Genomic DNA, 72,089 nt, shown 5'->3' with positions numbered 1-72,089 from the left:
GTGCCGCAACGACTGCCATGGTGACCATCAACAAGACAAGTCCTTAATTAATGAATCGATCAGAAGGACTTGGCTCAACGCACAGGGATTCAACAAATTTCAACCAATGCACCAGCAAACAGCGATGTGGGTATGCAGGCTAGAACGTTAATGTGTATAAGTGATGCACAGATGTTAAGACCTTCGAGTGGAAAGAGCATCAGAAAGCATATCATTAGAATAGACAGAGCATCAAAAATGAGTTACTAAGGAAGAGAATGCAGCTAAAATGTAGCTAATAGGATATTTATCAAATGCAGGACTCATAGCTGAACTTTCATGCACATAGAAATCACAAAATCAGTGGCTCAAAATGAAGTAGGGCAAGAGAACGCCAACTCTGATACCATGTTAAACACATACATGGCAGAGGAAGAATATGAATGATAAACATTGACTTGCATATATTATTGACATGATATACATTTATAGTACATTTGAGTGACCGTTGGATTCCATATTCCAAGGTCTCTTGGACTCCGATGGTTGTTCACATTCCACACCAACCCATAGAGGATTAGGTGTCCAACAGATTTCTTGGGGTGTGCTAAAGTAACATCATATATCATTGGAAGTAAATTACTAGACGCAGAAATTGTTGCTTGTCTAATTAGCACTACAAAATCAATAGTTCAAACAGTTATATTTATAGGATAATGTTATCACAAAATCAGGTACTAAGGGCTGCCAATTAGCAAGATTTTGTATAACTATTTCAAACCAGGCTTTAGACTAAGGTTTAGCCTCCTTAGTCAGAGAGGGCTCTCTCACAGATTATGAATATGGACTAATGACAAGGAAAGATGGCTAACTCTTTAAAAAACACATGAAAATAAGCTGGCTGGACAAATATCAAATTGTTTCCCATTGGGCTTATGGAGTCTCACACATCTCAGCAAACAAAAACACCATCTTTTCATAGAAATCAGGGCTCTTTACATCTAATGTTCAAACACAACTTACATAAAACACAGTTTGCCAAAGCATACAGGAAGTCAGAGCATGATACATGAGTTCTGAGTGATTATGCTATAACAAGACTGTAAAAGAACATTAAGAGAATAAACCACCATACATTTGAACAATAAGATCTATTGAGAATCCTGAGAAGAAACAACAGCTATTTGCATTACTGAAATCTGCTTTACATAAACCAAAATAGACTTGTTCTTTATCAAAACATCCAACCCCAATTACATCCAAGTCTGATCTATATATAGGAATACATTCTTAACCACCTTGAGCTTCCTCCTCCAGCATGAGGGGAGCTCGAAGGTTGCTATTAACTACTCCTATCTTCTGTTTAACTAACTCATTAAATACATAAGTACTGAACTGTAATTACAAAGAGTCCTAATTTAATCAAAACTCAAAATCTGTCCTCCTCGTGGCATGATGACTTTCTGATCCTTGACACCTGTATATTTTCTGTTTTGGTCGAGATATGTTGGAGGAGAATACACTGGACGCGCTGGCTTTGGATACTGGCTGCGTAGATGGCTCATTAATCAATTAAGATAAGTGCCCTGTTTCCACGGTCCTTGTCTCCCATCATTCTTCACTACTTAAAGAACATGTTCCCAGCTCTTTAATTCTTCAAAAACAACGCATATCACCATATTCCCCATGAGCTGGAAGCCTTGCGGTCTGAACAGGTGTACAAACCAAAAACTCTGGTAACCCTACCAGAACCCTAACAATTCGGTCATAAAGTACCTTTAACAAAGCTTTAGCTAAAAACAAAATATTTCACCTTTTCTCCAAAACACACACCTGTCATTCTCTGAATAGCCAGGATAGTCTTGTATGGTCTCCCTCATGTTCTTGAGGCATTTTCTTCAAAAATTTGCTGACCTCATCATTAAACTCTTTGTTTTTCTTATAAAACAGCACCTACAGCAGTTTCGTAGCGCGCTACGAAACTGCTGTTTTTGCTAAAACAGAGTATATTTGAACTAAAGCATCTTGTGCTTGAACTTGTGACTCTTCAAACTTCTTCTACAGGTGTCAAAGACTTAGGTGACTTTCAAAATAGGGGAGCTTAAACAAAATTGACCAAAACTAAGAATATCACCTTTTTCTTCAAATCAATGAGCTAGTTGACCTAGTTGTATCTTCAAATTTGCAACCTCCTTCTTTAAGGCTTTATTTTCAGCTCTCAGGATCATGTTCATCTTTCTGCTGAGTTTAGCTTGCTTGAGGGCTGGAACAGTCCATGTATACACATCAGCCATTGAATCTGCCTGACCCACTAGGTTTTTGCTACCTTTTAACACAGCTCTTCGGTAGTTGGCATATCTAACTGCAAGCTCCTTAATAACCTTCTTCACCTGGGCAACTTCATTAACATTCTTTACCTGGACAACTTCATCTTTTGCTGCTCCCGCTTGGTTCTTTATGGCTATAACATTCCCTCCTTGGGTAATAATAACCTTTCTGTTCTTGTCTTTATGCTTGACTGCCTCCACTGTTTTGGTCAATACTTCAATTACCTCCGTTCTGGGCATCTTTACAGCTTTCTCTTCTTTATGCACTTTCTCAGCTTCTCTAACTTGTTTCCTTGTAACTGGCCTTCGTGGTTTGAACATAAACTCCTCACTAGGCTCATCAAACCTTAATCTCTTCGAAGCTTTTGATTTCTTAGTGCTCTCAGGAGATGATTGAGTCAAGTCAATATGCATAGGTTCAAGATGCACTGGTTCTTCCTGCTCAAATTCAATTGCCTCAAGTAAATCACTTAAGCTGGCTTTTGAAATTGGACTTTCCTCAACAGCTACTAATTTACCTTTCTCCTTGCTTAATTGACCCCTTGTTTTAACTCTTGATGCTCTTTCGGACACAGCTGATCCATGTACATCTTTCTTGTGCTTGACCTTTTCCTTTGATGATGACTGAGGTGGCTGAGGTGGCTCTTTAATAACCAAGGGCTTGACTGGTTTGTCCAACTGAGATTTAACTTTCTTTTTCTCCCTAGCCTCCTTCCTAAGATCAGCTATTGTAGGTTCTTCCATTGATTCTTCTCTTTCCCTAACAGGCTGTGGGGTGAGGCCTGTTTTATTCTGGAAACCGGCCATATAGATGAAAGAATTCCAATCCCTACCAATTTTTTGCAGAGCATCCAGCACTAACAGTTTGACTAGACCATGATGAAATAGTGAGGTCTCACAATCATCCTTTCTCAATTGAACCTTGTCACACATCTTGCTGAGGCTTCGAAACAGGTAAAATGGGATGTCTATAGATGTTTTACCCGTAAAATGCAGCAACAACTTAAAATGATAGGAATAAACTTTGTTATATCTGCCCTCACAAGTTAAATACTTTTGAATACAGGTAAGAAGCATAGCATAGTGTTCTTTAACATAACTTCTAGGCACAGCCTTGGTTAAATCTTCATTCGCATAGGCTTCCTTCAAGAATTCTTTACAGGGGCTCATATCAAATTTGAAATTTTTAAACCACTCCTGCCCCCCTCTGGGAATCTCAGTCACACTAGCAATAGCCTCTGGAGATACTGGGAATTCTAACATAGATACCTTGGAATTTAAGCCTGTAAAATTCAAGGCAAACTCTTTTGTTACCTGAGTGTGTCCTCCCTTCAGCTTTTCACAGAAACTCCAGCAACCAGCGTCCTTGAAGGCCCTTTTAACACCTTCATCCCTCAATGCAAGGTCCAATCCTTCAGGTTCTGCCCTTTGACACCTTCCAGACCGATGCTCCTTCTTTTCCATTATGCTTTGAAATCTTTCGCACAGCAAAACACCACCAGCCTCAACTTGAAAAGCAAATTCAAATTTTAGAACGCAGGCTCGCTTGCAATCAGGCTCTCTTGAAGAAGAAACTCGGGTTCATTTTCAATTCAAATGTATTAACATATAAGCTGGCCACTCCATGCAATATTAACAAACATCATGACACAACCATATATGACAAAATTGTTTAAATGAACTTAATGTGCATGACTATGAACCTATTGGTGGAATGATGGCTCGTAAGTGCTTGGAAGGTACACCAACTGACAACAACCGAACGGACACAATGACTCATCCCTGGACATGACATTTTACGAATCTGCGCTGCGAAAATCCCTAAATCCGCGATTTCGTAGCGCAGACAGTTATAATTTAGCGACATGCGCTGCGAAATGGCTGACGCTACGAAAAGGCTAAAACATCATTGTGTTGCAAAATCAACCAATCAAACTGCGCTGCGAAAATGCGAAAAGGACACATGACATATACGAGATAAGAGATGTCTTATTCAATCACGATGAAGGATGACTAACGGTTTTGAAAATGATTCTCATTAATATCATTGAAAAACATGACCCCTAAGTGGTAAACATAGGATAACAACCATTTGACACCCATTTTTGACAATGAAACTTTGGACAAAACTTATATACATGTAACTGCAGTTCTAGGTGATAACAGGATACTCCAAAACTATTATAAATCGCATTATCTATAATTTAGAGTCAAGTAACAATCCCTTAGTTTCAATTATGCAACAAAGTAAATAGGAAGTGAGACACACATGACGCATCGTCAGGACAATTTTTTTTAAGGACAAAGTAAACTCCATGTTGTTCTTCTTCAAATTTAACATCGTATAAATCAAGAACCCCACCTCACTCCATAAACATGGCTTTTCATCTCATAACAATATGTTTGCAAAGTACTTGTCCCAAACCAAGTCACTCTTGGAAAAATGGAAATATGTTTCAAAATCTAACACGGGGTCTACTTCCAAAATAAATTATACCAAATATGTTTCATGCCAATCAAAATCACTTTGATTAATATATTTCTCCTCATCTCCAAATTTTCGATTAGTGCTAAAAAGAATTGTCAAAGCAAATTGAAAACTCAAGTCTTCTTTCTCTGAATCAATTTCATAAAAAGGATATCCAATACTCTATAAATTATCAATAACAAAAATTGTGTGAAGCTTCTCATAATCCTCTTCTTCTTCATCATGATCAATGCAATCAAAGGAAGACACCAGCTAGATTGATTCATGAATCTTCATAAAACGCTATGTATGGCTCTACATGAGTCCATAGCATCATATAAAAGAGTGATGACCCCTCTTGTAGATGCATGTCCTTACCATTAACAAATGCATCTCAATTTATTTCCCCTAATCTAATTTTTTAATGGAATCTAAAATATAAGGAATATCTTCACTATGTCCATGGATTCCATGCAAATCATGTTGTTCCAAATCAAACACACCACTAGAGGGAGGAACCATCCCCTCCTCAAGTTCCAGAGTCATGAAAACACTCTCAAATACATCTTTTGGTTTCTTCTTGAGCTCAACAAACAAATGAATATAAGAAAGCATACAAGAAACATCATTACAAGGCAAGGTCACTCCATCATCATGCTCTTTCTCAAAATGGTCCTCATCATCAAAAATCCATTCACATGTTTTATAGTGCAATGGGAACATTTGTATTTGTGTATCCATCTTCACATACATTATCAACGTGAAGGATTTATCATTAAAATGAATTTGTAAGTACTCAACAAGAATATAAGCATTTTATAAATTTTCCTAAAGCAATGTTTTGCACTTTTTCCTAAACAACAACCAAAATTAGAATCAAAAGAAAGAAAACATTGATTTATGGCATAAGCATGTTCCTCTTTGAATAATGAATCAATTTTTGCATATGCTTTAGAAGGGAAATGAAAACTATTTAATTCCTACTGAATTTATTATTAGGTACACAATAAGCCCCAAGTCTACAACTAATATAATTTCTAACAAGTAATGGTAATTTCTTACAAGTAATAATGGTCATCAAGGAAGTCATTGAGAAGTCTTTATTACCAAAGATTGTAGGAAGAACAAAGCTTCAATAGGTTGGAAGACACCAATCACTCTCAAAGATGTCAAAGAAGCCAAGCCCCTTTAATTTCCCCACATCATATAGGATCAAAAACAATCACAATGATCATAACCAAATCATTCTAGCAACATGTGCACTATATTACTAGCTCTCAATTCATTCTCTAGAAGAAACTATAAAGCAAGGAAAGGACGAAATCACTAATTACCTTTCTCTATTGCTTGTAGAATAAATTATGATAGTAGCAATGAACTAAAAATAGAATAAATTCAAATCTAATATATAATAAAAATAGAAAAAGTTTCCAAATCCATCAATAAAACTTTAAAAGTCATCCTCAAGCATAGTGTTCCATCTTTAAAAATAATTTGTGCCTCATCTCTAATAGAATGATGCATGATAAAGTTAGAAATAGAAGAGAATACCTTCCTTAGGTGAATTTTTCTAGGCAAATACTTTGCACCTCGTCTCTAATAGAATGATGCATGATAAAGTTATAAATAGAAGAGAATACCTTTCTTAGGTGCATTTTTCTAGGCAAATAAAAGGATTCACTTAAGGAAAAAGCAAGGCTTGAACTTAGTGCAAGGGAACTAAAAATAGCATGTGTTTGGAGTATAGGGTAAGATAAAAATGATAAAAATTAACAAGCTAATCTTTCCAACGGGGCACACCTCCCCATGCTATTCCTAACATTTAATGAAAACTATAAAAAATGTAGGGAATCTCTTCATGAAACCCATAAAAAACCTAGGGACTCTCTTCACAAAGTGCACTTTAGCTTCTAAGGATAGCAAACCCTCTAATATAGGGAACTCAACAATAATAGTAGACTTCAAATTAAAATCAAGCCATGACTAATACTCACATTAAAATGCAACAATAGCAAGGTAGATCACACTTTCTTATGGTAACAATAGTATAAATTGTAGTGAAATTTATATATGTGAACTTTGTTAAAATTTAAAAATGCACCCAACATTTCAAGTGGCCACTCTACCCATCAATAAGGGATCGGATCAATGTCGCTATAAGATAGAAAGGAGCAAGCCCTTAATTGAATAAGTAGCAAGATGGTCAAATTGAAGCAACTAACTAAATAAAGGGGAGTTAGGGTCAAAATTAAGAGGAACAATAGTATAAATTGTAGTGAAATTTTTAGATATAAACTTTGTTAAGATTTTAAAAACTCTCAACATTTTAAGTGGCCACTCTACCCATAATTAAAGGATCATGTCGATATTATTGTAAAATATAAAGGAATAAGCACTTAATTGAATAAGTAGGGACATGGTCAAATTGAAACAACTAACTCAATAAAGCGGGGTTATAGCCAAAATTATGAGGAATATATTTTTTAAAAATAAATAATTAATCCAAACATAATTAGGCATATAGAATTAATAAATTATAAGCATGGTTAATAATATCACTAATTAGGATAGTGTTTAAAATATGATAAAATTAATAAACAAACTAGAAATTAATAAAATAAATTCAGGAATTATAAAAAGAAAAGAGTTATGAGATAAGTCAAAGACCTAAGAATCCACTTGAAACAATCGCAACTTTTCTATGTATCTACATAATTCATATCCAAAAAATTCACTACAATTATGACTTAAATGTGGAAATGTACATACTAAAATAGTATAAATGACAATCACCAACAAGGTATAAGAAAAATTCATTAACAAATGCACCCTAGATCTAAGTCAACCTATTTTATGGAACCTTCTAGGCTTACTTGCCTAAGTTTGCAAATAAATATCATGCAAGCCATTAATCAAGAATCTTCTAGAACATGCAACAAACAACCATTGGTCTACTGGTACGTTGTTGCTCTAGTTTCTGTGAGGTCAGGAGTTCGAAACTGTAAGAATGGAGCAGCAACTGCAGCAACAGGCCCCTGCAGTAGCTAGCATTTTGGCTTAGCTGACCACCATTTGTGGCCCTCCCGGCCCTGCAAGGAGCTTTCACAGCTCATAATGGTGCATACCTGCGTATCAACGAGGAAATCAATGAATCTTGAAGAAATGGCAATTGGTTTTGCAAGTCTTTCTTCTTAGGCAGATCAAGCCAAGGTTTCTTATAGTTCTGTGTTGAAATCGAGAACTACTCTTCTGATTGTCCACGAAGCTCCTACTTTTAATGTCCGTCTAAGGGATGAAGTTGTCAGCATTGCGAAATATTTTTAAGAATTAGGTTTGATTTGTAGATTTAATGTATTTTTGCCATGATTTATTGATCTACATAAGCGGATTTTTGATACATGTAAACCCCTCTTGTCTTAAGATCTGAATATTTTCCCTATGGCTCAGGGTTTTTTTGTTCTCTTCGTTAACCATGAGGATTTGAAGATCATCAGGGATTTTGGACCCTAGTTATGGGGTAGTGTTGGTGTCTTCATGCAGCCCTGGTCCCCTTCTTTTGATCTGATTACAGTGACAATTTCCTTAGCTCGGCTTCCAAATCTTCCCTTAAATCTTTGGAATTTCTCTATGTTCACTACTATTGGAAATGCAATAAGAAAATATTACAATTTTGGCCCTAGATCTAAGCATTTCCCTAAAACAACTTATGCTCGAATATGTGTGGAGATGGATTTTAACAAAAGTTTTCTTACTGAGATCAACCTAACAACACCAAATTATGTATGGGTTCAGAAGCTTGATCATGAAAATGTTTCATTTGGATACCTACATGTTATGAAACAAGGCATGTAATCAAGGATTGTCCCAAGAGGCTGCAGAATAACAAAGGTCGGAACAACAGCGTGAGGCCCAAATGGTGGGAAGGTGCTCAGCCAAAACATTATATTGTATACAAGGAAGAAGAGATCTAGGATATGGAGGAAGAAAAATAAAATTTGAAAGAAGACAAAGAAGGTTTGTCGAAGGAAGAAAAAGACAACCAAGAATAAACACAAGTTAAAGAAGATCCACCAAATTCAAAAACAAAGGAGGACCAAGTCTATCAAACCCCCGTGAACTCTAGATCCCCCATTGGGTTTATAGAAAATAAGACAACAAACACAATTTCTTGGGTCGATCAGGTATATGGACAGAGTGATAAAGACAGTGAACACTCCCAAAAGAGCAACACCACGGATCCACCAAAAAACACATATTGGATCCAAGTTGGGAAAAAGGGAAAAATCATATCACCAAGGAAAACAAGAAGGCAAACAAAGTTTAAACGATAAGCAATCATGGAAAGCAAATACATTAGGCTCTTGGGAGTTTTTTGGAAAATCTTTAGTTGGAAAGGGAATAAAATTTGTGTACCATGGAGATCTGTTAAGTTATGGTATGTTCTATGCTTATAACAGTTTACTTCTTTTTCTTATTATATTCCACTGATTAGCAATCACATGTACATAAAGTAAAGTGCAGATAGAACATTAAACGATCGACAGAAAACAAGCCAAGATAAGAGACACAAGATGTGGCGGCTAGCCAGGGACAAACCCCACAATGTGTGGGGAAACCCTTTGATCAAATCTTCTTTTATCTTCAATAATTCAGCAGAGAGAAATAGTACAATAAATCTAATTCATATCAGCAGTAGCAAACCCTAGATCAGCAGCATCAGCATTAGCGGCTTCATTATCAAACTAGGGCAGACCATATCTCACAAACCGACCGTCGGATTGACTTCATTCCACCACCAAAAGTTTCGGCTTCCAGACGAGGTTCAGATGAACCTACAGTGCAGTTCAGATGAGGAGATCTTCTAGGCCATGCAAGTCAATCTTTACTTCTGCAGTTGCAGCTTCAGTTTCAACAGTTTCTGGCTTCAAACTAGGGCAGTCGATATCTTGCAAACTGTTCGTCGGATTGACTTCATTCCACCACCAAAAGTTTCGGCTTTTAGAGGAGGTTCAGATGAACCTACAGCGTAGTTCAGATGAGGAGATCTTCTAGGCCACGCAGGTCAATCTTTACTTCTGCAGTTGCAGCTTCAGTTTCAGCAGTTTCCGACTTCAAACTAGGGCAGTCGATATCTTGCAAACCGTTCGTCAGATTGACTTCATTCCACCACCAAAAGTTGCGGCTTTTAGAGGAGGTTCAGATGAACCTATAGCGCAGTTCAGATGAGGAGATCTTCTAGGCCATGCAAGTCAATATTTACTTCTGCAGCTTCAAATTCAACAGCTTACGGCTTCACATGTGTGAGAGAGAGACCCATTTCAGCGCAGTAGAGAAGAGACTCATTTCTGCACAGTAGAGAGAGAGAGAGATGTGATGAGATGAGTGAGTCCAAATGAGGAAAATTCCTCTTCTATTTATACACAACGTTGGTGGGTCAATAGATGCGACTGTTGGGCTTCTGAGCCTACATGAGTTGTAGGTCGGCTTGATAATAATTCCATAATCAAAATAAATTCATATCTCCACGAATACTTATCGGAATCGGATGATCTTTATATCAATCCTACACCTCTCGACAAGAGGAATCTAATAAAAATATTATCAGCCATGAATAAGATGACCCACATGAAGTTTTGCTCTGGTTTCCAATTTTAACACTCCCTCTCAACCATGGAGAACTTCATCTGCAATCTGTCTATCGGTCGTTACTATTCATCCATCAAATGCACTGCCCTGTACAGCCTGACCCTTGCCATGCTCTGCTCTATTCTACCTATTCTGCTTTGTTTTGTTCTGCCCTGCACTGATCTGTACTGTTTTGCTCTGTTCTGCTCTGTTCTGCTCTGCTCTTGCATTGATCTATTCTGCTCTTATTTTGTCCGAATTATGAAGAAGAAGAAATGATCGAGGATGTATCATACTGACTCAAAGTCAGTCTCAGAGTATGTACCACTGGTCCCAGACCAGTCTTAACCAACCCAAAGTCAGCGTCATAGTGAGTACAACTCCACTGGTCCTAGACTAGTATCATCCTCCACTGACTCAAAGTCAATCTCAGAGTGTGTACCACTGGTCCCAGACCAGTCTCAGCCAACCCGAAGTCAGCTTCATAGTAAGTACCACTCCTACCACTGGTCCCAGACCAGTATCGCAATCTCAAAGAGTGTACCACTGGTCCTAGACCAGTCTCAACCGACCCGAAGTCAGCGTCATAGTGTGTACCACTCTCACTGGTCCCAGACCAGTACTGCACTAACATGAAGTCAGTCTCGGAGTATGTACCACTGGTCCCAGACCAGTCTCAACCGACCCGAAGTCAACGTCATAGTATGGTACAACTCTTACCACTGGTCCCAGACCAGTATCGCAGTCTCAGAGAGTGTACCACTGGTCCCAGACCAGTCTCAACCGATCCGAAGTCAGCGTCATAGTATGTACCACTCTCACTGGTCCCAGACCAGTACTGCACTAACACGAAGTCAGTCTCGGAGTATGTAACACTGGTCCCAGACCAGTCTCGGAGTATGTACCACTGGTCCCAGACCAGTCTCAACCGACCCGAAGTCAGCGTCATAGTATGGTACAACTCCTACCACTAGTCCCAGACCAGTATCATTGATCCCAGATCAATGGAGGTCATCCTAGCGTAGGGAGTACTACTATGGTCCCTAACTTCATTTCCCTGCTCATTGATCAGATGAGAGGTACTTCCCATGAGTCCCAAACTGCATGGGTAGGATGCCTTGACAGGAGAACTAATCAATCCTGTCCTCACAGGAGAACACATCAATCCTGCTACAATCGTTGTGGAGAACACATCAATCCAGGCTGCCATGGAGAACACATCAATCCAGGCCTCACAGGAGAACTAATCATCCTGCTACACAGGAGAGCAAATCATCCTGTTCCACAAGAGAGCGAATCATCTTGTCCCACAAGAGAGCGAATCATCTTGTTCCAGTGTGCACCACCAGGGGAGGGTGAGTCACCCTGTGGTCATATGTTGCTCCAGTAGGAACCGCAAGCCCTCAGAGCTCCCAGAGCTCAATGTATGCAACATGCAGGACCCTTGTACAAAGGTTTCTTGCCGACTCCAAGTCATTTGGGAAAATCACAGATTAGATCTTTCCTCGGGGCTTTGACAAGGTGTATCAACCTGTACATCATCTTAATGTGATGGAGCTTCATTGCTCATCGACTTACCATATCCCAGATGATGTCTATCTGCTAGAGCAATTGACGAATACAGGATTCCTCAATAATCGAATCCCACCTCTAGTTGTTACAGAGAATCACAGTGGTATCCAATGTAAATCCAAACAGCTCACTGAAGAGCTTTCGCAACCAGACTGCCTCACACGAGGTTATGCTAGCAACAATATATCCTGCTTCGGCGGTGCTCAAAGCCACCGACTTCTGCTTCCTGCTCATCCAGGATATCGAAGCAGATCCCAAGGTGAAACAGTACCCGGAAGTGCTCTTACGGTCCACCACACTGCCTGCCCAATCAACATCAGTATATCCAAGTAGTCTCACATCTCTGGCAGTGTATCTTAATCCATGAGAGATTGTATCCTGAAGACATCTCAGAAGATTCCTGGCATCAATCCAGTGAGGCTCAACCAAATATGAGCTCACAATGCTAACTGCAAAACATATGTTCGGACGGAGGTTCACCAAGAACATCAATGCGAATGAGTTTTTGAAACTCAGAGGCATTTCCCAAGTCTTGGTTCGACATCACTACCATATAACTTCTAAAAGTTAAGATCCTCAAGGTAGTCACAGGCTTGCAGTTCATCATACCGAATCTTTCCAATATATTTACCACATATTTTCCTCGAGATAGGAAAATTTCCCTTGGCTTCTGCCACACTTCAAGTCCTTGGTCCTTCATTTCAAATTCAGAAGCCATCTCCCTCTTACATTTGTGAATGAGAGGGTTTGCACCTGTTAGAAAGAGGTCATCCACATACAACACCAGTATGAGAGGCTTGTCATCTTCAACCTTAAAGTAAAGGTTAGGATCAACTTCACTCTTAGTGAATCCCAGCTTCATCAAGTAGCTATCGATCCTCTCATACCATGCTCGGAGTGCTTGCTTCAGCCCATAGAGAGCCTTCTTCAACCTGCATACATGAGATTTTCAATCATAAATCTCAAATCCTTCAGGTTGCTCCACATAGACCTCTTCTTTGATAGAACCATGCAAGAACGCGGTCTTAACATCTATCTGATGTAGGTTCCATCCTTGTGAAGCCACAAGGTATATGATCAAGCAGATGGTCATATATCTGGCAACAGGTGCAAATATCATAGTCTATACCTCCCTTCTAGGATAAACCACGAGCAACAAAATGAACCTTATACTTTTCCATACTTCCATTTGTTGCATGCTTTATCTTGTAAAGCCATTTTGAAGTAACAATTGTCTTGTCCAGGGTCTAGGAACTACTTCCCAGACATCATTCTCCATAATAGACTCATATTCTATGGTCATAGCATCCTTCCATAGTTAATGCTTGATGACATCTGAGAATGATGAAGGTTCATTTTGTATGATCGTGCTCATGATGGTCAGGTATCCCTGATACCTGTTAAGTTTCTTACTTTGATGGAAGGTTCCTCAGGGTGCAGCATGTCCTTCAGCATCATCAAGTATCCCCCTAAGCCATGAAGGCCTCTTCCTAGAAGAGGAAGGCTCAGGTAGATAAATAGGATCCATGGGTTCCTCCAAATCCGGCATTGTTACATCATCTACCCATAGAGACAGCTTCCTCAATCATATGGTTCTTCCTTTCCGCCACATCATTCTGCTCAGGAGTATGTGGTGTAGTAGTCTCCCTCTTAATGCCAACCTCAGGTATGCCTGAGTAAACCAATTGTAATATATCGGAGGTCTTGCTTTGGCTTGAGGGGAATGGTCCCCTTTTGAGCTTTCCTTTGGCACATCTCGGACATACACCTTCTTTCTCTACTTGGAATTCGGGCATCCCTGTTACCATCTGTCTTACATCGGGTAGAGCTTTGTAATGAAGGTGGGCAAACCTCCGATGCCAAAGTTCAGACTAAAGAGATGTGTCATAAGACATGACACCTAGCGGACTTCCATCGACCTGATATAATGAATCAACATGAAACCCAAGAGTAAAGGCATCTTTAACATTATTTTTCCATATACGTACCTTGCCATCGCTGAAGGTTACCTTGTAGCCTTTGTCTTCCATTGCCGAGATGGACACCAGGTTCTTTCGGAGGTCAGGTTCATGTAATACATCCTGGACTTTCTAGCCTTCTTGAATGGTTGTCCTCTTCCTCGATCCCCAGCTCTCCTCTTACCTTTGCTGTTGAATTTGTCATTCCTTTGATTTGCCATCAAAGGGATTTTGATCATCGTCCCGGTGTGAGTCCTTTCTATCAAGGCACTCCCTTGCATAGTGACCTGCTTTATCACAGATGTAACATCGTCCTTTTCTTCCACCCTTAGGTCCAGCCTTTCCTTTTGATTTAGTCCCAGAATTATTTCTTTTCTTAGCATGAGAAGAAAAGGCAGCAGGAGGACCTTTAGGCATGGGCATTTCTTGCACTTATTCCCTTGTTTCTTCTTGAATGCATCTAGCCATTAATTCCTCGAAACCAGGAATTACATTATAGTTCAGAAGAGTGGTATTGAACACGTACCATTCGGATGGTAATCCTCCAAGAGTCGTGAGTGCCATTTCCCAGTCTATCGTAGATTTCCTTGGAGGTGTCCAGTTCAGAGATGTAGGCCACCAAGTGCTTGTCGATAGAGTCCCGGATGATCTTCTATTTTGACTTCTTCGGTTTTCCATTTGTTCCATGCAGCAGCGGATGCATTTGATGGAGGCTCAATAATATTGCCTCTTACATGGTCTAGCACTCCTAGATCTTCTAGGGTTAGATCGATAGACATCTTCCATGTGTGATAGTCATCTTTCTCACGGAGCTTGTCTTCAGCACGAAAGAGTGTTGAGGACCCCATAGGATAGCCTTGCCAATCTTCTCTTCGATGATTGTTCTTGCTCTTGCTCGGGCTTTGCCTTCATCTCAGCTCTGATACCATGTTAAGTTATGGTATGTTCTATGCTTATAACAGTTTACTTCTTTTTCTTATTATATTCCACCGATTAGCAATCACATGTACATAAAGTAAAGTGCAGATATAACATTAAACGATCGACAGAAAACAAGCCAAGACAAGAGACACAAGATGTGGCGGCTAGCCAGGGACAAACCCCACAATGTGTGGGGAAACCCTTTGATCAAATCTTCTTTTATCTTCAATAATTCAGTAGAGAGAAATAGTACAATAAATCTGATTCATATCAGCAGTAGCAAACCCTAGATCAGCAGCATCAGCGTTAGCGGCTTCATTATCAAACTAGGGCAGACCATATCTCACAAACCGACCGTCGGATTGACTTCATTCCACCACCAAAAGTTTTGACTTCCAGACGAGGTTCAGATGAACCTACAGCGTAGTTCAGATGAGGAGATCTTCTAGGCCACGCAAGTCAATCTTTACTTCTGCAGTTGCAGCTTCAGTTTCAGCAGTTTCCGGCTTCAAACTAGGGCAGTCGATATCTTGCAAACCGTTCGTCGGATTGACTTCATTCCACCACCAAAAGTTGCGGCTTTTAGAGGAGGTTCAAATGAACCTACAGCGCAGTTCAGATGAGGAGATCTTCTAGGCCACGCAAGTCAATCTTTACTTCTGCAGTTGCAGCTTCAGTTTCAGCAGTTTCCGGCTTCAAACTAGGGCAGTCGATATCTTGCAAACCGTTCGTCAGATTGAATTCATTCCACCACCAAAAGTTGCGGCTTTTAGAGGAGGTTCAGATGAACCTACAGCGCAGTTCAGATGAGGAGATCTTCTAGGCCATGCAAGTCAATATTTACTTCTGCAGTTACAGCTTCAAATTCAACAGCTTCCGGCTTCACATGTGTGAGAGAGAGACCCATTTCAGCGCAGTAGAGAAGAGACTCATTTCTGCGCAGTAAAGAGAGAGAGAGAGGTGATGAGATGAGTGAGTCCAAATGAGGAAAATTCCTCTTCTATTTATACACAACGTTGGTGGGTGAATAGATGCGACTGTTGGGCTTCTGAGCCTACATGAGTTGTAGGTCGGCTTGATAATAATTCCATAATCAAAATAAATTCATATCTCCATGAATACTTATCGGAATCGGATGATCTTTATATCAATCCTACACCTCTCAACGAGAGGAATCTAATAAAAATATTATCAGCCATGAATAAGATGACCCACATGAAGTTTTTCCCTGATTGCCAATTTTAACAAGATCTCGCTTGAGGGATTGGATTGAGTCACCATGCTCAATTTCAACCCACAAAGGATAATGATAATACTAACAATAATGAAGAAATGTAACAGTTTTGGGTTAGATCCCAACTCTCTTTTAATAAAATCTTCATATATGTTCCATTTAGAAAAGAAAAGAATCTTCTAGAACATGCCAATACATATCCAGTGCCTAAAAAATCAAACTCCTCAAAATGACAAGACAGTTGATATTGGTGATGTATGCCAAAATAGGTCCCAAAAACATAACCAACCCACAAAAAATATAATGCGCTATAGACCAAATTTTTCATGGTTTCAAAATTTGTTGAAATTTGAACAATGATCAAATCTCCAAACCCGGTCCCTAGAATGTGACCACCCTATGATTCAAGCCAAATTTATAAAAATAGAGGCATACTAAAAAATAGAATTTTTCTAAAACTTCAAACTTCTCTAATTTGCCTAAATTTTGAACCCTCTCCAAAAGTTGGATTTACAAGTATGAGGTTATGGCTACCAACAAAAACAAATGCAACTGATATGAGAGTATATTTATGATGTGTCCTGAAGATTCCTACCCAACCATCAACCCTAAAGAAATAAAAAGCTTCTAACCGTGTGCCAACTTTGTATCACAATAACACACCATTGATGTCAAATGATGGGCCAACCAACCAAGTTTGAACCTTCTCTAAAAGTTGCAACAAATCTACAAGTATGACGTACTAGCTACCAACAAATACTCATGCAACTAATATGAGAGTATAAATTATGTGATGTGTCTAATTCATGCAACTAATATGAGAGTATAATTTTTGTGATGTCTTTAAGACATGCTTGCATGTGAATTTCATACCCAACCATCAACACTCAAGAAATAAAAAAACATCCAACCATGTGCCACAATCACACACCCTTGATATCAAATGATGGTGATGCAGGAACACAGGCTCTTAAAATCAACTTTGTTGAAAAGGCCGAAGGGGTCTTTATTTTACTAAGGGAGTGGGTTTCCTAATTTTTAAATTATTGGAATTTTCCATTGTTTTCCTTGTTTCATTCCAGTGATAATTGTATAGGATTGAGTTGAAATTGATTTATATGTAATTAAATCTACTTTTGTTGAGTAGATCTTGAGAGTTTGTGAGATTAGAGAGATCTTAGGGGTGAATGAATGATCCTAGATATCTTTTGAAAATTTTGTGGATTTGAAGGATCCTAGAGATTGATGAGTGAGGATTTTGTGGAGTTGAACCAATTATGGTTTCAGAATCAATTGGTTCAAATATGTAAGCCTAAGGGCATAAAGCGTCTATCAGATAGGGAAAAAAGGCAAAGGCAGAGCACGCGCACTTTATATGATCAGGCCATGAATCTTATGTAACAATTAAGTTATTAATGAAGATATCGATTGTATTGAATCTAGAAATGATTATGTTTAATCAATTGGAAATTGCATGAATTATTGCTCAGAAGTCTATGGTTGAAAGGTGTGAAACATGAGAGAGACAATACCAAAAATGTGCACCCAACAATTGATCGTTAGAAATCGCTATTTATGTGCAACATGATCAAGAATCTCTGATTAAATATCTTCATGGAGATCAGAAGACTCTATATCAGAATTGCTGAATTAAGTCTCTACATGGAAGGCTTGGGAAGGTTGGCATTGAAGAAGGACGTTGGTGCCACATTGAATTTGCATTGGCTCGAAAGTTTCATGTCAAGAATCGAGCAAGAAAGGTTTTGGAATCTTTGTTACAAGGTTCAACTGAGCATTATGAGTATCTATCATGAAGATGGTGATTCCAAATTTGAAATCATTGTGCTGATTATGTGGGTGATGGCTTCTTGTACAATTTTCCAAGACTAACTCTTTATGTGTGTGCAATGGGGTTTTATTTGTGGGTGAATATTAATCTTGGTTAAGGTATTAATTGGAGTTTGACTACCTCCACAATAGGTTAGATTCTATGTGGAAGTATTGCATAATATAATTGTATTAGATGTCACTCACCCATTGGAAGTGCACTAAATGTGAGCGGTGGTTTATTTCATATGCTCATGCAAAATCAAGTTCCAAGTGTTGATTTGAACCTTAAAGTAAAGGCCATTGGCCTTGAAGAAATAGCAAGGTAAATCGTCATTGAATTCAAGTTGAAGAATCATGCATGCTCTGTGTTGAGGATCAAATTCCATTTTACACCCAATTGTCATGTGAATGGGAAATAGCTCTTTGGGACAGAGCATTCATTTCTGGGTAATTATTTTGTTTATATATGAAATTTGGAATTTGATTGCTTGTATTGAAAGCATAAATGACTTTGTGAATGTGCCTAGTTCCTAGTTGAACAGTGAATTTATACACTAGGGTGAAATTGCAGGCATAAATGAGATCACAGGAAATTTCGGTAATAGATCTTATGAATGAAGAAATTGTATGCAGAAATAGAGCATTAGAAAATGGCGATCAAGTCATGGTTTCGCTACTACAGAGAAGGGTAAGTGCAGATTGGGTTTACACCAAAGTTATTATTCCAACATGTGAATTGTAGAGTGAATGTTTTATTGAACAAGATAAATTCAAACCTGGGTGAGTTTCCCCGGAGTCAAAAGAGAGCATTTGAACTTTCTATCCATAGTTGCAAGAATTTTATTTTCCTGCCGCTCATACAGTTGCAGGAACTTTCTGTTCACAATTGTTGGAACAATTGAGAAGGAGGTTTTGAGTGAATGGATAATTGTTGGTAGTATTAAAAACCTACCAGCAATTTGTCTACATCAAAGTGGTATCATAGCACAAATATGCTCCTAGAAAAATAGAGATTAGTGTAAGGTCTTACAGTGAAAGCAGAGATTGGTTTTGCAGTAAATGTTTTGTAGACAGCAGGAGTTTAGAAGAAGATAATGGACAGAGTGGAAGAATTACAACAATGTCGGCTTAAGTGAATGGTGGTAAGTAAATTTGGTTTTTTGTCTTCATCTTTCCAGTGAATTATTGACTGGAACATCATTATTTGGAAACATTAGCACTGGAAGAAGTTACTGTGACAATGGCTTACAGCTAGGAGAGTTGGAACCAAGAACAAGTGATGTTCTTGATCGTGGTAAGAACCTTAACAAGTTCCAGTTGAGGTTGGAAGAAGGACAAGCGGAAGTTCTCAGTGGGTGAGCTAAGTACAGCAGCCAAAAGAGCAGTGAGTGCTCAAGAGATTCAAGTGGAGTTAACCATTGGAATACCAAATGGCCCAGTTCAAAGAAATCTTGGTGAGGTATTGACTTCGATGCAACTCACGGTGAATAAGGTAAAGTTCACAAAGGGGGGAGAAAAGATGACTACTAATGGTCATCGCAAAGGTTCATGTGAAAGCCACAGCGAAAGGGAAGAAGATGTCAAGGAAAATGACATAAAGGGGAAGATAAGTAATGAGGAATTTGAGAAAGATACAATTGAGATAAAGGCGCACCTTAGTGTGCTAACAGAGCTGCTATATAAAAATGAGGAAGATCATAAATGTGGAAGGGTAATGAAGAAGTTGGCTCGATGGCCTATTAAGTAGTTGACTGCAAGGAGACAGAAGCACGTAATGAAAGTTTGGTTAAAGAAAGCAAGAAAACATAAGGCAGTTGAGTATGAGCAGAAGTCTTTGGAAAACGAAGCAGTTTGCATTAGCTTGAACAAGGGTCGATCTTAGGTAAAGATGATAACCATCTTATGGAATAATCAGACAACATATGGAAGAGTTGTTTGAATTATCAAATGAGACAAAAAACTATCTAGTTTTGAAAACTAATTGTGTGTTTGAGAACGCGTTTACAGTTTTGAAAATCATGGAATTGGCAAAAACGTTGCCACAATAAAGGAAATAGATCAGCGTGACAAATCTTGGAATTTCTAAGTCTAATTGTTAGAAATCCTTCATGTAATTTCTGATTTATTTCTTCCTACTTGTTCTGTTAATTAACAAGCTATTTACCATGTAAATACTGAAAATAAGTACAAGTACATGCTTAACACATACATATCATCAACTGAAGGAAAAACAAGAACACAAGTGACACCGTTTTTTTTGGACTAATGCCCCAGAAAAACCCAATGTGGGAAAATCGGTGTAGCTGTCTGAGGCTTTTATTATTAAGCAGTTTCAGAATACAATCTGGGTGCCCTGAAATGGCTCACCCAACAGAGAATTCTATGGCAGTAGTACCTCTCATTCAGAGACAGATATTCCGACTAAAACCCCCGGATGAACAATCCCATAGCTCTCAACACCAAACTGCCCCACAAAATCTCCCAGTGTCTGCGTCTAGGGACTGCGTCAACCTCTATGGCCCAGTGTCAGCCTAGCATCAACCCAAATAGCCCTGTGTCAGCCACTGTAGCCTCTGTCACCCACGCTGGCTCTCCTTAGGCACTACGCAGATCCTCGTTGCCTCTGCGTGGCTTCTGGTTACCTCTGCGCGGCCTCTAGTTGGCTCTGCGTCCCTCTCTCATGCTTCTTCGTTGATGCTCCTGGTAACCTCTCTGCCTCTCTGTTTCTGTATTCACTGCCCCTCAACTGCAACTCTGATCACTCCTTTGATTTCCTCCGCAAGCCCTACCCTAAAAAATCGAATTCTTGATCAACTCGGTGTGTTCTCCAAGTGACCCTCAAGCCTCCTCTTATACTTTTCTCGTTGACAATTTAAGAGCCAAGATTAAGTCTCTAATCAACGGCTAAGATTAGATCTGGCTTGATCCATGACTTTTGGACCATTCTAACTAAGTTTTATATTAATTCACATTAATATTTTATTTTCCCAAAGTTTAGACTTAGGGACTCCATTAAAAATATTAACTATTTTAATATCTCCCGAACTGGTTAGATTCTGCCCAAATCATTTCTGGGTATTGGAGATCTCATGTGGTTTAGCCTCCACCAATTTTCATGGCTAGAGCACATTCGATGCTACCCCAAATCAACACTCTCTATTAGCGAGGATTGTGCTCTAGTAATACTCCTTACTGAGCATCACCTTGATCATCCGGCATCAGTCCTTGTGTTGATGCTAGGCCTGCTGCCCAACATCCTCTGCATTATTGTATCATGTACTGCTACCCATGGCCCTACCACTGCCACTGTTGCATTTGTACGGCAGCTCCCTTTGCATCTGTGTTGCTGCCCATGGCCCTGCCACTGCCACTGTTGCATATGTACAGCAGCTCCCTCTACATCTGTGTTGTTGCCCATTGCCCTGCCACTGCCACTGCTACATCTGCACTACAATCCCTCACATCATGTTGCATCGTGTTGCCCATAGCACTACCACTGCTAACTGTTGCACTACAACTCAGTTACTGAGAAGTAAGTAACTGATCTCCCAACTATGACATTCGTCAGTCCTTCTACTCCTCGTCGGGGCTCCCGTAGCAAAAGTATAATCCAAGAGATTGGGTACCTCGAGGATCTTACCCCTCATCGCCTGTAGTCTGTCTGACTACAGCTCGATGTCTCCCCACTTCCTCTCATGAGGTGCATGAGCACTCATGGCACAGTCATCATATGGCTCCACTTCTTTCTCCGCCCTTGCTGGCGCAACCTTGGTCTCAGAAGCCTCTCCCTTGCTCTTCTTCCTTGGACATTGGCTCGCATAATGACCCAATTCCCCACACTGGAAGCATTTGACCTTAGAGAGGTCCTTCTTCTTTCGTTTCTCTTGCTTTCGCTCAGATGTTAGGGCAGCATCCTCCTTCTTTAGTCGGACCCGCTTGTCGCTGCTTCCTGCATTGGTTAGCCTTCTGATTTCTTCTTGACGAAGAGTCGCCCACAATTCCTCCCAATCTGGAAGGGTTGATCTGCCCAGTATGCTCTGGACAAATACCTCCCAGTCCTCTGAGACTGCGTTCAATGCGGTCCTCACCATTAATTCTTGATCCGGTGTGGCCCCTATGGAAGTCAGCTGATCCCGAATCTCCTTCAATCGACCGAGGAAGATGTCGATCTATTCTCCTTTCTGCATCTGATATGACCGCAGCTGATTTTCTAGTAGCATCTTCCTCTACACAGAAGTATGTTGATACAATTTCGTCAGGGCCTCCCACATTGCATTTGTCGTGTCCTTTTCGGCAATATGTGGTACTACATGGTCCTTGACCTCGTCAAGGATGATGCTCTTGGCCCTTGCCATTGCCTCCTCGTACTTATCATTCTCAGTCGGGTCAACTGGGATCGCTATCGTTTTCAAGGCGAAGTCCTTGAGACGATTCCTATCTAGAACGGACAAGATCCTAGCCTTCCAAACTACGAAGTTTGAGGCTCTGTCTAGTCTGTCCTGATCTCTTACCCCGTTCACTACCATCTCGCTGCTCCTCTTTCGACTCTTTTGAGTCTCTCTACTTCCCTCTTGGAAGTTCTCAGTGTGACTCCCTCTAAGCCTCGATTTCCCTCCTGGAAACCTCTCTACCAATGTCAAGATGCCCCCAGTTCGATCGTTAGTGCAGCTGCACCACTGATCCGGATTTCTTGGCTAGAAATCCTCGGTAGCAACTCCCTCCTCCTTGGTCTTGCCCTGTTAGGTATTGTTCTGACCACAGTACCCCACCAGCTTCACTCCGCAACTTCTCCACAGCCTCCTATGCCCCAACAAACTGAAGGTTAGAGCCTCTAGACTCTGCACAATCCCAGCACCAGCAAAATCCGCACCTCCTAGCCACGGGCGTCAATCCTTCCTGACTAAGAAAGATGATCGGGCACTGCGTAGGTCAGGTCTGCTCCTTTCTGCCACTGCGTTGATCCTTCTCCCGGCTCAAACTTGATGACGCAGGCACTGCGTCACCCCTTCCTTGCTACTTTTCCGCTAGGAACAGCTTCTGTCACTTGGGACAGTTGTTTCTGTTGCTGCTACTCTGCTTGGCTAATGCCCTCAATTCTCCTGTGATCTGCAACCACGCTCTGATACCATGTTGGAATTTCTAAGTCTAACTGTTAGAAATCCTTCATGTACTTTCTGATTTATTTCTTCCTACTTGTTCTGTTAATTAACAAGTTATTTACCATGTAAATACTGAAAATAAATACAAGTACATGCTCAACACATACAGATCATCAACTGAAGGAAAAACAAGAACACAAGTGACACTGTTATTTTTGGACTAATGTCCCCAGAAAAACCCAATGTGGGAAAACCGGTGCAGCTATCTAAGGGTTTTATTATTAAGCAGTTTCAGAATACAATATGGGTGCCAGAAATGGCTCACCCAACAGAGAATGCTCTCGGCAGTAGTACCTCTCAGTCGAAGACAGATATTCCGGCTAAAAACCCCAGATGAACAATCCCACAGCTCTCAGCTCCAATCTGCCCCACGAAATCTCCCAGTGTCTACCTCTAGGGACTGCGTCAGCCTCTCTGGCCCAACATCAGCCCAACTAGCCCTGTGTCAACCTCTAGAGCCTCTGTGTCACCCACACTGGCTCTCCTCAAGCACTGCGCAACTCCTGGCTGCCTCTGCGTGGCCTATTGTTGGCTCTGCGTCCCTCTCTCCCGGTTTCTTCGCTGATGCTCCCAGTACCCTCTCTGCCTCTTTACTTCTGTATTCACTACCCCTCCGCTGCAACTCTGATCACTCCTTCGATTTCCTCAGCAAGCCCTGCCCCATAAAATCGAATTCTTAATCAACTCGATGTGTTCTCCAAGTGACCCCCAAGCCTCCTCTTATACTTTTCTTGTTGACAATTCAATGGCCGAGATTAAGCCCCTAATCAATGGTTAAGATTAAATCTGGCTTGATCCATGACTTTTGGACCATTCTAAATTAGTTTTATATTAATTCACATTAATATTTTATTTTCCCTAAATTTAGACTTAGGGACTCCATTAAAAATATTAATTATTTTAACATCTCCCAAACTGGTTAAATTCTGCCCAAATCATTTCTGGGTATTGGAGATCTCATGTGCTTTAGCCGCTCCACCAATTTTCGTGGCTAGAGCACATCTGATGCTACCCCAAATCAACAACAAACAATTAAGGGATGTAAACTTGTCTACAGCAGACAAAGACAAAGACAAGAACCAAACAATTCAAGTACCAGAATAACATAGAACCAAGGAAGAGTTTTAAATTCCAAGGAATGAGATGAAAGCTAAAAAGAAGAACTCGGCTCAAAAGATTGCAAAAGGACCAGAGGAAATTATGAAGGATGAAATAGCCAACAAGAAGAAAAAGCAATGCAGATGGAAAGTATTCCAAGAGTAAAAGTCAAAGAAGAAGACAAGACACAGAGAAATTTCAGACTTAGGACAGCAAAAAGGTGAAAAATAATTTGCAACTAAGGAACACGATGTAGATTTAAGCAAATTAAACAGCAGGTGGATTCTTGGGATGAGATGGTGAGACAGTGAAATACATTACTAAGGTATGAAGAGCGTTGTCATAAAATTTTGGAAAATGACTATAACAGTGAAGCCACGATAGCCAAAGAACAAGTTATTAATTTGTTAAAGCATATTCAAATTCATGGAATTGACCAAGTACAAGAAGAAACGTGTTGGCAAGTTAACTAATTGGAAAAGGCAATTATGTACTTTGTATATTTGTGATGGATGGTATGGAAAAGGAGTTCTTGTAATTTTCCCATGTCAAGACTAACTAATGTTAACTATGCAAAGACAAAGACATATGTTGATAGGTGAAGAGTATGAAGGCTTTGATGAAGCAAAAAATATGAACTATGAACATGATGAAATGGCAGAAACTATAAAAATTCCATATGCAGAAATAAAACAAGGTACGTATCAGGAAAGGACAGAGTAATATATGGAGGTTGACAGAGGGCTGAAGCAAAGACATAGCAGTAGACTGCAGTTAATTGGAAATAAGTTTGCAGAAAAGTGAATGAGGCAGTAAAGCAGAGTATGGGATCATGGAAGCCTACAAGCAATGATGAAACAACAAGACAACAAAACAAATGGACAACAATAGAATCAAGTATGGGATCCTGGAGGACTCACTTATTGAAAGCCCATGACAAGGAAGCCATGAAATTTTTTTGACCTAGCGAATATGATGCAGGAGCATAGGCTCTCAAAATCAACTTTGTTAATTAGGCCTAAGGAGCCTTTATTTTACTAAGGGAGTGAGTTCCCTAATTTTTAAATTATTGGAATTTTCCTATGTTTTCCTTGTTTAATTCTTTTAGGATTGATCCCATACTTACAGTCATCCTCATGATCGAATGGGTGACTAAAGGAGTCACGCTGACTTGAGGAATTTAGAGGGAAATTCTTAAATTCAAATTTGCTCAAAATTATATTTGAATATATTAACTTTAATGATTTCTTACCCAAATTGAATTTGTCACATCAAATATTAATGAGAGAAATGCCAATTCGATTTGCACACATTAATAATAATTATTATTATTATTTTCTCCCTTTTTTGAGTTCTCTTTGGGGCAAGATGATTTCTCTTGGGGAAATTCATCCCATAGTTGCCCCAATTTTCAACACTCCCTCTCAGCTAGGGAGGAATTTCTGGTTGTACCGTGTGTATCATCTCGGATATATATGTCTCAACATACGATAAGTTCATCCCATCTCATCTCATCTCATAGAAGAATAATAATCCACAACCGACGGTAGGGGAGATCGATTTACCACAAGGGTAAAGATCCTCCAAACCCTACTAGTCTCTAGGTCAAGCTCCATGACCTCATCTCAGTTGAACAATGATGTCCGGATATTAAGAAGAAGAAGAATCATAAGGGAGATCAATTTACCACTAGGTTAAAAATCTCCCAACGCTATATCAAAGACAATAGGGGAGATCGATTTGCCATAAGTGACAAAGATCTTCCAAACCCTATGTCCAACCAGCTAATCGAAAATCCATCCAGATAATAGGGGAGATCAATTTACCACTAGGGTAAATATCCTCCAAACCCTATATCTTTGACAATAGGGGAGATCGATTTGCCATAAGTGACAAAGATCTTCCAAACCCTATGTCACCCAACTTGATCCTTAATGATCAAGTGGTTGAACACCATGCATCCTGGACTTAGGGAGATCAATTTACCAGATGCATCCACCATAGGTAAAGATCTTCCAACCTAAGTCTCCTCACTCATTGGCCAGATGAGTGGAAATCCCAACAAGCCTAACTTATGGGTAGGATGCATGTTGGGGTATGTACTTCATCAAGTCCCAAACTTGACTAGGGGAGATCAACTTATCAAAATGATAAGGATCTTCCAACCCTATAGTTCCAAGGAGTACCCCACGCCCCCAAGAGCTCCCAGAGCTCAGTGTTCGTGATCAGCCAAGATCCCTTCTTAAAAGGGATACTTTCTCCACAACTCCAGGTTGCTCTCTGAAGACCAAGAACTTCCCTTTCGGCAAAGGCTTGGTGAGAATGTTAACAACCTGCTCATCAGTTGAAGCCTCACTGCTTCAATTCCACAACAAATCACTATCGAAGCCTCATTGCTCCCTTTGTGCTAGAGCCTCATCGCTCCCTTTGTGTTGGAGCCTCAATGCTCCATCAGAAGTCACATTGCTCGCAATATGATCAGCCACTGCTAGACAGAGTGCACTGGAAGTCTACTACCTGCTCATCCAAGAAATCATGGCAGACCCCAAGTTGAAGCAACACCTCAATGTGTTCTTCCTAATCACAACACTCTTGGTTCACTTGGCATAGGCATATCTCTTCATTGTCTCAATCCATGTAGGTATCTCAATATCAGCTTTGCAACATCTCAATATACATGTCCAAGCTCTATTTGGCTCAGGGTACGCGTTGCAAAGCAAGGATCCACCTAGTTTCTTGCTCATCGTGGGATCCACCAAATATGTATCTAAAGAGGAGTCTCTCTCAACTGCTTCAATGTAATCCATCATGCCAAGTCTATGACAACATACTTCCCTTAACAACGAAATCCTCATCATCTCTTTGTCACACTTCTAATCTCAACAAGTTGATCACCTGGGCTCAAAGGTCAACTCCCTCTGGTATCGAAAGCTGAGATAATTCGATCATGTCATAAATAAATTATTAGCATATATAAAACCAAATATCAAAGACATATCTTCAACCTTGAAGAGAGGTTGGTATCCACATCAGATGTCCATCAATCCAAGTATACCAAGCCCAAAGGACTTGTTTCAATCTGCAAACATGAGTCTCCTACTCATGCACCTCAAAGCCCTGAGATAGCTCTAAGTATGCTTCTTCCTTAAATACATCATAGAGGAAGCCAATTTCACGTACATCTGATAATAGTAGATTTGGCAACAAGTGTTAGGATCTTGTCACATTCTTCTCCCTTTGAAAGCATGTTCCTTATAACTGTGGAACTTAATATCATTGAAGCATCTGACACTACTGCATCTTGTCATCTAGAATGGTCCTTGCATGAAGGACACTTTGCTCTCATCATCTCATCAGATTGTTGCATTCAACCTGACAGTCTACTCCCTCTTACTAGGATGCCTCTCCATTCATAATCATTAGCCTAGAAGATGTTGGCATTATGACACAGGTTGGCGCTATGGCACTGGTGTGGCATAAGTGTTGTCCTTGATGGCAACTCACTCTGGTGACAGATCTCAGTTCAGGCTCTCAGAATGAAGGAAAAGATATATAAGTAGGTTCACCTAGACGAAGACGCGTATACATGCGGGTTAGACGTTCCAAAGGCGCATATGTGTATACACGCACTTTCACGCAAGGAAAAGCATGTACATGTTGGAGAACTTACTTTTGGTCTATGGTATTTAGTCCTTGGTAATTGAACCTATGGTTTTAGGCTATGGTATCTCGTCAGAAGTGTTGATCCCAAGTATTGGGTCCATGGTATTGTTTTGTTATGGTTTTGGACCGTGGTATTGTAAAAGGCCTAAGACTATAAAAAAGGAAGGAGATCATTTGGCAAAGGATCATCTGAATTATTGAATATCTGATAAAGTGCTAGATCTGGGATACTGGTGATTGGGTTATGGTGCAGATCTGGATCTGAATGAAGGAGAAACCTGAGCGCAAGGAGAAGGATAAGTTCTATTGATGGGTCATAATCTTAAGGCTTGAATAATAGTATCTTTGTATGATTTTGATCCATTATATATGGCGCATGCTTGATCTATAAATCTGGTAATCTGGGTTAACTAATGTCTGAATATTTGAAAGAGTGAATTATCCTTTATAGATCTGTACACAGGTTCAGTGAGTCGAAGGCGCGTATACACGTCGGTTTTGTGAGTAAAAACATTGTATACAAAGGTTGGTCCAAACACAGAAGCGTATGCACGCGGGTTTCTGGTTATTGAAGTAGCGTACGTCTTTTAAATTGTGTTCTAGCTGCTTCTGTTTATTGTTGTAGTGTTCTGGGTTCAGAATTTGGTGTGTGGTTACTGTTATTGTGTTCTGGGTACAGCTGTCAGAGAAGTGTCGATTTGATTCAGTTTTTAATTGGTGAAAAGGAGATTGTTTGACGCAGAAATTCTTGATGATTGATTGATGTTCATGGATCCAGTCTGAAAATTTATGAAACGTGGTCCCTGGAAGAAAGAGAAGGTTGTAGCCTTCTGTAGGCCAGCACCTACGTACTAGTATCTTGGCTAGTGCAAGAGCTAAGGGGGTTGTAGCTCCCTTCCAAGAGAAGCTGGAGAACGAGAGAGGGTTGTAGCTCTCTGCAAGTTGCAGCCTGCGTACTGGTAAAGGACTGCACCAGTACAGAATCATTGTAAAAAGAAGTTTCTAATTGAAAAAGATAGAGACATATTGCAGCAGGTGGTTTTCACCCACATTGGGTTTCCACCTTATATCTTGTGTTCTTGTGTGTGACTGTCTGCATTTTTCCTATTCCTGGTTATTGTTTCTATGGTTCTGACACACAGATTTAAAATCAACATCTGAAGATTAATTAATTTACAAGTCTGTAAGTTATACGCAGGTTTCCTTTACTGAAGTTGCGTATATACGCTGGTTTGTCTAACTAAAGTAGCGTATACAAATCTGTGAAAGAATTGAAAAGAATTGTCTTGATAATACTGATTCACCCCCCCTCTCAGTATTATTTCCAACAATTGGTATCAGAGCAGGTCCTTCAGAAGAAGCTTGATCGCTTGAAGGAAGATCTATCATCATGAGCAACTACGAGAGAGAAGCATCAATTAGGCCACCAATTTTTGATGGGACCAACTTCGTCTATTGGAAGGTAAGAATCACAGCCTATCTTCAATCTCTTGGTACAGAAGTCTGGGATATCATAGATACAGGGTACACATTTCCTTTCGCTACTCCTACAGATCCGGCTGAGAAGAAGCAGTATGAAACAAATGCCAAGGCTGTCAATACTCTATTAGGGAGTCTAAGAATTCGTCAAGGTTATGCAGTATAAAACCGCAAAAGAAATATGGGACAAGATCGTTCTAAGCTGTGAAGGAGATGAACAGGTAAAACGAGCAAAACTTCAAACCCCCAAAATTCAGTATGAAAATCTCAGAATGCACAATGATGAAAGTGTGGCTAACTATTTCCTACGTATAGATGAGATTTTTAATTGTATGAAAAATTTGGGTGAAGAAATAAAAGAGGTTGTTGTGGTAGAAAAGGTTCTAAGATCTTTGTCCTCTAAGTTTGAATCAAAAGTTTCTGCAATTGAAGAAAAACAGAATCTACAGAACCTTCCCATGTCACAGCTGCACGAAATTCTAACTGCTTACGAAATGAGGAAAGGAGGACCATCAAACAGGAGAGAAGCTGCATTCAAGGCTTCAGGCAAAGGAGACTACTATGAGTCATGACATATGTCAGAAGAAGAGGAAGAATCAAATTTTGTCAAGAACCTTCAACGAGGTGTTGGAAGATTCAGAGGTAAGTTACCTTTCAAATGCTTTGCTTGTGGAAGAGTCGATCAATACGCTGCCAAGTGTTCTCATAAAGATAAGCTTGACAAAGGTAAGGAACCTGTTAGATGGAACAAGAAACAGTATGTAAATAAGAAAAGCTATTACACTCATGAAGACAGTGATGGACTTTCAAATAGTGATGAAGATGAACAAGGTAACAAGTATAGACTTTTAATGGCTTTTGAAGATGATGATTTATTGGATGCTATAGATGAAAAAGGTCTTTATGAAGATATTTCTAAACTCAAAATTTGCTTAGAAGAAAAGAATATGATCATAGATACTCTGCAATTTCAACTTGCTGAAAAGGAAAAACATGATGAAAAGTTAGAATGTGAAATTGTGGGACTCAGAAAAGAGATTGAGAAAACAAAAGCCCTTAATCTTAGATTTACTAAAGGATCTGAAACTTTAGATGAGATTATCAAAGTGCAGCGTTCTCCACTAATCAAGACAAGTTTGGGATATAATGAAGAATCATCTCTAGCACAGAAGCCATCGACTTCCAAAAGTTATCTTGATGTAGCAAGGAGAAGTGAAAAGGTTGACAATCAACAGCAAAGGCACAATGCTACTCACCAGGTAAATCAGGGACAATTTACCTCAAGAATGAACAAAGACTACCAGGTAAATCGGGGGCAATCTACTTTAAGGATGAACAGAAGCTACAACCAGCCACAGGTAAAACCTTCTCAATTTGCCTCAAGAATGGATGTCAATAGAAACTACAATCATTTGGCTGGTAGATTTGATAATCACAGGAGTTTCTTCAATAGCCAATGTTTCTCTTGTCATAACTTTGGTCACAAAGCAGCTCAATGTGTTGCCTATAAGACAATCATGACTAGAGAAGCTCAAAAACAAAGAAGTATGACTTGGATCACGAAAAGGACCTACAATAACTTTTCTGCTCTTGAAAATGAAATAGAATGTTCTATTTGTAACAATTTTGGTCATGAAGATTCTGAATGCAGGAGCAGGTTTCGGCAGACAACTCAGAAGGAGCAAGCATCAAGTGTTAAAACATGGAGAATGAAAGAACCACAACCAGAAAGATGTGGTATAGCCTTATATGCAGAAGGGCAGGAAAATCAATGGTACATCGACAATGGATGTTCGAAACATATGACGGGTGATAAAGAAAAACTTCAGTCATATAGTGCCTTAGAGAAGGAGAAGAAAGTCTCATTTGGAAATGACACCCCTGCACTCATAAAAGGTAAAGGTTTGTTCTTTTAAAGGAAATGTCAAAGCAGGAAATGTTATGTATGTTGATGGCTTAAAACATAATCTATTGAGTGTCAGTCAAATGTGTGACCAAGGAAATAAGGTGATATTTCGATCAAATGGATGTATTGCTCATGAGCTTGATACAGGAGAAACAGTGATCAAAGGCATAAGGACTCCAAATAATCTATACATTCTCAAGGGAGGACAACAACAATGCTATCTGAGCAAGAATGATGAACACTGGCTATGGCACCGAAGATTGGGACATCTAAGCTTCTCACAGATAAGGAAAGCATGCAAATACCAGGCAGTTCGTGGTCTTCCAGACATCAGAATTCCAGACAATACAATATGCAAATCATGTCAGTTTGGTAAGCAAACCAGAACTAACTTTTCTGAGAAGGAAGGATCAGCGAACAGGTCACTTGAACTTGTCCATACTAATGTATGTGGTCCATCTAGGAAAAGGTCACCTCGAGGAGAAGAATACTTTATATTATTCATCGACGACTTCTCCAAGATGTGTTGGATAGGACTTATGAAGCACAAAGACAAAGCCTTCGAAAAATTCAAATCTTTCAAAGCCTTAGTTGAAAACGAATCAGATCACAAAATCAAATGCCTCAGGTCTGATAGAGGTGGGGAGTTTACCTCAAATGAATTTTTTGATTTTTGTGAAGAACATGGAATAAGAAGGGAATTCTCTACTGCAAGGACTCCTCAGCGAAATGGAGTAGTGGAAAGGATGAACAGAACGATTCAACAAATGGCTCGTGCTATGATGGATGAGTCTGGAACTCCCGCAACTTTCTGGGGTGAAGCTGCATTTGCTGCAGTTGTTATTCTCAACAAGACAAACGTCCGGGTGAACAGCACTCAAACTCCTCATGAGCTCTGGTATGGTAAGACTCCTTTGGTAAAATATTTCAAAATTTTTGGAAGCAAATGCTATATCAAAAATACTGATGAAAATCTTGGCAAGTTTGAACCTAAAGCAGACAAAGGCATTCTCCTTGGTTACTCTCCCCACAGCAAAGCTTACAAGTGTTACAATAAAAGGCTTGGAAAAATTGTTGAAAGTATTGATGTAGTGGTTGATGAAGAAGAAAACACTCTAGGCAGGTAAGATCTGAAGATTTCGAAGATGATGAGGACTATCCATCAACATCAAATCAAATTCATGATGAAGAAGAAACCCATGAGGCACCAGAAGAACAAATAAGGATAGAAGAAAAGACTCCATCCAGGTACGTTCAGAAGAATCATCCAGAATCACAAATTTTGGGGCAAAAAGAGGCAGGTATACAAACAAGAAGAACAATTGCAGAAGCTTCAAGCTATTTGGCATTACTCTCCTCCACTGAACCTCAAAATATAAGAGAAGCATGCAAAGATGAATGCTGGGTCAAGGCAATGGATGAAGAACTTGAGCAGATTGAAAAGAACAACACTTCGGAGTTGGTTCCTAGACCAAAAGATAAGAATGTCATAGGGACAAAATGGATATTCAAAAACAAGTTGAATGAAAATGGGGAAGTTATTAGAAACAAGGCCAGACTTGTTTGTAAAGGGTATGCTCAACAAGAAGAAATAGACTTTGAAGAAACTTTTGCTCCTGTTGCTAGACTTGAGGCCATCAGAATGTTCCTTACTCTCTCTAGTTTTCAAAAATGCAAAGTATTTCAAATGGACGTGAAATCTGCATTTCTGAATGGAGACTTAGAAGAAGAAGTGTACATTGAGCAACCAGATGGATTCATCCTTGGCAATGATCCAAAACTTGTATGCAGACTTAAGAAGGCTCTCTATGGTCTTAAACAAGCTCCAAGGGCTTGGTATTATCGTCTGGACAAATATCTGCATCAACAAGGCTTCTCAAAAGGATCCGCAGATAGCAATCTTTATATAAAAATTGAAAATGACAAATTGCTAATACTTGTTGTGTATGTTGATGATATCATCTTTGGCAGCAATGAAGAAGCTATGAGTCAAAACTTTGCCTTGGTGATGCAGAAAGAATTCGAAATGTCATTGCTTGGAGAACTGACATATTTTCTTGGTTTACAAATCCAACAAAAAGAAGGCGGTATGTTTGTATCTCAAACCAAGTACCTCAAGCAGATCTTGAAGAAGTATGGCATGGAAGATTCGAAACCAGTATGTACCCCTATGGTTACAGGATGCAGCGTCAGTGCAAATGATAAATCAGCAGCAGTGCATCAACCAACTTATAGATCCATGATTGGAAGTCTGCTCTATTTAACAGGTACCCGACCAGACATCATGCATGCAGTGGGAATGGTTGGAAGATTTCAGGCAAATCCAAAGGAAACTCATCTTCAGGCAGTAAAGAGAATTTTCAAGTATCTTCAAGGAACTCAAAACTATGGCTTATGGTACCCTAGAGATACAAATCTCACACTTCATGCTTATACAGATGCAGATTGGGCTGGAAGCATGGAAGACAGAAAAAGCACTAGTGGTGGTGCATTCTTTATGGGTTCCAGATTAGTATCTTGGTTTAGCAAGAAACAGAGTTCGATTGATTTATCTACAGCTGAAGCAGAATATGTCGTTGTTGCATCTTGTTGCACACTACTCCTTTGGATGATGCAAACCCTGCAGGATTTTCAAATCACTTGTACTCCGCCTATCTCCATCTTTTGTGATAATACAAGTGCTATCAGAGTCTCAAAGAATCTTGTCATGCATTCAAAGACTAAGCACATACCGATCAAGTATCATTTTCTCTGGGAACAAGTATTGGAACAAAAGGTCAAATTGGAGTATGTTCCCTCTAAGGAACAAGTTGCTGATATTCTCACAAAACCACTGCCCAGGGAAACTTTTGAATACCTCAGACAGAAGCTGGGGGTAGTTGATGCATCATCTTACTGTTGAAACCTGTCTGTTTCACAGAAATATGGGTGTACGCGAGTTGCATGAGGGGGATCCGCGTACATACGCTGATTTATGCAGATACAGTCGCGTATATGGTGGTTTGAAGGAAATCAGTAGGGACAGACTCTGGTTGAACAGAGTCTGATATGGGTCTGACAGAGACCATCTGGCACAGGTTCAGGGGGAGCAGATAAACTTCTAATAATGCATTGTTGGCATTTCATTAGAAGCTCTTGGTTCGAGTACACAAGTTGTTTGGGTTCAGATGGATCAGCTGCAGAAGGAGAACAGAAGGAGAGCATGGTTGCTGATCTGCATAGTGCTGTTGATATTAGTTATTGGTGACTTTCATAGTCTTGCTCTAGATATTTCGTCTCTATCTTTTAATATTATTATCAAGGTCATGTAACGGCCTATGTTGGTTTCCCCACTATGCCTGGGATGAATGTTGTAATGTTCTTGGTTGTCATATGTAAACTTCTGATGTATCCCCACTTGTTTGGGTGGATGATCCCCACTTGGTTGGGTGATGGATGTTGTATAGAGTCTTTTGGTGATAGGAAGGTCTTTTATGATGTATAAATCATTGTTCTTCGTGAAGAACATCTTTTTGCAGATCTTGCCTACAGTCAGGGGGAGCATGGCTAGCACAGCAAAGCAGAGATTTCAGCATGTACTCAGGGGGAGCATAACCCTTTGCCCTTGATGACAAAGGGGGAGAATGACTTTGAGGATCTTGGGGTTGCCATCAAGTCCAAAGGGGGAGATTGTTGGCATTATGACACAGGTTGGCGCTATGGCACTGGTGTGGCACAGGTGTTGTCCTTGATGGCAACTCACTCTGGTGACAGATCTCAGTTCAAGCTCTCAGAATGAAAAAAAAGATATATACGCAGGTTCACCTAGATGAAGACGCATATACACGCGAGTTAGACGTTCCAAAGGTGCGTATGCGTATACACGCACTTTCACGCAAGGAAAAGCGCGTACATGTTGGAGAACTTACTTTTGGTCCGTGGTATTTAGTCCTTGGTAATTGAACCTATGGTTTTGGGTCATGATATCTCGTTAGAAGTGTTGATCCCAAGTATTGGGTCCATGGTATTGTTTTGTTATGGTTTTGGACCGTGGTATTGTGAAAGGCCTAAGACTATAAAAGAGGAAGGAGATCATTTGGCAAAGGATCATCTGAATTATTGAATATTTGATAAAGTGCTAGATCTGGAACACTGGTGATTGGGTTATGGTGCAGATCTGGATCTGAATGAAGGAGGAACCTGAGCGCAAGGAGAAGGATAAGTTCTATTGATGGGTCATAATCTTAAGGCTTGAATAATAGTATCTTTGAATGATTTTGATCCGTTATATATGGCGCATGCTTGATCTATAAATCTGGTAATCTGGGTTAACTAATGTCTGAATATTTGAAAGAGTGATTTATCCTTTATAGATCTGTACGCAGGTTCAATGAATCGAAGGCGCGTATACACCCCAGTTTTGTGAGTAAAACAGCGTATACACAGGTTGGTCCAAACACAGAAGCGTATGCACGCGATTCCCTGGTTATTGAAGTAGCGTACGTCTCTTGAATTGTGTTCTAGCTGCTTCTATTTATTGCTATAGTGTTCTGGGTTCAGAATTTGGTGTGTGGTTACTGTTATTGTGTTCTGGGTACAGCTGTTAGAGAAGTGTCGATTTGATTCAGTTTTTAATTGGTGAAAAGGAGATTGTTTGATGCAGAAATTCTTGATGATTGATTGATGTTCATGGATCTAGTCTAAAAATTTATGAAACGTGGTCCCTGGAAGAAAGAGAAGGTTGTAGCCTTCTGTAGGCCAGAACCTACGTACTAGTATCTTGGCTAGTGCAAGAGCTAAGGGGGTTGTAGCTCCCTTCCAGGAGAAGCTGGAGAACGAGAGAGGGTTGTAGCTCTCTGCAGGTTGCAGCCTGCGTACTGGTAAAGGACTGCACCAGTACAGAATCATTGTAAAAGGAAGTTTCTAATTGAAAAAGATAGAGACATATTGCAGCAGGTGGTTTTCACCCACATTGGGTTTCCACCTTACATCTTCTGTTCTTGTGTGTGACTGTCTGCATTTTTCATGTTCCTAGTTATTGTTTCTATGGTTCTGACACAGATTTAAAATCAACATCTGAAGATTAATTAATTTACAAGTCTGTAAGTTATACGCAGGTTTCATTTACTGAAGTTGTGTATATATGTTGGTTTGTCTAACTAAAGTAGCGTATACAAATCTGTGAAAGAATTGAAAAGAATTGTCTTAATTACACTGATTCACCCCCCCTCTCAGTATTATTTCCAACAGAAGACTACAATCCTTCCTTCAAGATATAAGCTCTTGTCCATTTCAAGTGCCATTATAACCATGGGATGTTTTTGTATCCTCCTCAATCTCGGTATTGAGAACTAGGTCCTTACATCCATCTGATGTACCTGGTGACCCCAGAACAAGATAAAGAGTAATAATAGCGAAGTAAATAAACATAATGAAAGTGTACCTAATGATGAGGCAGGATTGTCTTTCTTCTCTAGATATGAGAGTGGATGCTTCATTTTCCAACCCCTGCTCCCTCTTGGAGCTAACTCTTACTGCATTACTCTGCATCATGATGATCCTCAAGATGGATCACATCCTCATCAAGAAGTTAGTGGAAGAAGCATTTAAATATTCATGTAGAAAGAATAAACATAAATAAAATTAAACAAGGACAATGTCATAAAGAAATAACATAAGCCTTGAAAGTACTTATCTTTAATGAGGATTCTAGGAAGCTATCAGCTCCCTCTTGATCCTACCTCCATGATTCACTACTATCAACCATATGTCAATGATGTCTTCAGAAGAAATGCATCCTCTTGAGCATTACATGTATCCTCATTCCAGAGCCTTAATCTCCCTCATCAGTAGCCAAGCCCAACTATTAACATACAAGATGACCATTGGGACTACATTATACCATCAACTATTGATAGACAGACCCATCTAGGGTTATTCTGAATCTATCACGGGTACTTAAGTAACTTAATGGTTTCTTACCGATCATAATCACACTAGGGTCCAACATTGTAGAACCCAAGCCTTTATCATATCGAAGGCCACTCCTAGGGTTTCTCCTAAACCCTAACCGTTATTATAAGAACAAGGACTTCCCAAGGCTTCCTTCAAACCCTAACATTATTTTCAGTTTCCAACATCCTCATCTCTTTCACTCTGCTTGATCAAGAAATCCATCATAGGTGTCTACACAAGGGTGATCTCAATGACTTTTCTTCAACTCAGCTCTAATACCATGTTAATTTTTAGGGCTAAATTGTTCTCTGCTATAGGTGCATTTTTAAACTTTTTCAATATTTCCATATTACATTCACCCCATAACATCATATCATCGTTAGCAATTATGTAGAGAGAAATATAATCATCAACAATGCAGCGGAACAATAAGGAACAACAAAAGAAAAGTATACACAATAGAGACCAGGATTTAGGTCAGAGACTAGGGCAAAACCCAACAAGGGGAAAAGCCCAACCAAATTCTTCTTCTTAAATATTCATCAAATGTTCAGCTAAAATACAATGTACAAATATCATGAGACATAAGTCTTTCATCATCAATCACATAAGGCCACCTATGGCCAATCCTAGATCATACTAGATCCTCATGAGATAGCAACAAACATACCTCTCAAGGAGGTATTCACCCTTTCCTTGTCACGGGGATGATTGTCAACATTGTCATAAGCATCATTGTCATATACATCATGGTCATAGTCATCACTGCCATACATATCATTGTCACATCTATCATAGAGGCACTGCCACACATCACTGTCATAGATTACAGTCATGAAATCACACATACATCATTGCCATTCATCATAGGCATGAGAATATTCTACCATACAACATTGAAGATATCATCATAAATATTTTTCCATATATTATTGACATAAAGACACTGTATACATTATTGTTATGACTGACATCAAGAGCACTGTCATCTAGATTATTGTAGTTACTCTCATCAAGGGTATTGTCGACATTATTGTTAAAACTGACATCAAGAGCATTGTTATACAAGAACACTTCCATACATTTCAACCATAGGGACATTGATATATATCTATACCATAAAGCATATTGTCATAAAATATGTGTTATATATCGCAATCATGAGAACATTGTTATAAGGTCATTGACATACATTATTGTCTTTCACATAAAACATTGTCATACAAGAACAAGAATCTTTGTCAAACACAAAGGATTATGGCACACAAAACAATGTCATATGACTGCTCAGGAAGGATGCTCTAAACTCTTAACAGGTCGCATAAGAACGGACTTTGAAGGACATGAGAGCAATGCCCTTGTTAGAAAATCAAAAAGGAGAAAGATTTTCTTATATAGACAATGGCTTGTGATTCTTTTATCTTTATGTTCTTCTTTTATCTTTTAGTTCATCAAGCAATTCCCAAAACAATAACACAAGGACAACAAATTTAGGCAGACAGCCAGGACAAAACCCCTATCTAGGGGAAAACCCAATCAACAATTCTTCCTTCAATAGTTTCTCGAGAAAATCCAAGACTCTAGACCCAGACAGAGACTTCCTCCACACCAAGTCAACACTCAATCCTTCTTGCAAATGATAGTCCTTCCAAAGCAACTTCGACCTAGCAGCTTCAATCTAGCAGCAGCTTCGACCCAGCAGCAATAGTAGCAGCAGCTTTGACCAAACTAGAAAAACTTTGATCTCCCTTGATAACCAGAGAACTGAGTGAGAGTTGTCCCAAAATTTCAATCTTGAGGTCTTCTATCTCCTTCCAAAAACTCGCACTTATTTCCAGCCTTTTCTAGCCCTTTGCCAACTTCGCACTTTTCTAGCTTCCAACTTCAGAAATCGAACTATGTGAGAGAGAGTGAGATGCTCCAAATGAATTCGAACTGCCTTGTATATATAGCCTTCTAGGGAGGTCGAATTACTTGTCTTGAGGCCGACTTGATCTTAATGAGGTTGACTTGGTGTGGAGGAAACTAAATTTATTTTTTACACAAAAAATTCTTTTTACATGATCTGAAAGCCCAAGAAGGGTCTCTTTAAATGTACAATTACTCTAATGACTCGGAATAAATCCTAGAAGTCCTCAATGAGGACTTTGACCTATAACATGATGACCCAAGCATGAAACCCATGCTTTAATAAGTCGTAGTAATAATAATAATAATTTCTTCATTCTTTTGATAAGTACATCTCAAATATATTTATGAAGACCGAACCTAGTTACATATTTCAACAGCCCTAACCATAGAGAGATAGGGTTGTTAGAGCCTCAACAAGAGGCTACTTCACTTCACTAGAACAAACCCATCTTCTCTGAGAGAGGCCGCACATAAATCACAAAATTAGGCCGCAGAAATTACTGAAGTTAGGCCGCATAAGCCACATAAGATAGGCCACAAATGTTATAACGAGTGGGCTGCATACATTACTAGGAATAGGCCGCAGATAGGTTACAATGAAGGAGCCACAAAGATCATAAAGAATAGACCTATGGTTAAACGAACTTACCGCAAGGATGCCAATCAAATAAACTGCACAGCAACCTTAGTAAGCTGCCACAGAAGTATACATCATCTCCAAGAGGATACTCGCACTCACAGATATTTCAACTTCATATTTTTGCACTTCCTCAAGGAATGTAGCCTCGTATCTTCACACCAAGATTTGGAGTGTATGAGTGACTCGAACTGCTCATGGAGAAGGATTGATCTCATACTTATAGTAATCGTCATGATCGATTGGGTGACTGAAGGAGTCAAGCTGACTTTACGAATTTGGAGGGAAATTCTTAAATTCAAATTTGCTCAAAATTATATTAAATGGAGTTGTCTATAATGCGACTTTTTGAGATTCCGTGACGGAATCCGGCGGAAGAAATTGGGATGAAATCATGATTTGTTGCAGTTAAAATGGATTTTTAACTGCATATTCGGATTCAGCACCCTGAAAAATGGGACGCTTTCATTGTGCAGAAACTAGTTATCAAACTTGGATTTCAATAAATTACTGCCGGATTTTCACCGGAAAAAATCGCCGGAAAGGCTTTCAAAAAGTCGCGTTAAAGACTACGGCTTTAAATATATTTTCTTTAATGATTGTTTTCCCAAATTGAATTTGTCACATCAAATATCAATGAGAGGAATGCCAAGCCGATTTGCACTCAATAATAATTATGATATTTCTTTTTTCTCTTTCTTGAATTCTCTTTAGGGCAATATGGTTTCTCTTGCGGAAATTCATCCCATAGCTGCCCCAATTTTCAACACATTGAATCTGCATTGGATTGAAAGTTGTAGGTCAAGAATCGGGCAAGAAGGGTTATGGAATCTTTGTTAAAAGGTTCAACTGAGCATGATGAGTGTCTATCGTGAAGATGGCAATTCCAGATTTGAAATCGTTGTGTTGATTATGTGGGTGATGGCTTCCTGTACAATTTTCCGAGACAATAATTCTTTATGCATGTCCAATGGGGTTTTATTTGTGGCTGAATATTAATCTTGGTAGAAGTATTGATTGGAGTTTGACTGCATCCACCATAGGTAAGATTCTATGTGGAAGTATTGCAGAATATAATTGTATGAGATGTCATTCGCCCATTGGAAGTGCACTGAAGGTAAGCGGTGGTTTCTTACATATGCTCATGCAAAATCAAGTTCCCAAGTGTTGAATCGAACCCTGAAGTAAAGAGTGTTGATCTTGAAGAAATAGCACAGTAAATCGTCATTGAATGCAAGTTTGAAGAATCAGGAATGCTCTGTTTTGAGGATCAAATTCCATTTTACACCCAATTGTCATGTGAATGGGAAATAGCTCTCTGAGGCAGAGCATTCATTTCTGAGTAATTATTTTGTTTATATATGAAATCTGCAATTTGATTGCTTGTATTGAAAGCATAGATGATTTTTTGAATGCGCCCAGTTCCTGGTTGAACAGCTAATTTATACACTCAGGTGATATCGTGGGCACAAAAGATATCACAGGTAATTCCTGTAATAGATTTTATGAATGAATAAAATTGTATGCTGAAATAGAGCATTATAAAATGGTGATCAAGTCATCGTTTCACTGCTACAGAGAAGGGTGAAGTGCAGATTGGGTTTACACCAAATTTATTGTGCCGGCATATGAATTGTCAAGTGAATGTTTCATTGAACGAGAGAAACTCAAACCTGGGTGAGTTTCCCCAGAGTCAAAAGAGAGCATTTGAGCTTTCTATCCATAGTTGTATGAATTTTAATTTCCTGTAGCTCACACAGTTGCAGGGACAGTTGAGAAGAAGGAGGTTTTGAGTGAATGGATAACTGCTGGTAGTATTAACAGCCTACCAGCAATTTGTCTACATCAGATGGACCAACCAACCAATCCATCTGGTAATGTCCCCATGAACCATCTCCAATGAAAGTGCCCCAAATGGATTTTGGGAAAATCCATTTTGGTCACTAACAAAACGTTTTTTTCTATTATGATATTAGTCACACAACAATGAGTATTACACTAGAAATCAAGAGAAATATAAATAATCTGATTTATCTATCCGGCCATACAGCTAGCTATGAATTGTGTATAACGTCAAATGGCAAGGAAATGCCACATACTTTATCACAAAATCTGAGATAGAGGATAGTATCATACTACTAGGGATCATTACATGATCAAACTATATTAGTGTGTACAGAAGTATTAAATGCATCTTGTAACTAAGCCTTTGGGAGATAAAAGTCTGACTAGAAAGAGACAATTAAAAGATTTGTCAAGCAAATAAATTTTGCATTTCAATGAACAAGAAAAATTCAAACCTGGGTGAGTTTCCCCAGAGTCAAAAGAGAGCATTTGAGCTTTCTATCCATAGTTGCATGAATTTTAATTTACTGTAGCTCAAACAGTTGCAGGAACAGTTGAGAAAAGGAGGTTTTGAGTGAATGGATAACTGCTGGTAGTATTAACAGGCTACCAACAGTTTGTCTACATTATATGGACCAACCAACCAATTCATCTCGTAATGTCCCCATGAACCATCTCCAATGAAAATGCAACGTTTTTTTCTATTATGATGTTAGCCACACAACAATGAGTATTACACTAGAAATCAAGAGAAATATAAATAATCTGATTCATCTATCTGGCCATACAGGCTAGCTACGAATTGTTTATAACGTCAAATGGCAAGGAAATGCCACATACTTTATCACAAAAGCTGAGATAGTAGATAGTATCATACTACTAGGGATCATTACATGATCAAACTATATTAGTGTGTACAGAAGTATTAAATGCATCTTGTAAGTAAGCTTTTGGGAGATAAAAGTCTGACTAGAAAGAGACAATTAAAAGATTCGTCAAGCAAATAAATTTTGCATTTCATTGAACAGTTGTGAGCAAGGTATTCAAGAAATAGGCGTGAATTTAATAAAATGGCCAAATATCGGATGATATTCCCACTGTATTCTATAAAACAAGGATGAATGGTGAATGCCAAGAAAAAATGCTACTCTGATTCTTACATGGTAATATCTAAGCTGCCTAATATACTCAAAAGTTTCAATATACTGCTACTGATTTGACCACTGCACCTTGTAAAGATAATATGCCTTACGCTTCCAAGCATGGTAGTCAAGAATAGGCATGAATAGCCTTATTACTTATCAACATGATCATCTCTTACTTGGAATGAAAAACAAAAACTACTTTTGCACATGCAAAATGCAAGTGATAGTAACAATCAAAATACAGCGCTCCATATTTTCTGTTCAAATGAATTAGTGACAACTCAAATACCTTCCAAATTTTTCAATAAACTACCGGAAAGACTGCCATTGTAATATACTCCAAGATGAGATGTGAAAAAACTATTTATTGGAGTTTTGCAGTCTCTGAAGTCTCAGATTTAGAATTGTCATTGGCTGTAGCTTTACTTGAAACAGTATGTGCCACATAAGGTTTTAACTGCACAAAAACATTCAAATAAACAGTTAATTTCCAATGAGAAGGAAACAAATTATATATAACATATTAACGAATACCAAAATGGATCCTAGAACTTTTTCAATGATCAGTTAAATTAGTTCCACGAGATTCAGTAAATTCATGCGATTGGTTAAGCAATGTAGCATGTTTGTTGCTGGCATTCCCCCAAACTGCTTGTAATACAATACTATTTTGAGTATTAATACATATATTTAGCTTCTCGGTATTTCAGGCTATTGACACAGTGGTTGAAACTTGAGACTGGGAATTGCCACAATATTGTCCCAGGTTCAAATTCCCATGGGCATAAAACCCTCAACATGTGTATAAGTGGGCAAGATTGACGTCCTCCTCATTAAATTGCGCTTTAAAGTAATCATTACTGAGTTGGGCTTCATTGTTCCCGGCAGACCACAAATATATTTTTCTTATCAAAAAGACATTCTCAGTTGATCACCTCTTAATTCAAACGATGTTCCACTCTGTTAAATTCTGAAATAAAACAAACAAAAAAAATAGTTCAGCTAGAAGATGATTTTCTCTCTATCATTACTCTATCCTGAATAATATACTTTCAGCCTTCAAGTATAGAATTGGTTGGTCGTTTACAATGTGAAGTTCAATCTGAAAACTATTTTCAGTGAAAATGACCAAACATTAAACAACTAAGTTTTTTCCAATTTGCACTGCTCCAGACATCACAAGCAAATTGGCTTATTTTCTAACAATTAGGTAATATTTCTCCAAAAATTCTAAATATGTTCTAGAAGCTATACTTATATAAAAATTCAATGATCCATAAATGTAAATAAGAACTTGTAATATTCCATAAATCCACGGAAAACGAACAGAAATATCTAGCTGTATGGTTGAATTCTATCCATCTCTTGGGAAAAGTGATGCAACTGTTATTCAATTTTAAGGTATTATTCAAATGGTCATTGAGATAGGGCATCATCATGTTAATGACCCAGGTTGAAACCCGAGTGGGCATAGAGCCCCGGATTTATAAGCTGTATGAGTTGGATGTTAATTTCCTAACAGTAGAAATGTGGCAGTTTATTAGCTATTAGATTCCTTGCTATAAAAACAATTATTACGTAAATGTACCGAATAAAAGCACAGCTAGGATTTTAAGTTTTTAACAATTATAACGGCAGAAGCAATAATTCAGTACACCAATCTCACAAACACATGCGCACAAAGATTTTGGTCATTTAATTCATAGCTTACAAGGACTTACAAGGGCTCCCCCTTCATAGCATAATGGCCTAGCGAACAAAATACAAGTACAAAAATAAACCTAGAACTCATCCAACTGATCAAACCATAGATCTATCCAATCTTGATTGGTTGACTTGAATCTACTTTGTTGCCCCTTGCACTTTCGTCGAACCCTACACACCTGAATGTAAGTCCTTCTCCACCCAATCACTGAGATGTGTCAGATTTCCTGTGTTATGTAAAAAATTAGTTAATTTTAGGTTTATTATTTAATTTTAGGCTTAGTTAGACGAAAGGGCACGATCATAAGATCATGCCCTTTCCCCAAAGGGTGTCCATGGCAGTATATAAGCCAGGAACCCCATTTGTAATCATCATCATCTATCAATTCATCATTTTAATAAAATATTTATACATATATTTCTCGTATCAGAAGTTTTTTACTTCATCTGGTATCAAAGCGCGTTCGCTCCTCAGGCTATATTTATCCGTTGCCAACCGCAATTCCCATACGCACACGCCTTTCCATCCACTGACTCCACCTCCCTATCTACAACCACCCACTCAACAGCGCAGCACTTTATCGTTAGCTCACGGCCTGTCCACGCACCTTCCGCCATACAATACTCTTTGCGCAAACAATAAACCTTCCGCATCAGCGCAGTCCGCTGTCTGTCCGCCCTTCCGCCGGTAGCTCGACCTATCTGCGCGTGTCACTGCCCGAATCCCTCCGCACACACGCGCCCATACAATTGTCTGCGCATACAACCCCGTTCAAACCCAGCGCTTCGGTGATTTCCGCTTAAAGGTTTTTGGAACGATCAGCAGGAGGTGACCCCCACCAATGGACGTGACGGTCAGCATAGACTTGAAATAGATATAACGTGACATATAATATATATAACATATATATATAAAAGTTAATTTAATTAATTAAATTTATTTAAAAAAAAAAAACTTATGTCATATAATTAAATTAATTAATTTAATTTAATTATTTCAAAAAAAAATTAAGCTGGCAGATAAATACACGCCCCCGCAAACCCGCTCGATGTCGACAATGACAATGGCGGATTTCCAAAAAAAATTGTTGGACTCGGAGCATAAGATAAATAGCAACCACGATGAGGTCAGTAAAAGATTAGATGAATTCAAGATCAAGCTTGAGGGACAGGCTGACCAAATAAAAAATCTTCAGGATACGACAAATCGAATAGAAATAAAGATGGAAAATCAACATGTCCAAACAGAAGCAGACATCAGAGAGGTCTTAACAATGCTGAAAATTCTGTGTAAAAAGACGAATTGTACACCCGAACAACTACTAAAAGAAAATGAAGAGAATCAAGAACACGTCTCATCAGATTCAACAAAGTCAACAGACTCTCATGAAAAGGTTGAATCGCCAAAAAATTAGCGACACCCCACCAAGAAGCGAGTAACACAGCCTTTACAAACAAGCAACTTTGGGATACCTTTACCAATCAACACCCTTTTTTCGCTCAACCATTAGCAACATACCAGCGAAGGGCAAAAGTCGAGATGCCTAAATTCGATGGAAACGAAAAAAACAATGTTGCATGGATAAACAAAGCAGAAGAATACTTTGAGATATATGACATCAATGACGATGACGAAAAGCTCAGGAACGCATCCATGAAAATGGAAGGAGAAACATATAACTGGTATATGTGGTGGAAAAAAACAAGACACGTCATTAGCTAGAGAAAATTTAAAGATGCCTTCTTTAAAAGATTCCAAGGTGTAAAAGAAGAAGAGTTCTTTTCAAAACTCATCAAGTTACGACAAAAGGGAAGTGTGGACGAATACACTCAAGAATGGGAGACTTTAGTAACACGAGTACCTGGGTTATCAGAATCTCGTTTGATTCAATCATACGTCTCAGGACTCAAAACCCATTTATAAGCAAAACTTGAGATGCATGACATTACATCAATAGAAGTAGCAAGACAAAAAGCAAAAACAACCGAAAAGAAATTTGAACCAATATTTTGGTCAAAGGCAGAAAAAACATATGCAAGACAAAGGATACCCAAGTATGTGGACTCAAATAATACAAGATACGTTCCACCACATCGACGTGAAGATGAAAAATCCAATGTGGAAACGCAATGGATAAAAGAGGGTAAATGCAAGCACTGTGGTGAGAAGTGGGACCCCAAACATAGATGTGCTAAAGGAAAAGAACCAAAGAACCTATATAATTGTGAAGCAACCAATGATTCAAATAGTGAAGATTCTGACATAGAAGAAATAGAAGATGCCCCAGAATTCTTACCAGAATTAGATGACGGGAGTATTCCGCAAGTGTCATTATCAGCCATGACAGGTATATCACAACCTCAGACCTTAAAGTTAAAAGGACACATAAAGAAGAACAACGTAGTGGTTCTCATAGACTCTGGAAGCACACACAATTTTCTAGATGCAACCGTGGCAAAGAGACTCATATCTTTTCATTTCCCTTACCAAACATGAAAGTGATGGTAGCTAACGGTAAGAAGATTGAAAAGGTGGGGAAATGCCATAAGGTCAATTTGCAGATTCAAGACTTTAATCTAGAGTCTCCGTTCTTCACGGTACCGTTAGGAGGAGTAGATGTAGTCTTAGGTATCCAATGGCTACGAACTTTAGGTACTTATGCTACCAACCATCAAGTACAATTTATAAAATTCAAATGGGGAGGTCAGAAGTACAAACTACACGGATTCCAAGCACCAGAAAATCAAGTTGTATCATCATCTCAGATGATGAAGCTGAGTCGAAAAGGAGCACCTGCTTATGTAGTACAATGTCACCAGTTAGAAATGTTATCTGCAAATATGACCAGTGAAGAGTCACCAGAGATACAAGATCTAATTCGGAATCATGAAAAAGTAATTCAAGACCTACCTATGAAGATGCCGCCTAATAGGGAAATTGAGCATACAATAGAAGTCAAGGCAAGATCAGACCCTGTCAACATCAAGCCATACCGATATCCACATCACCAAAAAACGGAAATTGCAAGATTAATCCAAGACCTTTTAAAATGTGGGACCTTGATCATCTTGGAATATCTGATCAAGTGGAAGGACTTACCAAAGAAGACGCTTCTTGGGAGAATGAAGCATTTTGTCAACAACATCCGTCGTTGCGTATGCTTTGAGGACAAAGCATTCTTTCGAGAGGAAGGCAATGTTATGTAAAAAATTAGTTAATTTTAGGTTTATTATTTAATTTTAGGCTTAGTTAGAAAAGGACACGATCATAAGATCATGCCCTTTCCCCAAAGGGTGCCCATGGCGGTATATAAGCCAGGAACCCCATTGTAATCATTCATCATCTGTCAATTCATCATTTTAATAAAATATTTGTACATATATTTCTGCGTATTAGAAGTTTTTTACTTCATCCTGCACCTAGCACATGCTACTTTATTCCTAGCAGAAAACAGATCTACTGAATAAATACACAGCTAGGTTCCTAACACAAGTTCAGTAGAAGGTAATTTAAATAATCAATTCCATTGTTGGAAGAAATTGCCATTGATGTCAAAGGATGAAAGGGACTTTGATATGATGCAATTGTTTCATGATATGCATGCAAAAGTCAGTAAAATTTGGTACAAGCCCTCCCTAGATCAATAGCCTTCATCAAGCCATTTCATGTGATAGGTTGCACGCTTTGTGGGTCCTCTTTTTTGGAGAGATATTAAAGGTTGAAGTTTAATGCCCCAAATGGATGGGTGTGTCTCCAGTTCATGCCACAAGAATCCATGATCTTTAAGCTTCAATGTTTCCCCTAGAAGGAGGTCTAGATTGTAATCAAATTTACCTCAAGTGCATTTGTCCAAATCAGCCTTGAAAGATGCTGTCATGAAAGACAAAAATTATTTTTATAAGGCGGCTAAGCCTCCTTTTACAGGTCGGCTCCAGCAAACAAACATGCCTTTTCTGGGGCAAAATTTTAGTTCTAAGTTCAGGTCGGCCCTAAAAATGGCCTCCCTCCAAATGTGTATATATATGGATAGTCATGTGCATTCCAATGGAGTAAATTTGGAGCATCTGAGCATACATATCTCTGAAATAGTCCGAAGCCAAAAGAAAGAGGAATCTGGTGATATGAAGAGCAGTGATCAATGCTAACAGAACGAATTTCTCAAGTATTTTCTGAGGACTAGTTTTAGATGGAAATATTCGTTGATCTGGACTGGTTAAGCGCCAAAATTAACCACAGAATAGGGCCAAATTTAGCCCTGAAGCAAACCGTAGAGAGGCCGAAATTCAGGCTTGTTTCAAGCCACAGGAGGGCCAAATTTCAGACCTGTGTAGGCAACAGGATAAGGGTCTAAAGTTGCAGGGAGGAAGGCCACAGAACCTCAGGAGGGAGGCTGCAGGCATAAGGCTGAAGTTGGAGCTGTGATACCGCAGAGAAAGGGCCTATTTAGGCCGTGGGCAGAGGGGCTGAGATCTAGCCTGTGCTGGGCACAGGAGAATGGGAAGTTAGGCAGCAGAGTCAGGACGAATTGTCTCGTTCTGGCAGCAAAAGAAAGGCTTATCTAGGCCAAGTTTCAGGGCACCCAAGAAGCCTGTTTAGGCCAAGTTTCCAAATCTAGTTTAGGTACATATCAGGCCTTTTTTGAGGTCCTCTTGGAGGCCTAATTAAAGTTTTGGTTGCGGCATGGAGAAACCCATATATTAAACCAGTGTTGATAATATCGGTATCAGCAAAATATCAGCAAGGGTCCAGAAAACATCTTATCGGCAATATCAGCAAAATATCGGCAAGCATAAAAAATCATTTTTTTCAGATTTTTAAACATAGCCGATATTTTCAAAATATGGCGATATTTTGCCAATATTTTCAAAATATTGCGATATTTTGCCGATATTTTGAAAATATCGTGATATTTACTCGGCGATATATTGTTTTGCCGAAAATATAGCGACATTTTCAAATATCACCGATATTATCAACATTGCATTAAAATGTCCAAAGACTATTCTAAGGCCTAATTTGAGAGCACATCTAAGGATAATTTGAGATTATGATCATGTGTTGTCTTAGGCAGAGGTTGAGGCAGTTAGAAGTTGGGTAGACCAAAGGCACATTGAGTTATATTTGATGAAGCAGCTTGGGGACGTGAATTTGCATGAGTACAAGTTCATTGATGATGATACAGTGAGACAGTGGTTGATGAGCAACAGTAGTTGAGAAAGAGGACAGTGACAAGATTGTATAATTGTTGAGTTTGTCCAGAGTTGTAATTGGGTCACTATCCCTAGTACAGGAGCCTAAAATTCTTGCTCTATCTTTTATTATTAAGGGTGGCAGGGTGGTGCTAGGGAAGGAAGTTGTTGCTTCCTTTAGGAGGTTGTCACCTCCTTCTAGTAGTGGCTAGTAAATTATTAGAGGTTGTAGCTCCTTACAATAGTGGCTGGTAAAACTGGAAGTTGTAGCTTCCTTAAAGATATAAAAAAAATGTTAATATAAATCTTGTGTACTTTTGATGTGATGTTATTGGTTTATTCTCTATGATACTAAATTGTAAGAAAAAGTGAAATATTGATTCACACCCCCCAGTATTTCCAACAATTGGTGTGAGAGTAGGTTCCTTCATCACAATCTAACAGCTGGAAAGCAAATTTCGGGAACAAATATGGGAAAGGAAAAAAGGCTAGCCTCCAAATGCTCCAAGAAAAAGGAAAAGGAAGTATCCTCCATTGCAATGATGCCAAAACATACTAAAGTCATTAATGAAGATCAAGTTGACCCAAATGTCATGTTTCCACCTCCCATGTTTGATGGAACAAACTATGAGTTATTGAAGTGCATCTATGGAGATCTATTTGAAAACCCTAGATTATATATGGTTTGCAATTATCACTGGAGATACAACCACAAAGGAGTCAGAAGAAGATGATGCAAGAGCAATGGATACCATTCTAAGAAGCTTATCAGAGCCTGTAAAAGACAAGGTGGGACAATGCCCCTCAACTAAATATCTTTGGTAAAGGCCAGAAGAGCTTTATGCAAAACAAGCCAAAAAGAAAGTTGCTCGCTTAAAGATGGAGGCACATGAGGCAAAAAGGAGAGAAGAAATTTTGACAAGTCATCTTAGAGAAAAATTTGAAGATTTGATCAAGCTACAAACTGAATTTGATCAATAAGAGAGAAGGATTAAAGAAGAAATTATCTCCTTAAATGTGAAATTTCCTTAATTGCAGTTACTGCAAATTATTCTTCTATCTTATGCAGATTATTTGTATTAAGAAATTAATTAAGGCAAATAACGAATAAAATCACCACTGCAATTTTCACCAATAATAACAAGAATTGAGAAAAGTAATGTGCACACAATATTTAGACACCGATATTTTTGGACAATAGCCCCTGGAAAAACCCCAATGTGAGGAAAACCAATGCAGTAGATGAGGGTTTTATTATTAATAATAATCTTCAGCAATTGAGAATTACATAGACTACTTGCCTCTCACTGGCAAAGCTTTGGCAATAATTTTCCTTCACCTCTAGTAGCCAAATCGAACTAGAAAATCCTTTTCAAACAAACTCAGCCCTTCTCTATGCAACTCGCACCTCCTCCACCAACACACACTAGCAAAAACTGGAAATGCATTTGGGCCTCTTCTGGAAATCGCATTGCCTCCGGAAATTCATTTCAGCAATAATCTTTGCCTCCCTCACACCTCCTCTGGCAACTGGAAATGGAATTGCCACCCAACAGCTCGCACTAGCTACAGCCTCTCTACAAAATTAATTTGGCCTACTTCCTTCTCTCGAAATAACTGCAATCTTTGTGAAGAATTTCTCTGGAAATTCTCTCGTCAATTTTCCTATTGAAACCCCACTGCTAGTGTCCTCCATGCTATCACTACACCCTTGCTCTCATTGCAATTCTTGTATCTCTAAATGGCCCATCGACTTGCTCTTATAATCTCCCGTTGACGAATCAACAACCACGTCTAACTCCAATCGATGGTTAAGATCATCTTGAGTCCATTTCATGTCCTTTCTAGAGATCACTAGAGCAAAATCGATTTTCTCTCAATTAATCTAATTTAATTAACCATTTTTCCTAAGTTAGACTTAGGAAAATAATTAAAAACTAGCTAATTAATCTAATTAAGACATTTCCCTTAGAAACATTTTTTGGGTCTTGGAGATAATTATCCTCCTATGTTCCTTAGCCTCGTAGACACCAAAAGAGACTAGAACACCTATCTGAGCTACAAAAACTAACACTCCCTCTTAGCGAGGAAGGTGTTCTCCACTACTCCCAACTTATCCCTGAAGAAGACAAACTTTGCCTTACCCAAGGCCTTTGTCAGAATATCTGCAACCTGCTAATCTGTGGAAACATACTGTAGCCGAACTGATCCATGTTGTACACAATCTCTGATGAAGTGGTATCTGATGTCGATGTGTTTCGACCTATCATGGAACACTGGATTCTCAAAGAGCTTGATGCAACTCTGATTGTCACAGTAGATACTGGTTGAATCCATCCTCTAACCAAATAGTGCCACTAGCAGCTTCCAAAGCCAAATAGCTTCACATGTAGCCATGCTTGTTGCCATGTATTCTTCCTTTGCATAACTCAGTGCCACAGACTTATGCTTCCTGTTGCACCAAGAGACAACCCCTGATCCAATATTGAAGCAACACCCTGAGGTGATTTTCCGATCCACTACACTACCTACCCAATCTGCATTTGTATATCCCATCAATTTGACACCATCACCTCGAGTAAATCTCAAACCATACTCGATTGTACCTCGTAGATATCACAATACATGTCTCGTTGTTGTCCAATGTCCTCTCTTTGATCCCACCATGAACTGACTGAGTGTTGACTGTGAAACAAATGCCTGGCCTTGTCTTGACCATATACATAAGAGAGCCAATAAGTTGCCTATACAAGGTTGGGTCCATTGTTGTGTCCTCTGATGCATCTATCTTCCTCCAATTGGTAATCATAGGCGTAGACATGGGTCTATAGTCCTGCATCCTAAATTTCTTCAGAATCTCCATAGTATATCTCCCTTTCCCAAGGAAGATCTCCCCATCTATCTGCCACACCGCTAGTCCTAGGAAGTAATGCATCAATCCCAAATCCTTCATCTCGAACTCTGTTGCTAAGTCCCTCTTGCAGTCTTCTATGAGCCCTGATGACCCTGTCAAAAATAGATCATCCACATATAATACAAGAATGAGAAGCTCACCTCCTACCATCAAATAGTAGAGGTTTGAGTCTTCCTCACTCTTCATGAAGCCCATCTACTACAAGTGACAACAGATCCGAACATACCATGCTCTGGGAGCTTGCTTGAGTCCGTATAGCACCCTCTTCAACCTGCAAACATGGGTATCCCTCCCATGTGTCTCAAATCCTTCTGGTTGTTCAATATACACCTCCTCTTCTATTACTCCATTCAAGAAAGTCATCTTGACATCCATCTAGTGAATTTGCAATCCCATCTGCACTACTAGCGAGATCACGACCCTAATAGAAGTGTCTTTGGCCACTAGAGCGAATGTCTCCTCATAGTCTATGCCCTCTTTCTGAGCAAAACCCTTGGCCACAAACCTAACCTTATACTTGGCCACACTGCCATCTACAGCGTATTTGATCTTAAAGATCCAATGAGAGCCAACTACTCCCCTGTCCAACGGCCTAGGCACAATCTCCCATAAATCATCCAGCATGATGGAGTTGTATTCCTCCACCATTGCATCTTGCCACACCTGATGTTGCGCAACCTCATGATAGTTGGAAGGCTCTCTGTTAATGACCTCTATCACCAATGCCTTATACCTATCTGGTTGTCTTTGCTCTCTGGTGCTCACTCTAGGAGCTCCCATGAACTCCTGCACACCTCTCAATGTTTGAAGCACCTCCCTGTTTCTTCTTCCACTGGTAGTGGGTGGAGCTTCACGCTCCTCATCCTGCCCCTGCTGCTCCATCTGCTATGAACTCTCCTCTACACCTGTACTAGTCACTATACTCGTACTAGTGCCCTAAGACTAAGATCCTTGTTCAACTCTTGGAGCTTTTGTTGGCCCACTCTGATCATCTGTTGGCAACTCGCGAGATCTTCTGAAGGCTTTCTCCTCACATCTCGTCTCATGATAATCTTCCTGCTACTAGGAATGTAAATCTTGTATGCCTTGGACGTTTTGCTGTACCCAACGAAATATCCCTTCTCCGCAGTCTAATCCAACTTGGTGTGTTTGTCATCTGGCACATGACAATAAGCTATGTTGCCAAAGATTTTGAAGTGTCCAACCTCTGGCTTCTTTCTTGTAAAAGCCTCCTCGGGTGTCATCTTCCCTAGCACCTTGTGAGGAACTCTGTTTTGAATATACATTGTTGTACTACATGCCTCTACCCAGAGAAATCTAGGCATGTCCTAGTCATATAGCATCACCCTTGCTACTCCAACTATCGACCTGTTCTTCTGCTCTGCGACCCCATTTTGTTGTGGATTATATGGAGTTGTCCATTCTCTCTTGATGCCCTCCTTCGCACAAAACCCCGTGAAGACCTTATCTGTGTACTCACCTCCATTATTTGTACAAAGAACCCTTATTTTTCTCCCTCTCATGTTCTTCAGCAAGGTTTACAAAATCAGCAGTTTTGTCTAGAAATCTGTGCCCATAATCCAAGTCAAATACCGGTCAAACCTTTTCGAAGTCAACACTGTTCAAACTAGCCAAAACAGTTAAGAGAACGCTAGTCAAACAGTCAGCCTGTGGGTCAAATTCAGCCCTACAGTAAAAAGTTAGGCCCTTCAATCAACCCTGCAGTCAATGTTGTACGGTTCAGCAGTCAAACCTGAGGTAAAAGTTAAAACAGCTCAGTGAATGCCCATTCAGCTTGGTCAAACAGAGATATAACTTGGTCAACTGCTCCACACATGCAGCCAAGAGAGAGAGAAAAGGATGATTTCCAAAACCATTTTTTCTTGCTCATACTTGCTTTCTTCGATGGTGTAGAAATGAGGCATCACAATGCCTATTTATGCAAGTCGAATGGGGTGAAATACCCCAAGGAACACGTTCGTTCATGAGCTGGTCTGACTAGTCCTCCCAGGCCGACTTGACGCTCCAAAAATCAAATTTTTAATTTAATCTTTCATAAGTTTTCTAGAATGCGGGAATACCTCTCGATGCTACACAAAAAAATCAACACGACACCCTACCTGTGTAATCAATCAAATATAGGATCAAAAGATCTAGGTTTAAGTTTCAAATTTGAAAGGTAGATTTATGCTGAGAAAGCAGAGGACAAACAGCAAGAAAATGGAATCTCTATGTACCTTGCAGACAAACAATTATCTTGAAATTCACTTGGATAAAAGTGATTTACTGCCCAAAGTTCCTTTTAAATCAGGAATGCTCAAGGAGAGATTATTTAATCCTCTGGTTGTATCACAGGCGAAAACTTGTCCACAATCAGGAGACATTCCGGACATGGCAACATAACTATTGCAGAGCACATACAACATACATAGAATCTTACCTGTAGATGAGAAAGGAACTGAAGAATGCATTCTTGAACCATCAATTTTGGTCCCTGCAACAGTAGAGAATGAAACATTGTCTGGTATCAGTGCTGACTGCATGACAGATGAAATGTTACCTGGAGAGTTGCTGGATGTTCCATCTTGTTCTGCAACAGATGAAGTGCCTGTAAATGAGTTAAATGAATCCTGCGACTCGGAAAAAACCAAAGAAAAAGGTGGGCGTCCAAGTCCAGTATCAGATCTGGACTTGCCTGTCAAAGAAGAAACTCTTAGCCACAAGGGTTTCAAAGAAATAAGTTCAAATCTGCAATAATTGCATTTAGGCATTGACCCTCTCAAGTTTCATGGCTCTAGAAATCCAAGTCATGCATCTAAAGATGTTTTATTGTGGGAGAGATTAGAGTTGGCGAACCTCGATACCGAAAAAAGTAACATTGATGATGAAAAGCAATGCAACTTACAATCTGAGACGAAAGGTTCACCTTTGTTAATATTTCCAGTTTTTGTAAATAAGAATGTAGATATAGGATCTATGCTATTAAATGATATATCATGTCCAAAAGAGAGATGTGCTGATCTACTGTACCTCACGAAGGTACTCGTGGCAAGGGGTTTCATTGGGAATGTGGACATGATTTTTGCACAATGGTACTCGTCAAGTCATCCATTGGACCCCTCTCTATATGAGAAAATAGAAGAGTGTTACAGGGATGACATGCAATTTCAAATAAAAGGAACTTGATAATAAACTACGCCACTTAGGTTCCGTCTATAAAAGTGAAGTTCATGGGAGAAGATCAGAAAAATGTCTCCTTTTCTACTACATAAATGAAGTGTTGATGGAAATACTAGGTCCATTGATTAATGCCCATCCGAGACAATCAAAAAGAGCTTTTGCCACATGCCTGTTGGTAAGCAGCTGCCGGAAGGGACTAATGGTTTGAAAATTTCTGAGATAGCAAAGCATGTTCAGAATTGTGATTTGAATGATCTCCCATCAAGCAATGCACTAGAAGCATTAATATACTTCAGTCTTTCATACGACCTCACTCTATTTGACGGGATTCCATCTTCAGCATTTTGTTCGAAAGCAAATTTCGTTCATTCAAGAGATCCCCACCAGTCAAAAACTTCAAGAGAGATGGAAAGTGACACTGAGGAGAATGATTTCGAAGAATTGGATAATAATGGAAGTACACAATCAGCTTATGAAAGACAAGTTCTAGCACATGCACTGGAAACTGGGAGAGAAGGCATCCACATAGGTACACCTCAAGTATTGTTGTCAGCAAGGGAGCACAGAAGTCAACATGAAGCAAATGAAGTAGGTCTGGGAAATGAGGGCAATGAAGCAGAACGACATTGCACTAGTGGAACTGAAATTGATGAAAGCCATGTAGGATATGCATGGGTGTTGAGTTTAATGGAAGGAAAAATTATGCAGCACTGGAACATGAAATTGCTTGAAGAAAAACAAAGTTGCGAAGAGGGGACTGTAATGTTTCCTATGGATTAATAGCCCAAGGGAGGACGGAATAGCATATCCAACCCCGTAGTCTATAGTCATTGATAAAGGGGTAAACCCATTATCCAATGTTTTAGAGCAACGTTGGGTAAATTTGGGGTGGCTGGGGCAAAAAGCCAGATTTGGGGGCTAAACTTACAACCCCTCTCATTAAATGAAGGAAAGGAGACCCCCATAAGGAATCTAAATAAGAGAGAGATAGAATCATTTATCATCATGGAATTGGATTGAATTATCTCTGTTTTTTTACCTGAGGCTCTGAAGGTTTTAAGACCCCTTTTTCTCTTGACTAGTTTCGGTGGAAGTGATCCCACCCTAGCTAGTCCACTCTTTTCTCTGTTCTGTTACAGCATAATCTATGGAGTAACTCGGGTCTGTACTGGCTAGCAAGAAAGCAAATTTCTTGTGGTTATTACTTGGTCAATCAAGTCTTGCTGAACAGCAGCGAAGTTACTTTTCTGGCAGACCTGACCATCACATGTTTTCTGGACAGCCACGGGCCGCAGGCCACAAAACACAAGGCCAAGGGCGTTTCAGTGAGTTCGGACCCCCTGAACAGAAAATACCAACTCAGCAATTGATGTTTTGGCCAGCCTGTGTAAAACCACATGGGAGGACTTGGGTAGCATACTCAGCTGTGAGTTCTGGGGTATTCTTCTAAGCCCAACGCATTAATCTGGCAGTGAGGATTGGCAGGTCTGAGTAGGACAGTAGATGGGCAGTTAGGGCACAGTCAGTCCTTAGTAAACAGAGATCAAGCAAATATTCAGTCCATAGATTGGTCAAAGAATTTAGAGGATTATTATTGTTGATGCAATTGTAACTACAGAAGTGGTTATTTTGTATTGGTAGACAGCAATTGTTAGTTACTCAGAGAGTCAGAAATACTCATTTAGCAGCCCTAGTGGCAGACTGTTATATTGATATACTGACAAATTTACTACTGTTTGCATCATTGTATACTCTAAGTTATCTATCCCTAAAGTAAAATGATTATTTTGAAAATTTGGTAGTGTCTGCCTTAACCCTAAAAAGGCAATAATCCCCTTGGGACATTACACAACATCATATCTTTATTGAGTCAAAGTTAATCCTACCATGAAATCTATGGAAATCACATCCTATTTTGATTGAAGAATACTTTGAGGTTGCAAGGGTACATCTAGGTGGTGACCCTAAACCTTCACCAATTGACATAATAAACAGCTACACACATGTAGAACCACTTCATTTTTATTTTGGCACATAAGAAGAGCCAGTTTCGATCAATATACATTCTCTTCACACTAGGATGCATTGAATATAGTGTATTGCGTGCCTTGTTCAAAATCAAACTTCTAACATCCCCACATTCTAAAACATACTCCTTTGCATGGAATGAACAAACTATCCTCCTATAAGGAATAACCTTTGTATTTAGGTCATATATTAGTTTCTCTCTACATATCTGACTAAATTCTAGGTACCACGTGTCATTTTTAAGCTATTCAAGGACCTGTCACCTTAGTTGTACAAATAACATATAATGTTAGGGATATGTTGGCTTTTGGCATGCAAAGTTGGTAACAATGATCAAAAGAGTGAAGAGATGGGCCTTGGCTTTTACAAACATTAAATACAGATAGGGAAATGCTTACCACATTGTGTCTTGAAAGTTTGTCTTACATATCCAATATTCTTCTTAGTCATGATTGCCTAAGAAGTTATCCAAATTTTAAATATTGACTTACTACGATAATCCATTTAACAACTCTTTTGACCCCCTTCACAACAATATTAAATGATTACAGTGATCTCCTATGTAAACATTAATGATTATTATGTTTGTATCATATGTTACATTTGTTGAATGAGCTACATAACAAATCTAAGCTAAGAACAAATTATCAAAAGAAAGTAATATCGGACATACCTTGAATCCAGTTAAATCAGGAACAACATAATGTGGCAATTTTGCATCCATCAACACATAGCCACCTATGGCCAAACATGCAATCAATATTAACAAATGAATATAGGAGAAACCTTTATGATCTTTTAACTCTCATCCTCCTATTCTAGATTAAATTCTTTAAGGAAATCTCGTATAAAAACTTTAATACCTTTTACTTATAATAAGGTGTTCATATGATCCATATCAGGAACATTTATGGCAAGAGACTTTGCAATTAATAGGTTATGCACAAATATTGAAATTTGATGCAATGCTAACTCTATGTTATATCAAGTCATAAATTATATATTATATACTACATATGTATAAAATCCAGGTGTAAAACATTCACTAAATTGACCCCTTCTTCATAGAGACAGCCTCCACTAAAACCATCTATAGCAAGAAATCCCTACATCAAAACAAAATATATTTCTTGACCTAATATTTCCCTTTATCAACCTGAAAGACTTCAAGAATGAAAGAAAAAGCAACAATTGTGATATGAACATTGGACAAATTATTTGAAAGGCAAAAAAGAAGATAAGAAGTTGTTTACATTTCGACATCTTGAAAATGATTGAAAATAAATAGTCATACATGTTGATTTTTCTAGTGCAAATTATACAAGCACTTATTTCTGAAACTTGATAATTACTTCCAATGATGTAGATGATTATTTTGCACTTTCAATGTATCATTAAGCAATTACACATTCAGAAATTCAACCATAGAGACAATAGAGCAATAGAGATCACAATGCACAAAGAGACAATATTTTACCTTGGGAAAACCCACTAGGGGGAAAATCCCAGCCAACCTTTTCCTTAGAGAATCAATGCAACAAGAGATACATCAAAGTCAAACTAACCAGCAAGATGACAACCACAAGATGCCTCAAGATGCAAGTCAAACTTCTCCAAATCGCTTAATCGCTTCAAGGAGCCTCTTCCACAAACTTGCTCTAGGTCTGCACTAGGGCTGAATTTCGGCCTCTCCTTTATCTCAGAATTTCAGACCTATGACCAGACTTTACCACAGAAATTTCAGACCTTCAATATCACACGTGCGAGGGCAGCAAAAGAACACATGTGCAAGGAGACTTCTTGAACTCGGCTTCTTCTTCTTCTTCAACTCGGCCTTCTTCTTCTTCATCCTCCTTCGCTATACTAGATCAGAAATACACTTGATTGATGAGAGATGTGAATTTCCTTGGAGTGGAGATCAAATGGTCTCTATATATACACGCTGGAAGGGGTCGAATAGGTGTCTCTTGGGCAGGGCCGACTTCATCACTGGGAGGCCGACTTGGGCATCTTGTGGTGTCTAGAATACAAATTTAAATTTTCATTTTCTCGCTCTTGATAAGGTCATGAAGAACATGCCTTGAAAAAATTTATTTTTCTTTTGTTGGTCTAACCCACGGGAATTTGAACTTTGAATCTCATGCTTTACATATTACTTCATAATAAGGCGATCACCAATTTAGCTACACCCCGTGCGCTTAAAAAAAAATCTTTTGAATATAAAATCAATAAATATTTTATTTTTCTTGCAAGCATGAAGAACATGCTTCAAATAATTTTTCTTTTACAAATATAATTTATATTTCATCATTACAAGTACAAATGAAACATTATGAAGACCGACCATAGCTACAAAATTCAACACTCCCTCTTAGCTAGGGAGGTATTCATAATTACTATCCAGATGTTCTTTGTATACATGATTTCTCTAAGGAAAGGTACAACTCATTGATAGCATCATCATCTTGGTCAACACTCTTGACCTACATTAGCATCATCATCATCAATAGGTACCACAACCCAGGTTAGCACTCCTAACCAATGATACTCACTCAACTAGTCACCATGATTCGATGGGTGCCTCACCTCATGGTACTCTGACTAGTCCAGGGTTGCCATCACCCATGGTCAAACCCTAGGGACACCCATGTCCCAACTCCAAAGGCCTCATTATAGGCCATGATGTTAAAAAGGCACCCACTCCATTGAGTGTCCAAGCCTCAGGGACCATTCCTCTCAAGAATGTTTGTCCCTCATTGTTAATTTTAGATAACAATGGTATGTTCTATGCTTAGCACAATTTACTTCAAAGTTCCTTTAGCAGCCCAATGACAATTTCAAATTATTTCCAGTAGCAATCACATTAACAATTAATCACATTGACAATAAATGCAGATAGAACATAAAAACATATGCAGAAAACAAGCCAAGACAAGAGGACACTAGATTTGGTAGATGCCTAGGAAAACCGCAATGTGGGGAAAACACTTGGATCAAATCTTCTTATTATTATTCAATAATTCAGCACAGAGAGAGAGAGTGCAATAATCAAATTCACTTGCCCAATACACAGTGAAATTAGCCCTATAAAATTCTGCAATCAACTACCATCAACTTCAACCCTAACCAGAAAGTCAACGCTCATCACAACAGCAGTAAAACTTCACCAAAGTAACTCAGTCTTCCTTGGTCAAACTCGGCTTGAATAGGAGGTCAAATGTAGCCCTAAACAACTTGGTCAAACTTGGTCAAAGGAGAGAGAAAAATTGTTGTGATTTTGTGATCAAAACAGAAGTGAACATTGGTCAAACATTCCCAAACACCTCAATTTCTGTGCCAATAAATGTGGCCTCAAGAGAGCAAAATTCTACCCCATAAAGCACAGTGAAACTTGATCAATGAAGCCTTGGTCAACGTTGTCCTGAAACTCTGAAATTCGGCCTGCAATCTAACCCAGAAATTTGTCCTTCATCCACATGTGTGAGAAAGAGAGATGATCACCAAGTTGTACAAACCAATCAGATTAGGAGAGAGAAGAAATGATGAGTGAGTGATGTCCAAATGAGGAGAGAGGTCACTCCTATTTATACAATTTGTTGAGGGTGAAAGGACACATCTATTGGGCTTCTTGAGCCTACATTAAGTTGAGGCTGACCTTAACAATTTGTGCATGAGAGAGAATAAATTCAAAATTCCACTTCTGCTTGTCCGAATGAGATGATCTTTATATCAAACTTGGACCTCTCGAAAAGAGGAATCCAATGCAATAATCATCTTCATCATATGAGTTGTCCCAAGGTGGAATTTGGCCCTAGTTGCCAATTTTAACACTCCCTCTCAACTAGGGAGAATTCCACCTGCCAATCCATTTGTCATCATCATGCCATCTTGTCATCATGTACCATCTTTGTCATCACTGCTCTGCTGAACCATGAAGTAATAATGAAGAAAAAGTGATCAAGAGTGAGTCACAAGACCTTACCACTCTCCACTGACAAAAGTCAGTCCTTGATCCCAGATCAAGTTGTTGAACACCATGCATCCTAGTCATAGGAGTACGGCAGTACACGATGCATCCATCAGTAGTGCTATGGTCCCTAACCACTTTTCCCAACTCATTGGCCAGATGAGAGGTACTTCCCATGAGTCCTGGACTCCATGGGTAGGATGTATGTTGGGGCATCGGCAAGAGAAGGTGAACCACTCATTCTGCTCATATGCCATAGGAGAAGGTGAACCACTCATCCTATGCATATGTCAATCGTAGGGGAAGGTGAACCACTCACCCTACACACATGTCAACAATCATGGGGTATCACAGGGGAAGGTGAACCACTCACCCTATACATAGCGCACCACTAGGGGAAGGTGAACCACTCACCCTGTACATAGCGCACCACTAGGGGAAGGTGAACCACTCACCCTATGGTCGCTCATAGCTCCAAGAAGTACCCCAAAGCCCCCAAGAGCTCCCAGATCTCAGTGTCCAACTCATGTAGGACCCTCATAGGAGGGTCTTTCCACAACTCCAAGTCTCTCTCAGAAGGTTAAGAATTTGACCTTCCCCAAAGGCTTCGTGAGAATGTCTGCAACCTGCTCATCTGTCCTGATGTGTTGGAGCCTTATTGCTCCCTGTTGTACCATATCAAGGATAAAGTGCTACCTGATATCAATGTGCTTGAGCGGTCGGGAACACGAGATTCTCTGAAAGGAGAAATTCACTTTGGTTGTCACAAAAGATCATGGTGGTATCCAGCACGTTCTCAAATAGATCACTGTAGAGATTCCTCAACCAAACAGCTTCACAATAGGCCATACTTGCAGCAATCTATTCAGCCTCGACGGTGCTTAAAGCAACCGATTTTTGCTTCCTGCTCATCCAAGATATTGAAGTAGACGCCAAAGAGAAGCATCATCCATACATGCTCTTATGATCCACCACACTGCCAGCCCAATCAGCATTTGTATATCCATGTAGCCTCAAATTCCCGACAGTGTATCTTAGTCCATAGTGGATTGTGCCCCGGAGATATCTCAAGAGATTCTTAGCAGCAATCCAATGAATGTGATGAGGCTCGACCATAAACTGACTCAACGTGTTCACAGTGAAGCATATGTCAGGACGGGAGTTTACCAAGAACATCAAGGCCCCCACAAGTTGACGATACTCAGAAGGGTTTGCTAATCCGGGCCCAACAGCACTTCCACATAGCTTCTTGAAGTTGAGTTCCATCGAGTAGACACGGACTTGCAATCCACCATCCCACATCTCTCAAGTAGCTTCACAATGTATTTTCCTTGAGAAAGGAAAATCTCACCTGGCTTTTGCCAAACCTCCAGCCCTAGGAAATAGTGCATCAGTCCTAGGTCCTTCATCTCAAATTCGAAAGCCAACTCCCTCTTGCATTGATGAATGAGAGGGTCATCACCTGTCAAAAAGAGATCATCCACATAAAGGACCAGAATGAGAGGTTTGTCCTTTTCAACCTTGAAGTATAGGTTCGGGTCAACTTCACTCCTTGTAAATCCCAGCTTCATAAGATAGTTATCTATCCTCTCATACCAGCCCTGGGGGCTTGTTTCAACCCATAGAGGGCTTTCTTCAACCTGCATACATGTGTCTTACGATCTTGAACTTTGAACCCCTTGGGTTGTTCTACATAGACTTCCTCCTTAAGCGAGCCATGCAAGAAAGCAGTTTTGACATCCATTTGGTGTAGGCTCCATCCTTGCAAGGTAGCAAGGGCTATGATCAAACAAATGGTGGTATATCGGAAATCGATGCAAATATCTCATCAAAGTCTCATCTCCTTCTCTCCTTTTGAGAGAAGCCTCAAGCAACGAACCGGGCCTTGAACTTTTCAGCACTCCACTCAACTCCATGTTTGATTTTGTAAAGCCATTTTGAAGTGACCATTGACTTATCCTTGGGTCTAGGAACCACATACCAGACATCATTCTTCATGATCGACTCATATTCCTCATTCATCGCATCCTTGCAGACTTGGAGCTTCACGGCCTCTTCGAATGTACATGGCTCAGATTGTATAATGGTACTCGTAGCAGCTAAGTACCCTTGGTACCTGTTCGGCTTCTTGCTTTCACGAAATGTTCCCATTGGTGCAACTTGTCTCTCGGCATCTTCAAGAGTATCTTTGAGCCACAAAGGTCTTTTTTTTGTAGAGGGCTCACTAGGAGATGGATCAATGGGATCCACTAGACCTTCAACATCGGGCATTGGATCATTCGTCAAAGATTCATCCCGCTTTCTTATATCATCATCATTGTCCTTCCTAGGGATAGGAAGATCTCAGATTTTCCTCAGGGCAAAATCTTCATCGAAAGTGACAGCATGACTTATTTCCACTTCTCTTTGACCAGGCACATAGATTCTATATGCCTTCGAAGTTTCACTGTAGCCCACAAACGTTCCTTTCTTCCTAGAAGCATCTAGCTTGTTTCTTTTCTTTTGCCACATGAAAATATATGGGACAACCAAAAATTCTAAAATGAGAGACATCAAGTTTCTGACTAGTGAAAACTTCTCCGTGTGTCTTGAAGTCCAATGCTTGATGCAAGCATCTATTTTGAACATACACAGCGGTGTTGGCAGCTTCTCCCCATAAAAACTTCGATAGACCTTAGTCATGAAGCATGGCACGGATGGCTTCTATGATAGTTCAATTCTTCATTTTGGCAACACCATTTTGTTCAAGAGTATATGCAGTAGTGGTCTCCCTCCTAATGCCAACTTCTCTACAATAGTCATTGAATTCATTTGACTCATATTCGATCCCATTATCGGTCCTCAATATTTTGATCTTCTTCCCTGTTTGATTCTCGACCAAGGCTTTGAAAGAGCAAAACCATTTGAACACTTCGCCCTTCTTCTTTAAGAAATAGATCCATGTTTTGCGAGAGAAGTCATCCACAAGAATTGCATTGTACAAATATCCTCCCAAAGATGTTACGAGCAACATACCTAATAGATCATAATGGACCAATTGAAGAATATCAGTAGTTTGACTTCCACTTGAGGGGAATGGTCCCCTTGTATGTTTTCCAGTTGCACAACCTTGACAAACTCCTTCATGATCTAAGTTGAATTTGGGCATACCTGTGACCATCTTCCTTACATCAGGTAAGGCTTTGTAATGAAGGTGAGCAAATCTTCGATGCCATAATTCGAATTGAAGAGAAGTATTGCAAGTCATAGCTCCCAATGGACTTCCTCCAACCTGATAGAGACCTTCAACCCTAAATCCAAGAGTGAATGCATCTTTCAAGTTCCTTTGCCAAACACAAACCTTCCCATCAATGAATGTCACCTTGAAACCTTTATCTTCCATCGCAGAAATAGAGACCAGGTTCTTTTTCAAATCAAGTACATATAACACTTCTTGTAAATGAAGGGTTTGACCTTGATTTAAGTGAAGAGTAACAGTCCCAATTCCTTTCACGGGATAAGTGGCATTATCCCCAAGTATAATCTCCATATTTGTCTTCTTTTCAATCAAGTTTGAGAGGGCTTCCTTGTACCCAGTGAAGTGCCTTGAGGCACTGTTACCCACCACCTTGTGGGTGATATCCCCAAGAGAATTTTTTCTCCATGATGAGCCTCAACCGGTAGCCAGCAACCCCTTGATGCCTCCTACTAGCTCGTTGTGCCATTTCTCTGCCACCTAAGCCAACCATGTGGTCCCTCACCCACCTGTATTGATCGTATGTTTGAAGGTGGAGCTCCCGAATCTAAAGGTATGTCTTGTCATTTGGTAATTAAGTATTGGGTTTACTTATCACGGATACTTCTGGGTATGGATTGATGGGGGGATTTGGCGGAAAGAGTGGGCTTAGTTTGTGCTCATGTCCCCTTGACCTCTTTTAGTTGCCACCTTGGATCTTAGTCTGGTGGGATCTCCTTTATTAACCATTTGGTTCTAGGGTGGTACTACTTGGGAAACCCCGATTTTGGGTGCATGGTCCACTCCTATATCCGCACACATCACTCCTTTTCCACTCACTATACCCCATTCATCTTTTCTCCCACCCGGTCCAAATTCCCATTCGGGGTCCACATAGGGCTAGCCTCCCTATCCCCTTGCCCCCACCTTGGGTCAGGCCTAGAATGATGCCCTGAAGGTTGAAAGCATTAAAAGAAAAAGTGAAAAGCATAAATGGCCACATTTAACAGAAATTGTACCACAAAATGCAAAAGATGGTCAGGACAAAAATAATTAGCACGTGGGCAAAAGTCGACACATGAGCTCTACCCCATCCATGGCCATCACCCTGGTTCCATAGGCCCTAGATGAGCCTCCTCTATCATTCAGGAACCCATGATTGTCCCAACCCCTAGAGGGCAATGAACCACCCTACCTCAAAAGGGGTAATCACTACTATATTATACACATCATGCTCTTATGTCTTTGAGCCCCAAGCAATTAATTAAAGAAAATTCATAAAAGGCAAAAGGAATATAAAGAAGGGTGGAAAAATCAAGGTCGAGGCACCTCATGTACCACGACTACTCCCTCCTATACATTATATACCCAGGTGTGGGCTTCCCCTTATCTAGCTACCCCTATGCCCCATTATGTGGCCCAGGGTTGCCCCCCTCATTCCCTATTCCATCTCACCTATTTTTCACTTGCCACCCCCATTAGAAGGTGTACCTTGGACATATTATCCCCTCTAAGGGTTGAAACCACCTAATGAGGTACTTGGCTAACCCCCTTTGGAGTTTGGAGACACTAGCACATGCCAAAGCCCACTACGAAGGGCATGCCATTATGAAGTGCCCACTTTGTTATCCATGGTTTGTAAGCTCCTTTACCCAATTATTTTAATGATTGATTGTACTGGAAGCCTAGGGGACACATTGGATCTTATGCAGGATTGCAAGTGGTTTCCATTTGGGTTTGGCTTCCCTATATGGGATCCTGACCCCCAGAGGTCCACATTGGCACATGTAGGGTGTGCATAGAGAGCCATGGGCCTCCACAGCAGCAGACAGCACTCCACGAATCTTCATGGATGTTCAGAGACTACTAGCAATCCATTTTGGGACGATGGCGACATGATTGGTACATTATGCCCAGCAGGCCCCACAGGAGCCCCACACCCTTGGCAGGTGTCCCAACACTTGTACGATGTCATGGCAGCATTCATTCCACCACTTGACCATTGCAGAGGATCTACAAATATCTCTGATTCATATGGAGACCCATGGGGTTATTGATGTGCCCTCAGACCCACTGAGAGCACCGCAAGTCTATACTTGGAGAACAAGGGGCCACCCCCTTGTCCATCATATTCCGAGGAATTTATTCCTCAATATGGCACTTCATGATGTTATTGAGCCTTTGGAGGGCCCTACGACATGCATACATCATTATTTGGCCCCTTGTAAGGCTTGTTTTTTACATTATGAGCTAGTATGGTGGGCTTGTCGCCATTAGGAGTTATTATTTGCAAATTATTTTCTTTAGGGGGGCATAGGGTAATTCAAATTCCTTAGGAGGCTATATATTGATGTTAGATGCATTCATTTTATCATCACTTGACTTGGGATCTCTCTAATCATAGAGAATTTTTGCACTTTTTCCTTGGTGGATATTTTTGGAGATGGATGAATTTTGATGTATGGATTTGGGCTATTTCTCTTGCCTTGGAGCTTTATTGAGCAAACGAAATGTTGGTTGGATATACTCTATAACGTTGTAAGTAAATTTTGATGTTATTATTCTTGTCGCTGCATACTGCTAAAATTAGGGCTAGTTGTTGCATTATCGAAATGTGGAATTGAGCATGTTTTAGCTAATTTAATGTATGGTCCAATGTTATATGAATGAAATGTCCTAGAGATTTATTTATCTCGAGAAGCTTGCATCATTTTCTTTAAATGCTTGAAAGTCGCTTTTCTTTTCTTACTATCTACATTGGATGAAGTTGACTTTCTAGGCCTCCTTGATCAAAAATCCAAGTTTTTACTCATTACCATCCTTGACTTCATATCCCAAGTGAATTAGGCACTAGTTCCATAAAAAGGGTGATCATATTAACCTTCTTTTCACCATTTTCCCCTTTTTCCCAAGTCTAGCCCCATTGGGTCACCTAGGGCATCAATTTCCCGACAATTGGCCCAAGGAAAAATTTCGATCTCCTCTAGGCTACTGCGCTGGTGGGTCCCCTCCCTCTCCTCCAAATTTGAGACCATTCTGACAGTGGAATCTCCGGGAATCTCAAGCCCTAGCTCTAGGACCGAATTGTGCCCAAGCATCCCGAAGGCTAGACCTCAATAGGATCAATTCAACCTTTTGAAGAAAGTATTCTTGTTTGGTCATTTCCCCTCACCTTGTCCAGGATAGGAACATCATTGGTTGCTACATTCCATCCCCGAACCTGGGTTGGGTCCACTTGGCCCTGTGTGGCCCACTTCTCAATAAAGACTATTTGTCAAGAACCATTTGGGAATCCAAGTTTCCCAAAGATTATATGTATTGAGAAACTTGTTCATAAGCCTATCCTTTCTCCCTCAAGCCTCCAATTCTCATCCCTTATCCCTGGTGGACCAAGTCCTTGCTTAAAGGCAAGCAAGCTCCATTCTTCACTACATCCTTGGGAAAGGGTTTTCGGGTTCACTTCTCACCTATCCATTGACATATACTTTACAAGTGAATCCCTACACTATCAGGACTCCTCCCATCAGTGAAATTCTATAAAGAACAAGGAAGACTTAGCTGTGGTGACAGTGGGCTAAGCCTCCACAGTTGCCCTTAATCTTGCAGTTGCCCTCCTAGGGAACCCCTTTAGGTCCCCTGCTGGTTTGAGTGGTAACAAGCACCACTATCAATCAACCACTAATCCAATGTATCCGGAGAAGAGGCAGTGGTAAGGGCAAAAAAATGATAAAATTCTTTTTGCTTTTCTACAACATTAACTTCTTCATACCTGGAGTTTCTTGACTTCTTGGGAGGACGACCATTTCCATATCGAGCAGCGGGAGCATTCCTCTTTCCTTTGTTGTTGAACATGTTGTTCCTTTGATTGTCATTGCCTTTGTAGTTGTTGTTATTGTTGTCATCATCTCTTGGAGTATCCTTCTTGTGAGGACACTCTCTAGCGAAGTGGCCAAACATGTTGCAATTGAAGCATCTTCCTTTTCTTCCTTCTTTGAATCTCGGCTTGAACCCTTGACCTTGTCTTCTTGGACCAGCATTGTTCTTCCTTTTAGCATGAGCGAAGAAGGCGGTAGGATTGTTTCCATTTGAGGGCTTGTCTCTTTCCATCATCCTTATTTCTTCTTGAGTGCATCTAGCCAATAATTCATCAAATCCTAGAATCCTGTCATTGTTGAGGATGGTAGTGTTAAACACATCCCATTCTCTTGTAAGGCCTCCAAGTGCAATAAGAGTGAGCTCCTGTCACCAATAACTTCTCCAATAGATAGGAGATCATTCTTGATTTCGGTAATCCTCGTGAAGTAGGATTGAATGGATTCTCCTCTATCCATCTTGATGTCTTTCAACTTGTTCTTGAGAAAGAGAACTTGATTTGCATTATTTACTTTGAACATCCCAATCAGCGTGTCATACATATTGTTAGATGTTTCAAAATCAGAAATATAGGCAACCAAAGGCTTGTGAATAGAATCAACAATAATTTTCTAGTTTTAACCTCACCTTTCTTGTACTTTGTTTTTGCAGTAGCGGGTGCACTTGAAGGAGGCTCCACTACTCTTCCAAAGTCAAATCTAGAGACATCTTCCATGCATGATAGTCGGATTTGTCCTTAAGCTTGTCCTCAGATTTGAAGTAAGATGTAGTCATCATTGGGACTAGTTCCAAGTTCTTGTCCAACAACTTCCCTTAGTGATTTCTTTTCCTCACTCTTGCTTGGGCTTTGTCTTCACCTGAGCTCTGATACCATGTTAATTTTAGATAACAATGGTATGTTCTATGCTTATAGCACAATTTACTTCAATGTTCCTTTAGCAGCACAATGACAATTTCAAATTATTTCCAGTAGCAATCACATTAACCATTAATCACATTGACAACAAATGTAGATAGAACATAAAAACATATGCAGAAAACAAGTCAAGACAAGAGGACACCAAATTTGGCGGATGCAAAGAAAAACCCCAATGTGGGGAAAACCCTTTGATCAAATCTTCTTATTATTATTCAATAGTTCAACAGAGAGAGAGTGTACAATAATCAAATTCACTTGCCCAATACACAGTCAAATCAGCCCTGTAAAATTCTGCAGTCAACTGCAGTCAATTTCAACCCTAACTAGAAAGTCAACGTTGGTCAAAACAACAACAAAACTTCACCAAAGCAGCTCGGTCTTCCTTGGTCAAACTTGGCCTAAGAAGAGGTCAAACGCAACCCAAAACAGCTCGGTCAAACCTAGTCAAAGGAGAGAGAAAATCTGTTGTGATTTTTTTGTGGTCAAGACAAAATCAACACTGAAGTCAACGCTAGTCAAACAATCTCAAACACCTTGATTTCTGTTCCAATAAATGTGGCCTCATGAGAGCGAAATTATGCCCCAAAAATTGCAGTCAAACTTGGAAGCCTTGGTCAACTCTATCCTGAAACTCTAAATTCGGCCTGCAATCTAACCCCAAATTTGTCTTTCATCCACACTGTGTGAGAGAGAGAGAGATGATCGCCAAGCTGTACAAACCAATCAGATTAGGAGACAAGAAATGATAAGTGAGAGACATCCAAATGAGGAGAGAGATCACTCCTATTTATATAATTCGTTGAGGGTGAAAGGACACATCTATTGGGCTTCTTGAGCCTACATTACGTTGAGGCCGACCTTAACAATTTGTGCATGAGAGAGAATAAATTCAACATTACACTTCCACTTGTCTGAATGAGATGATCTTTATATCAAAATTGGACCTCTCGAAAAGAGGAATCCAATGCAATAATCATCTTCATCATATGAGTTGTCCCAAGGTGGAATTTGGCACTAGTTGCAAACTTTAACACTCATGCTATCTCACCAACAGTCTGGCAATGCCCCTGTTGTCCAGTCATCAACAATCCGGCCATGCTCTTGTTGTCACCAACAGTTCGAGCCATGCCCCTGTTGATGTCACATTAGTACTCCCTCTCACTAATAGAGGGTTCTCCACAAGTCCAAGCTTGTCCTTGAAGTATACAAACTTCACCCAGGACAGAGGCTTTGTGAGAATATCAGTTGCCTGCTCATCAGTGGAAATATATTGGAGCCTCACTGCTCCCTTTTGTACCATATCACGAATGTAGTGGTACTTGATCTCAATATGTTTTGTCTTATCATGAAATATTGGATGTCTGTCAACTTCACATAGCTTTGATTGTCACAGAATAGCACAGTCAGTTCCAGCATCTGATCAAACAATCCAGAGAGCAACTTATGAAGCCATACTCCCTCACAACATGCCAAACAAGTTGCAATATACTCTGCTTCTACAGTACTGAGTGCGACAAATGTTTGCTTCCTGCTCATCCAAGATATCATAGCAGAGCTGTTGTCGCCTAAGATGTGCACCTAAGTGCAAGAAAAATTTCTAACCCCGCAAGGTATAATCTTCAAAGGCACAACCCTCAAAGTAGGGGTTGTCTCCTAACCCTACTCACTCTGTTTAAGCTCTCTCCTAGATAAGCTAAGGGGAGTAGTCCCTAAGGATAGTTAGAAAGGAAAACTTGTTGCAACAAGAAGTCTAGGAGACTAAGGGCAAGGCAATTATTTATCTAAGCAACTTGATTAAAAAATTATTTAGCAAGTTTGACTACTAAAAGAGCAATGTAAATATTTAAGAAACAATCTCAATAAGATCAATAAGACAATGACTAGATTAACAATGATAAACCAGTGCCTTATAACAATGCTTAATAGAGATTCAACACTTGCAAAATATAATAATATTTCAAGTCACAAGATAAATAATGTTGCAAGACAAGTATTAGTATAGGAAATGGCACAATATTAAAAGATGAGCAAAAAATATAACTTGCAAGAATGAAAGAAACTTGTACTTTGCTTTTAAAGAGATGCTCAAATAAAAGTAACAGTATCAATGGGCAATGAGCAAGGAAATTAAATGACAATACAAGAGCAGTAATATAGTATTGCAAGTAAAGATAGAGTGCTCACAAAATAACAATATGCCAAGTTAGACAAAACCAGATAGATGAATGCAAATTAAGCAAGGTGGAATGCAAAATCTAACTCTAGAATGCAAATATTGATGCAAGATTTCAATGATAACAATGTTGTTTTAAGGAAAGTAAATTGCCAATAAACTTGTAATCACAAAGTAGATAAATACTTCAAAGCACAAGATTACCAGCTAATGAAAATAATCAATGAAACAATAGGA

At 39.6% G+C, this 72,089-nt stretch overlaps 1 protein-coding gene across 2 annotated transcripts; it reads right to left on the bottom strand.

The window, feature by feature from the left end:
- Nucleotides 1-42,587: 42,587 nt before the first annotated feature.
- LOC149181367 (uncharacterized) lies at nt 42,588-70,078 on the bottom strand. 2 transcript variants are annotated; one of them, XM_089416594.1, is made up of 4 exons: nt 69,388-70,078; nt 58,380-58,444; nt 43,626-43,660; nt 42,588-43,147 (listed from the first exon to the last, which is right to left on the bottom strand). In XM_089416594.1, the coding sequence occupies exons 1-3, from the start codon at nt 69,473-69,475 to the stop codon at nt 43,634-43,636; spliced, it is 180 nt and encodes a 59-aa protein (XP_089272720.1). In that variant the 5' UTR covers nt 69,476-70,078; the 3' UTR covers nt 42,588-43,147; nt 43,626-43,633. The 2 variants fall into 2 exon arrangements, with proteins under 2 accessions (XP_089272720.1, XP_089272719.1); XM_089416593.1 differs by lacking the exon at nt 43,626-43,660 and having other exon boundaries at nt 69,388-69,825.
- Nucleotides 70,079-72,089: the final 2,011 nt, after the last annotated feature.

The sequence above is a fragment of the Pinus tabuliformis genome, chromosome 3_2 (assembly GCF_031772625.1).
Source record: "Pinus tabuliformis cultivar Carrire ecotype Pingquan chromosome 3_2, CPIR1, whole genome shotgun sequence".
In the NCBI taxonomy this organism is placed as follows: domain Eukaryota; kingdom Viridiplantae; phylum Streptophyta; class Pinopsida; order Pinales; family Pinaceae; genus Pinus; species Pinus tabuliformis.
The sequence above is the reverse complement of the archived record's forward strand: the minus strand, read 5'-3'. Positions and strand labels throughout refer to the sequence as shown.

Coding starts and splice junctions, on each gene's coding strand:
- LOC149181367 (XM_089416593.1), bottom strand. CDS start 69,475: ATGGAAGATGTCTCTAGATTTGACTTTGGAAGAGTAGTGGAGCCTCCT. Junction 58,445..69,387: donor AAAAACAAAGTACAAGAAAG/GTGAGGTTAAAA, acceptor GTTTGGCCATAG/GTGGCTATGTGTTGATGGAT. Junction 43,148..58,379: donor CTGATTTAACTGGATTCAAG/GTATGTCCGATA, acceptor GTTTTTGTGCAG/TTAAAACCTTATGTGGCACA.